General features: G+C 36.5%; 8 protein-coding genes across 23 annotated transcripts in view; 4 read left to right on the forward strand and 4 right to left on the reverse strand.

Moving 5' to 3' along the window:
- The window catches only part of LOC109020548, a 39,268-nt gene extending 32,354 nt beyond the window's left edge, over positions 1 to 6,914 (reverse strand). For 2 of the 5 annotated variants that reach the window (XR_002000956.2, XM_019003035.2), the window contains exons 1-10: positions 6,773 to 6,912; positions 5,900 to 6,560; positions 3,783 to 3,983; positions 3,240 to 3,323; positions 3,022 to 3,081; positions 2,357 to 2,401; positions 1,207 to 1,406; positions 616 to 1,119; positions 160 to 256; positions 1 to 67 (exon numbers count right to left, since the gene is read on the reverse strand). The exon at positions 1 to 67 is cut by the window's left edge and continues 113 nt beyond it. Coding sequence is in view for 4 of the 5 variants with exons in the window: in XM_019003035.2 (XP_018858580.1) it covers positions 1 to 67; positions 160 to 256; positions 616 to 1,119; positions 1,207 to 1,406; positions 2,357 to 2,401; positions 3,022 to 3,081; positions 3,240 to 3,323; positions 3,783 to 3,983; positions 5,900 to 6,256 (1,615 nt within the window). In the remaining variant the exon portion in view is untranslated. Of the gene's footprint in view, positions 68 to 159; positions 257 to 615; positions 1,120 to 1,206; positions 1,407 to 2,356; positions 2,402 to 3,021; positions 3,082 to 3,239; positions 3,324 to 3,782; positions 3,984 to 5,899; positions 6,736 to 6,772 lie in introns of those variants that run through there. The other 3 variants (XM_019003033.2, XM_019003032.2, XM_019003029.2) reach the window with 3 other exon arrangements.
- A 10,274-nt stretch (positions 6,915 to 17,188) lies between these two features.
- Positions 17,189 to 21,325, forward strand: LOC109020546. Of its 5 annotated transcripts, XR_002000954.2 has the most exons (5): positions 17,189 to 17,845; positions 18,782 to 18,868; positions 18,970 to 20,308; positions 20,682 to 21,009; positions 21,090 to 21,325. XR_002000954.2 is itself a non-coding variant. In XM_019003025.2 (4 exons), the coding sequence occupies exons 1-4, from the start codon at positions 17,501 to 17,503 to the stop codon at positions 20,894 to 20,896; spliced, it is 1,986 nt and encodes a 661-aa protein (XP_018858570.1). In that variant the 5' UTR covers positions 17,189 to 17,500; the 3' UTR covers positions 20,897 to 21,118. The 5 variants fall into 5 exon arrangements, 4 of the variants coding, with proteins under 4 accessions (XP_018858570.1, XP_018858572.1, XP_018858573.1 ...); XM_019003025.2 differs by having other exon boundaries at positions 20,682 to 21,118; XM_019003027.2 differs by lacking the exon at positions 21,090 to 21,325 and having other exon boundaries at positions 17,190 to 17,845; positions 20,686 to 20,842.
- An 841-nt stretch (positions 21,326 to 22,166) lies between these two features.
- Positions 22,167 to 25,908, forward strand: LOC109020550 (tetratricopeptide repeat protein 4 homolog). The gene is made up of 8 exons (XM_019003041.2): positions 22,167 to 22,449; positions 22,909 to 23,121; positions 23,242 to 23,433; positions 23,524 to 23,724; positions 23,906 to 23,986; positions 24,294 to 24,429; positions 25,485 to 25,574; positions 25,700 to 25,908. Exons 1-8 carry the CDS (start codon positions 22,345 to 22,347, stop codon positions 25,771 to 25,773), a joined length of 1,092 nt encoding a protein of 363 aa, XP_018858586.1. The 5' UTR covers positions 22,167 to 22,344; the 3' UTR covers positions 25,774 to 25,908.
- Positions 25,909 to 26,667: 759 nt separating this feature from the next.
- On the forward strand, positions 26,668 to 28,533 carry LOC109020544 (ammonium transporter 1 member 4-like). Its single transcript, XM_019003023.2, has one exon. The coding sequence runs from the start codon at positions 26,772 to 26,774 to the stop codon at positions 28,266 to 28,268; it is 1,497 nt and encodes a 498-aa protein (XP_018858568.1). The 5' UTR covers positions 26,668 to 26,771; the 3' UTR covers positions 28,269 to 28,533.
- A 107-nt stretch (positions 28,534 to 28,640) lies between these two features.
- Positions 28,641 to 42,479, reverse strand: LOC109020545 (alcohol dehydrogenase class-3-like). The gene is made up of 9 exons (XM_035683281.1): positions 42,349 to 42,479; positions 42,108 to 42,244; positions 41,701 to 41,747; positions 41,285 to 41,610; positions 35,226 to 35,308; positions 35,075 to 35,150; positions 29,348 to 29,505; positions 29,104 to 29,265; positions 28,641 to 29,014 (listed from the first exon to the last, which is right to left on the reverse strand). The coding sequence occupies exons 1-9, from the start codon at positions 42,380 to 42,382 to the stop codon at positions 28,898 to 28,900; spliced, it is 1,140 nt and encodes a 379-aa protein (XP_035539174.1). The 5' UTR covers positions 42,383 to 42,479; the 3' UTR covers positions 28,641 to 28,897.
- Positions 42,480 to 47,162: 4,683 nt separating this feature from the next.
- On the forward strand, positions 47,163 to 48,011 carry LOC109012745. Its single transcript, XM_018994534.2, has 2 exons — positions 47,163 to 47,457; positions 47,569 to 48,011. The coding sequence occupies exons 1-2, from the start codon at positions 47,351 to 47,353 to the stop codon at positions 47,795 to 47,797; spliced, it is 336 nt and encodes a 111-aa protein (XP_018850079.1). The 5' UTR covers positions 47,163 to 47,350; the 3' UTR covers positions 47,798 to 48,011.
- A 3,908-nt stretch (positions 48,012 to 51,919) lies between these two features.
- Positions 51,920 to 58,826, reverse strand: LOC109012671. Of its 4 annotated transcripts, none has more exons than XM_018994427.2 (14): positions 58,476 to 58,826; positions 57,652 to 57,795; positions 56,895 to 57,011; positions 56,727 to 56,811; positions 55,976 to 56,084; positions 55,781 to 55,848; positions 55,517 to 55,642; positions 55,388 to 55,439; positions 54,355 to 55,261; positions 53,894 to 54,094; positions 53,662 to 53,722; positions 52,406 to 52,519; positions 52,152 to 52,265; positions 51,920 to 52,063 (listed from the first exon to the last, which is right to left on the reverse strand). In XM_018994427.2, the coding sequence occupies exons 1-14, from the start codon at positions 58,544 to 58,546 to the stop codon at positions 51,965 to 51,967; spliced, it is 2,268 nt and encodes a 755-aa protein (XP_018849972.1). In that variant the 5' UTR covers positions 58,547 to 58,826; the 3' UTR covers positions 51,920 to 51,964. The 4 variants fall into 4 exon arrangements, with proteins under 4 accessions (XP_018849972.1, XP_035548916.1, XP_018849973.1 ...); XM_035693023.1 differs by adding an exon at positions 57,968 to 58,043 and having other exon boundaries at positions 54,355 to 55,439; positions 57,652 to 57,769; XM_018994428.2 differs by having other exon boundaries at positions 54,355 to 55,439; positions 57,652 to 57,769.
- Positions 58,827 to 60,637: 1,811 nt separating this feature from the next.
- On the reverse strand, positions 60,638 to 65,612 carry LOC109012672 (WD repeat-containing protein WDS homolog). 5 transcript variants are annotated; one of them, XM_018994431.2, is made up of 6 exons: positions 65,502 to 65,605; positions 64,100 to 64,892; positions 63,265 to 63,309; positions 62,837 to 62,938; positions 61,089 to 61,724; positions 60,638 to 60,961 (listed from the first exon to the last, which is right to left on the reverse strand). In XM_018994431.2, exons 2-6 carry the CDS (start codon positions 64,748 to 64,750, stop codon positions 60,770 to 60,772), a joined length of 1,626 nt encoding a protein of 541 aa, XP_018849976.1. In that variant the 5' UTR covers positions 64,751 to 64,892; positions 65,502 to 65,605; the 3' UTR covers positions 60,638 to 60,769. The 5 variants fall into 5 exon arrangements, with proteins under 5 accessions (XP_018849976.1, XP_035548932.1, XP_018849975.1 ...); XM_035693039.1 differs by having other exon boundaries at positions 64,100 to 64,898; XM_018994430.2 differs by having other exon boundaries at positions 64,100 to 65,023.
- Positions 65,613 to 69,426: the final 3,814 nt, after the last annotated feature.

Raw genomic sequence — 69,426 nt, forward strand, 5'->3', positions numbered from 1 at the left:
TTCCTCGTGCAGGAAGAGGAAGAGTGTGATATCCACAAACTATCTGTAGCAAATCGTTCTTATTCTCCTGTCACATGGAGAGGGAAAAAAGCAACAATAAGAATGAGATTCTAGAAGTTAAACTAGACGCATAAAAATGGGCAACTATGTTAAACTAACCTTGGCCCATTCCATTATTAAGTCATCCCCAAAATCTTTATCACCATTCGCAAAAGTTTCATCATCATTATTCTCTGATGTGATGCTTCTAACTGGACTGCCAAAATTAGCAATATATTACCGAAATTATACCAGAGATTCAAGGGGAAAAAATGTTCTTTACATGCTAGCAAAGATGATGACTTTCAAGTTAGCTGACACGAAAAAAAGAAAAACAGATTAAGGCTGAGAAAACAGAAGAACTAGGACAAAGATCATAAAACATTTACTTAGATAAAAATTGTACAGATTTATCAGGTACTAGCCATGTGAGAATCACATCTGAACACAACACAGTGTACAGTATTCCGCTGATTTTAGTCTTGTCTATAATGAAATAGAACGGCTAATAGCAAGAAAACAAATAAATTTTTTTTTCCCATTTGATAACTAGTAAGATAACAATAACTCTACCACCTGAACAAGGATTCAGAACTCCCAAGACGCTCCAGTGCAGGATTCCTACAGGAGAATGATGTCTCTACCTCCGGAGAAGTTTGACCATTTTCATAGTATCCAAACGTTCTTTCCAAAGGTTCTGAATGAGTTTCCGAGGCCTCCAAAGCACACTCATAAAGATACTGTGAATTCTTAATACCATCTTTGTCCATTTCCCTAACTTGGCTAGAATCTGAAGCCTCACTGATGGTAAAACTTTCAGGGGAATGAAGTTCCCACATTTTCAAAGAAGAGGGTGGGATCTCATCATCAGGTATAATTCCTGCAGCAGCAGCGGTGAGGGCCAGTGCACTGTCAACAGGAATGGCAGAAGCCATCCAATCACTAAAGGACTCCCTCTCAGGGGAATCATCATTCCCATTCATTTTATCATTTAATTTGGTTATCGAAGGAACATAATCAGCAAGAGTCAGTTCACTAACAAACTTTGTTATTCGATTCAGTCGCTCCTGTGCAATGATACTGCATCCAGAAAGAAGTAATCATAAGTTAACTCTGAAAATTCAGGAACAGCAAATGATTGTAAGTTTTGAACAAATTTCAGCTAACCTGTTCAACATCTCATAATGTAACTCAAAGAAAGGAACTCTTGTAAGCACGCAATAGCAACGAGGAGCAGAAACCAAAAAACGCCTGCATCCTCCAGATGGATGAGAAAGAGGTGATGAGAAGCCTAAGATACCAGGTGGCCTCTGAACAATTTCAGGAACATGTAAACAAACACCATAGAGCGTTGCATTGTTTGCCACCTGATAAAGGGCACATAGAATTTTTTTTATTTGGATCAGTAAGCAAGTTTTATTGATAGAAATAGGCATAGCCGAAGTACATAGGACATATACAAGTGCAAAGGGCACATAGAAACTTTTAACCACCACGCAACCTTGCTTCTAGCATAAACCATTAAGCTAAAAACAACAAATGGGTTCACACTAGGAAAAAACATACACATTATAATATGCACAAGAAGATCATTTTCTTTTTTCCCCTTTTTCGCAAAAGATAGACAGATCATAGATTCTTTTAAAAATTCCAACACATAAGCAGCATATATGGCACACATTATTTCAAGTTTATTTCAAATAATTGAAAGTTCAAAGCAATATATATGTTTTTTGCTGGACAATCCACGCACCTAATGGCTTGTATTATTCTTGATAAGTAACAAGTGGCCAAAACTGATATGAGTAGAAGTAATAGTGAAAGACTTGGTTATAAGGGAGGTAAATACATTGCCATAAACATGGCCAAGTGACTTGCAAGGATCCCAGTCGTCAACCCCAGTTAGTTGGGATGAAGACATAGTTGAGTTAAGTTTATAAGTAACAAGTACAAGAAGACTTGGGATTTCCTCAAACAAAGGGAGAAGCAATAAAAGACAAAACGTTTCCACAGACGAAGTATAACCAAACTCAAAGAAAGATGTGTTAAATGCCAAAACGAGGATACAACCCTCATTCAAGACATGAACTCACTCCCCTTGTTCAAGACAAGACAAGACCTAACTCAAAAATGATAAAATGCTGGCAGCACAATGTCATTAATCCAAGTCATGTAAATTGATCTAAAGAAATGAATTAACAAAGCCACATAAATAGCATACTGTGAAAGTAAGAGAACAGCTCACATATATAAATAACAGGGAGGGAAAAACCCCCCAAAAAAAGCACAAAACAAAACAAAAAAGAGCAATACATACCTTAAGTGAAAAAATAAACGCTAAATCATCTCTGTTTAAATGCTCCTGTTGAGAATTCACAGTAACAAAGGCATCATTTATTTGGTAAAAGGTGTTAATACCTTAAAAAGAAAAGGTTTAAATACTCATATATGTCGGTGATTATATATAAACGTCAAAGATTCTCTTTTGTTTCTTTAGTTTTTCAGCACCCTCTGTATAAACTGTCCTATTTATCTAAAAATTTTACCAGGCAAACAACATATAGAAAAAGGAAAAAAAAAAAGGACGAAGAAAACTTTCTTGAGCCTCCGATGAGATCGTATAACCTTCCAAACCAAAACACCTCAAGGATCTCTTGAAGCAAAAGCAGATGTAGCCACTGGCACATGAAACTCATTACACTAAGACCACGTAACAACACCAGCCAAAGAGGAACCTCATTTCATCCTAATGTCATATTTTAAACTACAAAAGATTTCAGCTTTAAGAGCAACTTGAGTTGCTGGTATATGAGTAGAAAAAAAGTTAATGAAGGAAGAGGAAGAAGAAGAAGAACAGCTGCAGGGTTTCTCCATGGTATACATCCCGACTGCTAACATTGTGCTCTTTGAAAAGAACATATATGCTAACTGACAGAAGATAATTAGAAACATGTCACAAAGGTGGAAACATATTTGGCATACCTGTCCATAAACAAGTTCATTTAGCTCACTTAGTGATGGAGTCCTCTCTATCAAACGTGCCTATATTATGACAATACTTGAATGAGAAATTTTTGAGTGATAAATAAATGCCAGCACAAAACCAAGAAATTGAAGAAAAAACAATAACATTAAGAGTTACAATCTCCCTAAATTAGGGTAAATGTGCGTAACATAATAGAAAATCAGCAAGCTCATACCTTAACCCCTCCAGGAAAACAGAAGGCAGCTAGATCCTTCAGATGCAATGCTGGATTCTTTCCAGGAGGATACTTGAAAAGTACCTATAGATACCAAGAAAATTTTAAAAATAAAAAGGAGCGGGGGGGCAACCGATTTCTCACCAGGAGAAAACATATCTCAGCCAATATACGAGGAGGACCACAAGATATTATCGTTCAAGATATAGAACCTAATATATCCCCCAAAATAGTTAGGGGAAGAAAAAACAACAAATGAAAATTTTCAATTTTGGCCAAGAATGTAGCCTGAAAATTGACCTATTGAAATCAATGCTATCCACACTAGTACATCAAATGGGTTCTATTCACAAGGAAAAAAGCACGAAGCTAGCTGGTAAAAAAAATTTCTTTCCTTCTCTTCTACAAGCTAATATAGATCTTAAAAAGAGGTCCTGAATACATAAATATGCAAGAATTAGCATGACCAATGTACATATCAGATCAAATATTTTTAAGGATATTAAAAAAATTTTGAGGAAAGAATTTAGACATGCAGTCAACCTGAGGTTCCAACGTTGGAATTGAAGGCCCCTGATGCTGCAGCATTTTAAAATCTAATATTTCAGATTTTGCCAGTTCTGACTCCCATTTCTTCTTTTTAGCAAATGCATCCTCCACAACCTCAAGATTAGCATCTGGATGAAGCCCCGCAATAATGAAGTTTTCAAATAATGACATAGGCTCCTTATATTTTTTATGGTCCTGAAATAATATCGTCGGTACATTAGCCAGATTAAAAAAAAATGAAAATTTTGGCATGAGAATAGTTTAAAAGACATAAATAAAGCCAGCAGCATGGCCACCTCTGAAACATAAATGTCCCAACATGATATTGGATAGCAAAGATCGATTTAGTAAGATCCTCAACTCAGTATGGACAAAGTGATATTATGAACACACAAGCATCAGGCTTTCATTAAAGGAACAACTAAGAAATGTGAGAATGTGATTGAAAAGAGAGAGAAACACAAATGGTCCACTGCCCAGAAATGCTCAACAAAAATTCATAAGGAGTCAGGACAACAGTTAAGATGCTCTTTACTGCAGTTAAATCCCATTGAATTCAAAAGAATAATTTTGCATTTTTGTGAAAACAGGGAAAGGCTAGATGAATAGGGAAATAGAATGTGGCATTAAGTTTTAACTTTAAATAGAAATTCTCGAACCAAGTAATTCATAATAAACAATAATATAGAGTGGTGTTTCCAACGTTAAAATTTTTGCTAAAACAGTAATAATTCTAAGACCCTACAAATTTTAGAGAATTAACTAAAATGTAAGCAACAAAAGTTAAAATCTATATGTACAACTAAAAAAGTGGAAGAAAAAATTTAATCAAAGATGAAAACATTTTTACATTAAGATATGCTTTAGCTTCCGCAAAAATTAGTTGTTGACCGCGAGAGATTATAGTAAAGCTCAAGTTATGTTCTGCATGTTGCTTTGGGTATGTCATCATATAAATCTGATGAACATGGCTTTTGCCAATTCGTTTGTTTTCCTTTAAAGGCATTATTCCTTGCGTAAGAAAATAAAATTGTTAGTGATTTTTTTCCCAATCAAAGAAACAGACATAGAGAAGACAGGAGTGGCATAAAGCCATTAAATGAGAGACCCTTTGAATCACCATCTTAAATATGTACAAAGGAAGATCCATGCCCTCAATATGCTTAATTTTTCTTCCTCTTCTGAAAACACCATAACGACTAAACACGAATAGCTTTCCTGGCATTACCACTTCGAGGCCTCCCTCTCTAGCCAGCCATCAGATTCATCATTGATCTAAGTGAATATTCCACCAATGTCTCAGCAAAAAACAAAAAAGGAAGAAAGAAAGAAGAGAGAAGAGATAAAGCATATCCCAGAACTAAAGATGAAGATGGGTAGGAAACTGCTCAATTTAAAGGGTCTTTGAGATTCTATGTTTGATTGAGGAGGTTGCCAGCCAAAGCTAAGCAAAAAAAAAAAAAGAGAGAGAAAAAACACACGCAATATTAAAAACTTCCAGTTATAAACGAGAAAGTATTTCTCATGTCTTTGAGTTGGCATAGAAAATTTGTTATATATTGACGTTGTAATTGTATGCAATGAGGGCTGTGTATGTTATTATCATTGTAAGGAAAACGAACGGAGACAAAATGTTCTATGCTTTGCAGTCATGTCCATTACTCAGGCTAGGATTTTTTCAATTTTACTAGCAAAGTATTACTGCGCATCAATAACTCAAGATAGGCATTCAACTTCCTACACCAAAGGTCTCCCACACAAATTTAGTATAATTACAAGGCAGTGTCTCAACCATAACTTAGAATTGCCTGCTTTATTACACGTCGCGCAGACAATAAGAACAGCAAAATTGTGGCAGTGATCAAAGTTCCCATTCCAGAATAAATAAATAAACAAAAGCAACTTTAGTTGCAAATGACTAAGAACACACGGCAAGCACATGTGAAAACTTTTACCAATCCCTAGTCCCGTGCATGTGTTAACAGTTGATGTTCCCCGATAATCGAACCCCATATTGGTTTAAAATTTGTCACAACCCCGGACAGCATATAAAGTAAGTAACCGACCAAGTAAATTGATGATACTTAATGCGGATTATTAAGATAAAATACCGGAGATTTTGTGTGAAACTGATACCACTGGCGTTTTTGGTCCGCCAAGATTTCAGGATTGAAACTGCGCTTGCAATCTTCTCCACGAGCATTGCTACCCCATTTCCAAGCCTTCTGCATATGGCTCTTCAATCTCTGAAAGCTATTATTACATCTGGGAGCTGTAGTCACATTTTCACTTTGACTGCGTCGGTATCCCTGCCCCAGAACAGGTGGTGGGAAGCTCGAATTACCTGAGTACACATTATGCAGCGGTTCACCTGCCACTCTAAAAGCCTCCTCGGAAATACTCTGCAATACCAACATCGGTGATGAAGGCAGCTCATCTTGCACTTCGGCATCTTCCTTTGTATCCATTTTTAAACACCTAGCTCATCTTGTTACGCTCATTCCACGAATATATCACACCTTCAATCCATTGCAATAGACAACCCAAAGACCAGCATAACACTAACATCAGTTCATCGAACTTGACTGATTCCACGAGATATCGACCTAATTAAGCACACCCAAATGAGAAAAAAACACCAAATCTCACATGGGTACGCTTTATTTCTTCGTGATCGTCAACTTAATGACTACCCAAATCCAGAAAATATTCGGAAACGCTCAAGATATCCAGAAAGTCGTCACTTTAACACGGGACATATGTGGACTCAAACTAGTTGATGCAGGTAGTCGAAAGCCGGTTAGCACAAAAACAAAAACAGGGGAAGTTTCAATACAAACACAATAATACAGACATTAACAGAGAAAATCCAAACATTAAAAGTTCACTATCTATCATAATGTTTGAAAGATATAAAATATATAACTGAAGGCACACTAATGACGTAGAATAAAGATTAAAATATGCATGAAGAGATTAAATACCAGAATCTGAATATAGACCAAAATAAGAACAACAAGATATTTGAAAAATTCTGAGTACCACTTGAGAGAGAGAAGGGTTCTCCCAAAGAGAAGAGGGAAGTTAAGAGATGTGAGGAGGAGAAAAAACGGTGAGCGAAGTATGGCTTTGAAAGAAGAAAGGAAAAGACGACAACACAGGTAGGTAATGAAATAGAGCAGTGAGAGAGAGATACGAGGGACGTGACCTCCCCGTGTTCCCGATAAAATTGACCTTTCTTTTCTAACTTTCCTCTTGTCCAACTAATTAAGACCATTAATTAATATTCTCCCAAATTAATACCAACTACAGAACTTTTATGCTGAGCTCAACAAATTTTGATTAAAATTTAATTAAAAAATTTATTTTTATAAATTTAGTTAGTTATTTTTTTATAACATCAAAAAATAAACTCAACAATTTTTTTATTATTTTATTAAAATATTACTTTTAAACTGTTAATTTATTTTAATTATAATTTATTCTTATAAATTCTTTATTTTAATTCTAGTAGATATTCTTTATTTATTTTACTAATAAATTTTTTTGATTAGAAAACTAATAAAAATTTTACATCTAGCGTATATTCTATTATATTCGTTGAGCTAGCAAGTGATGCAAATTGAAAATCGTAATTAAGATTTTAATATATATATATATAGAGAGAGAGATTATCTTCAAAGTTCATATTCAAAAAGTCATTACGGTAGCCTAGGAGAAGAAGCAAGCAACGGAAACATAATATTTTAATCTAAAAATAATGTTGTTCATTTGTTGAGCCTATTGTTACACTTTAATTTGCATTTTAGCTATTTTTTAGTTAAAATATAATTTTGTTGAACTCACTAGTAATGCTTTGAGCCCGTAACTCTGTGCAAGAAACCTGGTTAAAGGTATTCTCCTAAGAGCATTCTCATTGGCTTGGCCAAAATTGAAGAATGTCTAAAATTTAAATAACTTGTGACAAAAAGATCTCACATTGGATTGAGCATCTTCAAAATAATTTGGATTTCTGTTACAGTGATTGGCCAAATATGAAGAACCAAAATTGATTCACCAAACATTAAAATACTAATTTCTCACTCCAAGCAAACAAATTAAATTAATTAGAATATAATTAACATTTAACATTTAGAATATAATTATTATTAACATTTAATAATACTTTTTTAATATTAATTTAATTAGAATATAATTATTATTAATATTTAATAATATTTTTTGAATATTAAATTAATTAGAATATAATTATTATTAACATTTAATAATAATTTTTTAATAATAATTTAATTAAAATATAATTATTATTAACATTTAATAATAATTTTTTTAATATTAATTTAATTAGAATATAATTATTATTAACATTTAATAATACTTTTTTTAATATTAATTTAACTAGAATATAATTATTATTAACATTTAATAATAATTTTTTTTAATATTAATTTAACTAGAATATAATTATTATTAACATTTAATAATACTTTTTTTAATATTAATTTAACCAGAATATAATTATTATTAACATTTAATTGGTAGAACTATAAAATGTGATAAAAATAAATTTAATTAATTAATTATTAAAATAATAATATTTTAGTATTATTTAGAATGTAAATAGCTAATCTAATGTGGAGATTGAATTTAAATGGAATAGGTAAATGTAAAAAAGTGTGATATTGGCTAAATTTTAAAGATGTATTTGTCCAAGCCAATGAGAATGCTCTAAGATCTCCAGGTAAAAAAGCTCCCAAAACAGGAAAGAAAATGAAAGACATCCATAGAAAATTTTGAGAAAATAAAATGTAAAATCGTAAAAATATTTATTTGACTAATTCAAGAAATTGAACTTTAATTGAATTTTAATAAAAAAAATATGTATCCAAAGTGTTGGCAAAAATGCAATAAATTAGATAAAATATATCATAAAAATAAATTCACAGCTTAACGTGATTTTATGCCATATGTTATATTTATTTTAAATTAAAAACAATTTTATAATATAATGTATCACATTAAATTACATCAAATTTTAAATTTATTTTTATGAAATCTTTTTGTAATTTCTCTTAGTACTTGCCTTAAATCCCAAAACATGTTGAGCCACCCTGTTCTTATCATCTTCACTTAAAACAATCAAATTCCATACACAAATTAATTACAAAAAAAAAAAAAAAACTCATTGCTAAAAGAACATTTCATTACTTTGAAATCACATTTTAATTCTCACTCAACACATCAAGAATGTAAATAAAATCACCAACTTTCAATTCGAAGTTTTCGAACCAATATTAGATATGGATTTAAAAATAATTAAACACTAATATTTATAGCATAAATCCTAATATTACTAAATTTATGGAAAAATCATTGACCAGTACCTTGCAAAAAATAATAAATCACATCGAGATTTGAACAGCATAATATATAAGTAATTTGCTCAAGCTTTTGTATTAATTATACAATCGCTTTACGTGCTCTATGAGGCAATTACATTGGAAATGATTTTCTACGCATTCATATATATTATAAGCATCGATAAATATTATAATATTTACACTATATCTTTTCGAATTGAATCAATGCACGTATTCAAATATGAAAAAATCTATTTTTTATCTATTTTTTGTCATTCTCTCATAATCTCATGATGTGATATTAAATTAAATGATAAGTTTATAAATAAAATATAATAAATAATCTCTAATTATCTAATATTATATCATAAAATAATAAAAATTAAAATAATGAATAATATTACTATAGTGCACGCTTTTCTGCCTTAAGCATGCATAGGCTTGCTTTTGACAGCATCGGTTGTAGTTGTTGATAAATCTGAAGCCAGGCAGCAAAACTGATCTATTTAAAGAAATTTTAGTTACATTGTAGTTAGAAGCCAGCCAGGCAGATCTGCAATTGATGGGTTTAGTTACATTGTAGTTACAAGTCAATTTCAATCAATTTCTTGCTTGTGCAATTGGTTTTTGAGCAAGAACCTATAATTTGGATATATATTATATTTTTATATGTATTTTATTTTTATATATTTTTTTATATTTTGTGAAAAATCTTTTCCGGTGAGTAAAATTCACCAAAAATATTTTTTTCATCCAATAAAACATTTGCAGCGATTAGTAATTGCCGCAAAAGCTCTCTTTCAACGATCTTACCTCGCCGGTTAGGGGTGTGTAAAATTCCAACTCCGTTCGACTTTCGCTCCGACTCCAACTCCGACTTCGTCGGAGTCATTGGAATTTGGAGTCGGAATTCGGAGTAGCTCCGAATATCTATTCGGAGTTGGAGTCGAAGCTCCAAGAAGCTCTAATTCCGACTCCGAAATTTTTTTTACTGAACACTTGCGCTTGAGCGAGGTGTCGAGCGCAAGTCGAGCACACGTTATATTGAACATTGGCTCGAGCGACATGTCGAGCAGAAGTCGAGCGAACCTCTCTGGAAGAGTTCTGCTCGAGCGACATGTCGAGCGGAAGTCGAGCGAACCTTTCTGGAAGAGTTCCGCTCGAGCGCCACGTCGAGCGCACGTCGAGCTCCGATCTTATGTCGGAGCTCCGACCTCCGATCGGAGTCGGACTCCGACTCCAGTTCGGAGTCAGAGTCGGAGCTCCAATTTGACTCTGACTCTTGTCGGAGTCGGAGGTCGGAAACGAGCACTCCGACTCCGTCGGAGTCAGAGCTCAGCCCTATCACCAGTAATGACTTCAAGTAGAACAAAATTTGCAACAAATTTGATATTATTTGAGACAACACATGGCTGCTACAAAATAGTATTTGCAACAATTTTTTTATGGAATCCAATAAGACAATTGCAACGAGTTTAATCACTATTTACGACCAAAAAAATATAATTATTGCAATAATTCAAATGTTCATTGTGTTAGAACAATAATAACTAATGTTCAATGAAATAATAATCGTCGAGGAAGATTTTTTGCGACGATTTTAGCCAACTTTTATGACAAAAAGTGGCGCTGCAAAAAAAGGAATCTTCCTGCATCCCTTTTCATGCAATTAGTAGGTATGTAATAATGCATACTATGTATACTTTGAATTTAGAAGTTTAAGGATACGTTGGGAAATTAAATTAAACTTAATTCATCTCAATTTATTATTATAATTTTTTAAATTTTAATATAAAATATAATAAACAATTCAACTTTTTTTAAATTTTAAAATAATAATAATATGTAAAAATAATATTCTAATAATATTTTATCATCTCAACTCAACTCAACTCAGTTCAACATTCAAACACACTTTAAAAAGTACTTTTAATAGCCTAAAAGCTCTTTTTAAAGAAAAAATTGATATGTTTGATAAAATCTTATAAAAAGTGTTTTAAGCATATACAAAAAAGTTAAAAATCTATATTTTTTAAAAATGGCACTAAATTAAAACTTTTGTTGAGAAGCTCGCGTAAATAATACTGCATTTTTAAAAAATTACCATAGTTAACTTTAAAAGCACGTTAGTCACAAGTTTATTAAACAGTAAATAATTTTTTTAATAGTAGAATATTTTAATAAAACTCTACAATTAAAAGCGTAACTATGAAAAGTTACCCCAATCCCCACAAACACTTTAGCATTGCAAGTGATGTTGGAAATCATTTATTTTTTTAAGCTTAAATATGATTTGAAGAAAAATCTTCCGACAGAATGTCCTAACAAAGTACCCATGGTCCCCACAATGACCAACTGACGCAAGATCGTGTGGACATTAAAAAACACAACAAAAACAAAACAAAGATTGAAAGTTGTTAATGCCAACCAATAAAAAAAAAGTGTAAAACTTAACACAAATTAAGTCATGATCAATCTAGCTAGAATATATATATATATATATATATATATCAATTAATTAATTAATCTGCGCATGTCATTTACTAATGATAAAGATATTCGTGGTGCACATGATCACATCTTGTCTCTGGCCTTCTCGAGTACTGAATTTGTTTTTTTAAATAATAAAAAAAAAAACAGCAGAATACGAAAATATATTTTAAATTTTCTACGTGTGTTGTGTTGACATTTACTTGATGCAAGGGAGCTGAATCTTAAAGCATGGCTTGCGGGAATTTGCTTGTGCGTGCACATGCATGCTAGCCAGCCAGTCGCCGTCCACTCCTCCGCCGCTGTTCCTTCTAGCTCCTTTATTTTTTCCTTTTGTCTAAACGTTAACTATAAATCTTCTGAAAAGTGGCTCGCTCGCATGCATTCAGTAACTTCACGAGAAAGATTCTGTCGAACATGCACCAACTCCTGCATGTGCTAGCCAACATGTCATTATATATATTTATATATATAAATCATCCACCATATATATATGTTGTTTGCACGTCAATGAATTTGTTAGAATTAAGCTCTTTCAATCTGCGTTTCAACAGCTAATTGGAATTGGGCTTAAAGCTAGCTGATCAATACAAAATGGGCAAAGCCCCGGGGCCATAGGTATGCGTAAACACTATAAATGCCACGTGAAGATGAGTTTGGATAGTGATTAGGCTCGTTTGGATAGTGAGATAAGATAAGATGAGTTAAGATGGTTTGTGAGTAGTAATAAGATTATTAGTTGAAATTAAATGAGATGTAATATCATGGTTTCATCTTACTTCTATATCTAAATGGACCCAAAACTTAGAAGAAATGGTGTTATTGAAAGGCCAATGCAACCGTTGGAGGAGGTTGCCTTCTAGTTAGGTTTGGCAAACCCAATCCTCGTAGTTGTATACCTGAAGAAATCATTAAAAAAATGGGTGTAGGGCATGCAAAGGAGTTGGAGGGTGAGTCTTTTTGCCTAAAAAGAGGGATAAAAACTGCCGAAAAGGACAACTTATTATAATTAAACAAATGTTGAATCGTTATGGTCATAGGTCGTGATTAATAAAGAAGAAATGTAATCACTTGTTTTGATATTTTCTTTGGAGATTTCCAATTTGTCTCTATGTTTTCATTTGAGGAAAGTATAGAACATAAAAGATATCTACAATAAGAAAGCCTTGATCTTTGGTATTACCTAAGATATACTCGCGCTTATAGGATGGAGTGGATCCGGAATCAATCTCAAGGATCCGAGGTCAAAAAACTCGTCGATGCCTTGTGTGCAAGAATTGGATGTATTATTTAATGATGGTGCATAAATTGTATTTTTGAAACGGACTACATAGGTGTTGTGAGGGGAGAAAAGAATAAAGAAGTCAATACAAGTTCAACCACCAGGCCTAGCCCACTTGGATTAGAAGTTAGGGGACAAGAAGAGTCAGGAGGTAATGGGGGATGTGGGGCTGTCAGGAGGTAACGTGGGTGTCAGAGGGGTCAGGAGGTAAGGTGGGTGCAGGGGCCTATCAAGGGGATGCGTTCAGACGCGCAAAGGTTTGGCCTTACTTGCAGATAAATAGAGGGGGCTCTCTCTTCTCCTTGGGTTTCTTCTTCTCATTTCAGAGTTCTTCTTCTCTAGAGAGAGTTTTTCATTACATGGCTTCTCCTTCGAAACCAGATATGCAACGAGCTCTAATGAAGGCCTATTCTCTAGTAAATTTATATTCAGCATCACCATTGTACAGTGAGATATGAGAGACAATGAAAGACTGCAAACAAGAATATTATAGTGAATTTCTCCTCACCAAACGCCCATGGACTTAGGCACGATGCCGAACCACATAAATCTTGGTGTCATTTCTCTTTACTTTCTCTACACTTATTTTTCATTCACTGTCATAAACGTACACACTACCGCTGTACAGCCACCCCAGAACGCTGTCGGGGGCTCCAAACAATACCGAACAAGGCCCAAGTTATTCCAGTGGACTGAGAATGATTTTTTCTCCCCTTCTAACCTGTTGAGCGATTTTTACAACATCAACATGTGTCATGTGTGTTTAGACAAAATATTTTATTAATATATACTACACTCCACCAAATATTCATGAGCATACAAATGGCTGGACCAAACACTAACATTTGAAAATTTTACATACCACACAACCATCTGATTTTCATCCCACTACAATAAGGTGATATTGTCCATCAACCATTGAATTTTCTTTTAAAGAATAAATGATGACTCAATGGTGATAAAGTATAATACTACATACCACATTATCATCATATTTCTATAATATTATGTAAAATATGGCACTTTTATCATCATTTGATTTTATTTTTTAAATAACAATTCAAATGAATATGAATGCCACATTATCGTAATGGAACATGATATAGGAGTCCAATATACATAATTTTTCATATTCTATTTCTTGCTGTTAATTGTAATGTAGGCCTGTAACCCGATGACCCGAACCAGGATTTATATCCGACATGAACCAAAATTAGTGAAAACTTGGCAAGACAAATGGATACCACAACTTTCAACTTTCAAAACTCAAACACCTGCGAGCAGATTGGATGAAGACGCTAAAGTGAAAGAATTGATTTATAACGACGATAGTTGTAGCACCCCTATCACGTAAAGACTTTGTTACAAGACTTGTTCTCTGAATCTAAAGTTGAGATGATCAGCAAACTTCCTATAAGAAGTTGTGACAGCTCAGACAAATTAACATGGAGATGCACAACAGATGGTAAATATTCAATTAGAAGTGCATATCATCTTCAAGGGAAAATAGTAGAGATAGGAAAGGGTCAATCATCTGCTAATAGCTACAAAATAGAAATCTGGAACAAGATTTGGAAACTCAAAGTGCCAAATGCTATTAAGATGTTCTTATGGAGGGCAAGCCACAAAGCTCTACCCACGAAGATCAATTTTTTTAAAAGAAGGTAGTGGATAATTCTACTTATCCAATTTGCATGAAAGGACCTAAAAATGTTGTACATGCTGTGTAGAATTACATGTCAGCACAAGATATTTGGAGTTTAAGTTCTAGAAGATTATAGAAATGCAGCACAGAGGGAAACTCTTTCAGTGAAGTTTTGTATCATCTATGTTCACACATGACTAATGAGGAAATTGAAGGGTTTGCAGTGACAATCAAACATATATGGAAAAGAATGAATACACGAGCTTTTGAAGGCAAATTCATACCTCCATGCTCTTTGGTGAATCATTCAAATTTCAGAACATACTCTCCACAACCCCTTAAAAAGGCATGCAGTGCATCTATGACAAATATCCACTAGCAGGCACCTCCCTCTGATTACTACGAAATCAATTGGGATGTAGCTATCAACAAAGTTTAATGCAAAGTGGGAATTGAAGTTATTGTAATAGAATAGGATGGAAGGGTCATGACTACACTAAGATCTTCCCGGGAGTTATAACTTAATCCTCTCCTAGGTGAAGCCATTAATGCAATGATCAAAGCTTCTATTTTATGTACTAAGATGGGATTGCGGAAAGTCATATTGGAAGGGAATGCATTGACAGTGGTAAATGCTCTTAACGGATATGAGGAGAGATAGAGTTCAATGAGGTTGATTATAAGAGATGCCAAGACAATGTTAAGTAAGGTGAACCATTGGATAGTTAGGCGTTCCTAGGAATGTCAATATTGTGGTTCATACTTTAGCAAAGAGTGCATTAGGTCTCTTTGAGGAGAGCATTCGCTTAGAGGATTATCCTCATTATATTAATTCTTTGCTCGGAAGAGAATCAATAAAGAGTTTTTCTCAACAAAAAAAAAAAAAAAAACCTCATTGACATGAAACAAGTTTAAATTATTTATGTGGTGTTGACATATTTCTAATTAATTATTAAATGAGTGAAAACGGGTGATACGTCACGATTTGTTATCTAAATGGGTCGGGTTAGGATTTGAAAGTTTGACATATTTAACTTAATAGATTGGATTTGGATTGACCTATAGAGTTTGATATGTATGACTTGACACAACACAAACACGACTCGAAAATACGAATTGCCACCCCTAATGCTATCCTGCACGTGAGAACAAGTTGTCGTCATATATGTTTTAAGAAAATGATTGGTAAAAAAAAAATGAAAAGAGAAATGTTAGGTTTATAGAAAAAAAAAAAAAAATAAAATTATAAATTAATGTAATTCAATATAAAAAATTAAAAATTAAATCTATTTTATAATAGAAAATTATAAATTGACATATTTTATCAAAATCTGTCAATTTATAAATTTATTTATTTTTTATAGATAAAAAATTTCTCAAAAAAATTTCATAATTTTTTCGTAGTTGGACCATTCTTTTGTTTGAAAATGATTGTATACAGTTTATATATCTTTGACTTGTATTTCAATATATATATATATATATCCTATAGATTACTATAAATTATAACGTTCAAAATAAAAGATTAATTTTGATTATAATTATTCGTATAAATATTTAAAAACAGTAATAAAACCCAAAACTCGTGTCTATTTTTCTTTCAACAAAAATTTAAAAAGTTTAAATCATGGAAAATTAAGGCAATTTAAAGTGCTACAACCATGAATAAATTTCATAAAAATAATTCATTAATTAGCATAACTTTATATTATACGATTTACTTTATTTTAAAAGTAAGTTTACAATTTAATGTAGTACATCCAAGTACATCAATTTATAAATTTAATTTTATATAATATGTTTATGATTAAAATATTTTTTAATTTAAATATGATTTAAACCAAAATCCACGTAATAAGAGCTTAGAATCAAAGAAAATACTTTAGACACAATGAGATTATATAAAAATAAACATATAAACAGATATGACTTGATGTGATACATCAGATTATAAAATTATTTTTATTATAAAATAGAACATAAAATTATATTTAATTTATAAATTTATTTTATATAATCTGTTCGTGGACGGAGTTGTACGTTCTCCAGAAGCAAGGTCTGCGTTGAATTTATAGGAAAAATCTTATTGCTAAGTCTTTTCGCTCACCGAAGTGCACCGACCAGCTGACATGGAGTTTCTTTTAATAAAGAGAAAATATATTTATAACCGTGAATTGTGCAACTGTCGCGTAATCACTTTGAAAAAAATGAATAAAACATGAGACCCACATAAAAAAAATTAATTTTTTCATAATGAACTCAACTTTTTTTTAAAATGATTACGCGGTGTTTACGTACTTCACGATTATAGATAGAATTACTTCTTTTTTTTTTTTTTTAATTGAAAACACCAGGTCAGCTTGGTACGCGTACGCAGCCGAATTGGAATTTATACGCTTATCAATGGAAATAAATCAACGAGGAAAGTTTCCAAGGAAAAGATGAGGAAGTTGAGAAGAATTAGAAAACGCGGTTTTTACGGCTGGGAGATGGGCTGCATGCTGTACAAACTGGGGCTCAAATAGAACAGAGAAGGCCCATCTAGGAACCCAAGTTTAAACGCTCAAAATATATGGATAGGCCCACAGCTTCATAAGTGAGCATTGCCTTTTACTCGGAGACGTTTAGTTTTCGTTTTAGTTTTCGATTTTCGTTTTTGTTTTCGTCTCTCACAACACTCGCTCAGTCCATCCTTTGCCCTTTCGTCCAAATCGAAAACCCTAAAATCTGTCCACCAGAACGGCCCTAAGCCCCTCGAAACTCTAGATTTTTTCTTCCGACTTTTTCGTGCACAAATAGTATTTTCATGTTTATTCTTTTTGGTACTGTGAGATTTTCTCGGGAAATCTTTATCCACCCAAGAAAGCGCATGAGAAATTCGATTCTGTTTAGGAAAACCTAGGTGGAGATTTTGTTTTTGGGAAGAATATTTTCAATGGATCCCATGCCCGTGATATTGGACATAAGCTCAGACGAGGAGACGGGTTTGAGCGAGCCCCAGGGCGGTGGCGGCGGCGGCGGCGGCGGCGACGACTTCGATTGGATATCGAAGCTCTTGGACGGCGCTGATGATAAAGAGCCTGGCGATGATTCCGATGATGTTGTGGTGCTGGGGGAGTCCATCAACACCAACCGAAAGTCAAAGTCTTCCAAATCGACGATGGGGGATACGGACGATGATTGTGTGATTTTGGAGGGTGACCCGGACAATCCGGTAGTTGTGGTGGACGATGCGGTGGGAGGGTCCGATGAATTGAATATAGTTGGGGAGAAGGGGCAGGTAACTGGTTGCCTGGAAACGTCATGGGAGTGTAAAAGAAAATAACATGCTTTCTTTTTCTAAATTCTTTTACTAGACTAACAACACGACATTCCATTCATTATTGGTGGGGTTTATTTGATTTTGAGAAAGGGAAGTTACTCTTTTTCTTTGTTTACCTGCTTCTTTGTCGTAGTAATTGAGTCTTAGCATGAACTTTTCAAGTTACAGAGTTGCTGTTTCTGTTCTAATTAGGTCTTATTAAAATTGTTGTGATAGGTAACTTTTAGATTTGTAACAATGGACTCTATCAGAGGTCCACTAATCTTTTGTCGTTTCTTTTTTCCATTTCGTTTACTGATTTCCTACTTGGGCGAGGAGTTATTTTAATTACTTAACAAATCGAGGAATAGGATGAAAAACGAGAGCAAGTGGAATTCATTTTTTTTTTTTTGACAAGTCAAGTGGAATTCATTTTAAACTAGATACCTTACATGCGCGCATATCTAGGCTCAATTTAGACTGCTCAAGATAAATGCATTTGAAAATGATTTGATCGAGTTCTGAAAGTGGTATTTTGTACTGTATTTATATTAACCCCCCAACATGCTACGATAAGCTGGGAATATATATTCTTATTTTGAATATTTCACGGTCAGTAACTACTTGATTCTTATGCCATTGATTAATATTTATGCCTGTGACTGAATTAATAGTCAGATTAGGAATTTATGAAGGTTTTGGTTGTCTTTGGGGCGCATGTTTGTTGGGCCATATTATCTTTAATTGTGTAAAGTGTATTTTTTTAGTTCTTTATATTTGCATGCCCATGACCTTGTTACTTCACAGTATTGTTCCCTACTTTCAGTAAGGTTCAGCATTAAAAGAAAAAAGAGTTAGGAAAAGCCATGCACCATGTCTCTGATGCCAACTAAATTTTATTTCCTTCTGTTGCAGATTGCATGCAGAGACTACCCTCATCCACGTCATCATTGTGCCAAATATCCTTTTAGTTCTACACCCCATGAAAGGCACTGTGAACAGGTTAGCTCACTCTTTAAGCTTTGGCACCTATAAAAGATAGCGCTTGTTTAGTTCGATGTTTGTGTACTGCCATCTTGATTGCTGCCCATGCTGAAATGCAGTGCCATTGTTACATCTGTGAATCTCTTGCGCCATGTCTACATTGGGTCACAGGCATCTCTAATGTTGATCATTGTCATGCAACTGATAAAGAGGAGATCTGGAAGATAAAGAGAAAAAGCTTCAAGCTGGGGGAAAGTGCTCCATTACCTGGTATCAAGTCTTCTGATGCTTTGCTGCCTGCAGCGCTTACCCAACTACTCGACAATATTCCATTGGCACCCAACCCCAAGCCTCAAAATCAAGTCTCTCGGCCAAATATAATCCGTGCTTGCTCCACTGTCACCAGTTATGCTGTGCCAAATATCATAGGGCAAGGTAGAAGTCAACAACCAGCATCTGTTTTGGTGAAAACTCGAACTCACCCGCGCTTGGTATCACAAAATTTGCTTGGTGTACGTAATGGTGTCATCCAAAGGGACCGAGCTATGACTGTTGGTAATGCGGGCCCAGGATCTGTCCCTTCCCATACAATGTTTAAAAAGACAGGAGCTGTGAGGGGTGCCTTGCCAATGCATCATTCTGTTTATAGTTCATCAGACAACGTTAATCGTGTCCATGCAGCACTCCATACCATAAATGCTACACCAACGGCAGTGGCAAATGACAGAAACATTGTTAGGTGGCCAAATGTTCATCCTAGCTTAAACTTGGAGTCATATGGCCCTCAGGATTTCTCTCAGTCCAATGTGGGCGGCTTCGTAACACACATTGTATCTTCCCAACCACAAACAGATAGTCAGTCCATTGCTCAATCAAATGATGGCGAAAATTTTTGTCAGCATGGGTATCAAAGCCAAAATGCTAGCCAAGGCATTTATCCAAAAGAGAATCAGAATCTAAATGCCAGCCAAAATATCTGGCAGCATGGGAATCAAAGTCTAGTTGCCACAGATGCGGGTTTTTCAGATTTTAGTTTTAGTTGGCCTATCAATTCTTGTCAAAGCAATCAACATCTTATAAATGAAGATTCTCAAGTCCATGGCCGAGGATCTGTGTGTGAGCCATATCCTGCTGAGGAGTCTAATTCCCAGTTTATGGAAAGCACTTGCCGTAGTCGAAGCACTCAACGACCTGAGCATTTTGGAAGTGCAAATCTCAGTCAAAACAATCGAGAACCTCCAGTTGAAAGTTCTCAACTTGAAAGTACAGGGTCTCTATGTGAGCCATCTACTGTAAAGGAGGCTAATTGCCAATTTTCTGGAAACCTTAATTCCAATATGGTGGACTTTTCATTTGATGACTGGTTCATGGAAAACCAGCCAATTCCGGTGGTGTCAGGTGGTTCTGTGCCATCCGAACTGAATCTCTATTCTCCTGAGAATTCCTCTATCGACGCCGGTATGCTTTTGTTTGATTTTGAAACCTCCTGGAATGGTCTTGCACATGCCTAGCCTATTATAACTAGGGTTTAAAGAGTTTTGGCGGTGTACAGTCATTTTAAACTGAAGTGCACAAAAAGTGCCTGTTGGTTAAATAATGCTGCACAGGCTGGTAGATTTTGATCAATTATATTCTGAAATTGAAATCTCATATGTTAAGTTATATATCACGTCTGCATTGTTCTTTTCCCCTTGAGTCTGCTTGGTGACTGGTTCAGAATATGCTAAATGATCTTTATAGTAGTTGAAGTTGGTCCCCGCAGATTCTTGTGCCAATATGAATTTTGCTTTGGTTTTCTGATAGATGACAGTGAATGAACTTGGTCTTGAAGGTAGAAATCGGATTACTACAACAGTATCCAGCAATCTCTGTGTACTAAATGGCCAGAACATCTGGAGCATCAAATGTGGATGGCAATTTTCTGCTTTTATGTGTAAAGGCATGCCGTTCACCAGAAACGAGATTGAATGCTTGCAAATGTGTGTAACTGCGTGGTGCATATCTTCTTCTTCTTCTTTGTTTTTTTTTTTTTTTTTTTTTGGGTAGTCAGATTTTGATTGGTGCAAGTCGATGTTAACAAATTGCTGGCAATGTGGCTACTGGAGATGAAGGCTAGGGAGCACGTCTGGGAAATTTCCTTGCAGCCCAGCTTGAGAAAGGTGGGAGCAAATCCGTAATATTTGCAATAATTGAGCTAATTTGCCCATTCAAGACAATTGGTTTTTTTATTTTTTTGAAGGGAAGTCATTCAACGATGATTGAACTGAAGCATCTCCATTAAAATTGGCGCAACTTACTATACAAACTTACCTAACATCTATCCCTCAAGTTCCATTGATTTCTCTCTCCGAATTTCATCACCTCCTTAATTCTCTTCTGGCATGGCATCTTTTAAGTTCAGGAGTTTTGTAAGGCGTAGCTTTTTTATTTTATTTTATTTTTAAATTCGATCTTCTTCCCCTCCCTTGAAAACGACATTCTTTTCGCGTGTATCAATATTTTGTTGTTAACAACACGTAGCCAGATCTTATAACACTAGTATTCATCCTAGCCGAATGGTAGAGACATCAATATGTTTACTAATCCCGGGTACACCTCTCTCGGTAATTCAATGGAAATTCTCCTACTCCTTCCTAGCTTTTTGCATGGATCCTCTACTTCGGAAAATTTCTCCAGTTTGATAGATCTCAAGTGTGGAGTCATGAATTTAAAGACATCCGACACGTTTTAAAACTTCTACATCGTGGTGATCCTGAAGATTAAGGAACGTTTGAATCTCAAATTTATTTTAATTCATCTTATTTAATTATTATAATTTTTTTAAATTCTAACACAAAATATAATAAATAAATTATTTTTTTCAAATATCAAAATAATATTAATATTAAAAAATAATATTTTAATAATATTTTATTTTATTTTTAATTTTCATCTCAATTTAACATTTAAGCTTAACTTAAATATTTAATTAAATTAGTATTCAACGATGTTAGAGTTTTTGGATCAATAATAACATACACCAACACTACTTAAGAGATTGGCAGAGACATCATTTATTTAAAGGCTCGTTTGTTTTCAGAGATGAGATGAGATGAGTTGAGATTAAAGTTAAAAAGTTGAATAAAATATTGTTAGAATATATTTTTTAATATTATTATTATTTTGAGATTTGAAAAAGTTGAATTGTTTATTTTATTTTATGTGGAGATTAAAAAAAATTGTAATGATGAGGTGAGATGATATGAGATGAGATGTTTTTGAAAAACAAACAAGGCCTAAGAAAAAATGAGAGGAGAGAGAGAGGACCTCCTCCGCTGTTTCCCGATATTTGCAACGATATGTAGCACATCTGCTACTTTTCTTGGGGAATATTTGGTTTGGAGAAGACTGTAGAGAACTCAGCTCCGTTTCTAGTTTCTTCTTTGCCTATGAAACCGAGAGTCCTATAATCCCCCCCCCCCCCCCTCTCTCTCTGGTACTCATACAAAGCAGGAATGGCCCTGTGGATGGAAACGGGTTCAGAGCCTATCACCGAATCCGAGAAAGCGGACCTTGAAGCTATCGCCGCCCTCAAACACTCTGCTGCCCTTGAACTCAAGGTCTCTCTCTCTCTCTCTCTCTCTCGCTATATATATATATATAAGTTGTGATTTATGAAAGTTCAGTGTTTGGAGGATTCGTTGGTATCGTTTCGTTTTGTGGATCCTTTATCGCTACCGGTTTGCTTAAGCAACGGTCATTTGCTTGAATACGGGTATAATTCTGCACATCTAATTATTTCAACAAATGAGCTTGAGCTGAAAGTAGTATTAGTTCTAATGTCTTTCAAGGTAAGCGAGGCCTACACTACACTTTGAAGTGCTTAATTGCCTACGTGAGACTATTATAGGAGGAATCGTCTGCCTTTTAGTTTGGTAGGGATGCCCGACGACGGTTCTTAGAATGATGTGTTTCTCTTTGTAAGAAGAAATCATCATAGGCAGTATAATATGCTGAATGAAGATTATGCGAATAATCATTTTATTTTTTTTTCTTTTGGTGGTTTGATTGATTTATAGGAAAAGGGTAACCAGTATGTGAAGATGGGTAAAAAACACTACGCTGATGCTATTGATTGTTACACGAGGGCAATTGATCAGAAGGTCCTGAGCGACTCCGAACACTCGGTTCTCTTCTCGAATAGAGCCCATGTGAATTTGTTGCTAGGAAATTACAGACGTGCTCTCATGGATGCTGAGGAGGCAATTAAGCTTCTCCCGACAAATGTCAAGGTTCTAATTTCATGTTTGTGTTCTCAGCTAGACGTCATTTGCTCTGACTTCTCATGTATGGGAACTTTCTCATGGTTCTTTGGTTTGATAATGTTTTAAAGCGTTATGGATTTTGGTTAGGCACTTTATCGAGCTGCCAAAGCATCTCTGTCATTGAACTTGTTGGATAAAGCGAAATCATTTTGTGAGAATGGAATTGAACTTGACCCAAGCAATGAAGAACTAAAGAAGCTTGCTAAGCAGATTGACATACAGAGGTTGGAACATGAACAGCGGGAGGCTCTAGTTTCCAGGGATATTGCTGGGGCTAAGGTTTGATGCTATGCTATTCGCAGGGAAAAAATCTTTCTTTAATACCTCGAGGCTCATATTTCCCTTTTTTCCTCTCCTGAAACTTGGCAGGACCTTGTTTCTGCAATGGAAGATAGGGGCTTCAAGATTGGAAAGGCAATATTTCGAGAACTTACTGGATTAAGAAAGCCTGCATTAGATAAAAATAATATTGTCCACTGGCCAGTTCTTCTTCTGTATGCAGAGGTTATGTCCAGTGACTTTATCGAGGACTTCTGCGAGACTGACATGTTTTCTGCTCATCTTGACATGATATCCTTTTAGAAGATTGCCTTATATACCATACCTTCCTTTTCTTTTTCCTTTTTTTTTTCTTTGGGTGGGGGTTCTGACATCTTAATTTACTGTTGTTAGTGTCAGGGTTGTGAGTTTTGCATATGGCATACAATGTCCCTGCACTGCTGTGCTTTATGGATCTCCTTAGCTTTTAAACATGTTTTCAGAAAGTTGCCCACCTTTGCCATGGGACAAAGAGAACAATTACACCCGTGAATCTATTGAGTTATACTACGAGGTAGGCAGCTGAATGTGATTCTTATTTCAGTCACTATTGTTCCGTTTCGACAATTTAATAACTAACTTATTCCTTTTTTAATAGTTTCCTTTTGAAGACTTGCAAGTATTGTATGACATTGAACTTATAGTGAACAAGTAAATTTTTCATGATAACATTTTTTTCATGAGATCCCTCCAACAATATCAATTGTTTAGGATAATTTTGCATAGAAGCCCTTTAAGAAATAATTCTGTCTTAAATGGTGCCACCATCTTTATACTTATAAAAAAGCTTCATTTCCATTTGCTTACTACTGATTCACCAGGCTGGTTCTGGAGTTTGTCTATCAAAGTCAAAACTTCTCCATTATCTCCTGGAGGGAACTGCAGCTTCTCATGTAGAAAGCATTAATGGAGAAGAGAAGGATGCAATTGAGGATTCTAATCATGAGATCTCTGCAGGTAGGATGGTTTATTATCTCCCTTATCCGGATTCCATGCCAAATAATGTATTTCTCCTCCATTTTCCCTTACTATAAGTGGTTTGATTATCATGTGTTTAAACAAGATATTACATGTTGGAGGATGTTGAATTCTGAAATTGGAGAAACATTAGTCGAGCATGTACTTGCCTTCATGTTGTTAAGGAGCTATTTTGTTGGCGACCTTTGATTATGAAAGATGTAGCTTCATCTTTTTTTAAACAGGTATAGGTGCAGCTACGAAAGATTTTCTGTTTGGGGATCAAACCACTTGTGGCTTACTGATACTGAGGTCTTTGAGTCAATATGATAACTTCGAAATGTCACGTAAAGTTCATTGGAAGTTTGATGACAATTCATGAGTTTCTCTCCTATGATTATGAACTTTGGAAATATATGAATAACTCAATTTGGTAAACTCATTCAATTTTGTTTTTTGGTTCAATCGATTATTTTCTCTTTCTATTTTCTTTATCTTCACCGAAATTCCTACCAGAGATGGTTTTTATATGGCTGGTCTGGTAGAGTGCAGCATTAAATCTTTACACACCTTCAAGACACCCCAAAAATTAGTATGAACAAAAAGTTCGAGTACACACGTACAGAAAAACAAAGTACACATACAGATGTGCTTATGCTCATGCAAGCTCCAGCCTGTTTCAAGACGGCTTTTGTCTTCTGGACAAGTGCTTTAAGCTCACCAAGCTTGAGCCCCTGGCATAATTGCAATTGTATTGATCATTACTGTAAGCAAGCAAGACATACAAGATAATGCCCAAAACTAAGTTCATGTAGATCTGTGATTTAGATCCCTTACTCAAGATGCATACAGGAGTACAGGTATATATTATTGTTGCCAGTGTCAATACTTCCAATTACATATGTAGCACAGATAGAAAGCTGTTTCTTTGCACCATTCAAATTTCGTACGTCACCTTTGTTCATCTTTTAATGCAAAATATTCTTACCTGTTCCCCCCGCCCCCGGCGATAACACATGCTTATGTAAGTCAACTCTGTGTTTAATGTTCCTCAGGAAATGGCTCTAAATGGGTAAGAGTAAACGAGAAAAGAACACTTCATGATGTTCTGAAAGAGCCAAATTTCATCATTCCTGGGATCCCAGGTATGTATGTCTTCATTCTTATATTCCACAAATAAAATATCGAAACTAATGTTCACAATTGAAGGAATGTCCATTTCGTCTCTTTGATATTCTTGTTTTTACTGTTTGCGATGCAATATATGCAGTATTCTATGTTGTTTCAAAAAGCTCCAGATTCTATAAAGAGTTCAAAGCTGGGAAGTGGGCTCCTCCACCATGAATAAATAATTAAGGCGTTGAGTAGCATGCCTTGAAGGTTGGTAATGTTAAAACGAGTTAAACCAAGTATTCTTCGTGATACTTGGAGAAGAGTTGTGTTGCTTGTTCACGGCCCCCCTTTCCCTTTGAAGAAATAGCATCTACCTTTGGACGCCATGTGCTGTTGCCATCATCCTCATTGAAGACAAGACTTCTCTCGTTTTTTAAATAGTTTAGGTTGATTAAATTTAATGCATGTAACTTATAAAATATATATATATATATTATTGCATGTACTCGAGATTTGAAGATGACCACGACTATTACAATTGGTCCTCCCGTTGGTCCATTATTCCAACCTACTTTATCAAAATCATATATATCCTATCAATTTGATACTAAGGGCTTGTTTGAATACAGAAACTATATCATCTCATTTTATCTCATCTTATCATTATAAATTTTTGTAAATTTTTACACAAAATATAATAAACAATTAAATTTTTTTGAATTTTAAAATAATAATAATATTAAAAAATAATAATATAACAATATTTTATTTAACTCATCTAAAATCGTTTCGTCTCATCTCATTATCTAAATGAGTCTTAAATACATTTTTTCATAATATTTTATATACTATATTTTCATCTCACTTTCACTTAAAATGATGGTTAACCTTTGAGTTATTTTTTTAGAAAAACAGAAGATAATCTGAGGACGTTGTTAAATTTAGAATTATTCTAAAGTAAAATGAAAGAATGGAGGTATGTATATAGAACTACTCCTATTTTAGTCAACGAAGATTGAGATTCTGTTACGGTGATTTCCTAATAACGGGATTCTGTTATCGTTCTACGCGTGATTCCGTTGCACATTTGTGTGCTAGTCCCCCATGGAATCTCTTCGAATCTCATTTTATATACAGCCGCCCAGCACTCGGAATCCCCACGATTCTTTCACTATAAAAGGAGAACAAACAAATTCCCCTATCAAAGCAAAGCTTGTTCCTTTCTTCTCATGGCTGCTGCGATAACCTGCTCTGCTGCAGATCTCCACCCTCTACTGGGTGGTGCAGCCAATGCCAGCGCCGCTGCTGAGTACCTTTGTAGCCGCTTTGATGCCATTTCAAACAAGTTTGTCGACACAAATTATGCTGTTGATAACACCTACCTTCTCTTCTCTGCGTACCTTGTATTTTCCATGCAACTTGGTTTCGCCATGCTCTGCGCCGGCTCGGTTCGTGCCAAGAACACCATGAACATCATGCTCACCAATGTCCTTGATGCTGCAACCGGCGGCCTGTTTTACTATCTCTTCGGCTTTGCCTTCGCCTTTGGCGGATCATCAAACGGGTTCATTGGCGAACACTACTTCGGCCTTGGGATGTTTCCTTCCTCGTCTTTTGACTATGGTTTCTTCCTTTATCAATGGGCTTTTGCCATTGCAGCGGCTGGAATCACTAGCGGTTCGATCGCGGAACGGACCCAATTCATCGCGTATTTGATATATTCTTCTTTCTTGACGGGTTTGGTCTATCCTATAGTGTCTCATTGGTTCTGGTCTGCGGATGGTTGGGCAAGCCCTGCTCGGTCTGATAATCTTTTGTTTGGTTCTGGGGTCATTGATTTTGCTGGTTCCGGAGTTGTTCACTTGGTTGGAGGCATGGCTGGTTTATGGGGTGCTCTCATTGAAGGACCACGCGTTGGCCGCTTTGATCATGGCGGCCGAGCTGTGTCGTTGCGCGGACACAGCGGTACATTGGTTGTTTTGGGGACGTTCCTGCTATGGTTTGGCTGGTACGGATTCAACCCTGGTTCATTTCTCAACATATCGAAGGCTTATGGAGAGAGCGGTTCTTATTATGGACAATGGAGTGCTGTTGGGAGAACCGGAGTTACAACAACTCTTGCTGGATGTTCAGCTGCACTGACCACTCTCTTTGGGAAACGTTTGCTCTCTGGCCATTGGAATGTGACCGATGTTTGCAATGGTTTGCTTGGTGGGTTTGCAGCAATCACCTCAGGCTGTTCGGTTGTTGATCCTTGGGCTGCAATCGTATGTGGGTTTGTAGCCGCTTGGGTTCTCATTGGGTGCAACAAGCTTGCAGAAAAATTTATGTATGATGACCCATTGGAGGCAGCACAGCTTCATGGAGGGTGTGGCTCTTGGGGTATAATTTTCACTGCCTTGTTTGCAAAGAAGGAATATGTCAACGAGGTTTATCCGGGGATACCAGGGCGGCCATATGGGCTGCTCATGGGAGGTGGAGGAAAGCTCTTGGCAGCACACATAGTCCAGATTTTGGTGATTTCATTATGGGTTAGCATTACCATGGGGACATTGTTCTGGTTTTTGCACAAACTGAAGCTCTTGAGGATTTCGACAGAAGAGGAGATGGCAGGAATGGATTTGACTAGCCATGGTGGATTTGTTTACGAATATTGCGATGAAGTTGAACTTCCGAATCTGAAAAACAGACTCAACTTGACGAGCAAGGATTCCTCAGTTATTTGATTTGAATGCATTTTGATCTCCATTTTTATCATCGTAGCTTGTATAGCTCTTACAATTATGGCAGAAAACTGGTCTCCCATTAGTTAAATAACTTGTGCAAGTGGTCATGCTTTGTTTCTTTTAGGTTTCAACTGAAATGTTTCACTGCTGAACCTTTTTGGGTCTTATATTGACAATGAAAGTTTCAAAATCTATATGCTTCAATCTTTTTGTGATTTTGTATTTGATGCTTTAGATAACTTGAATAAAGATAGCACCCCTTTTACTCTTCTTTTTCTAAATTATATTCTACTTCTTTAAGTTCTATTTCAAAGACCAGTGGAGAGAGAAGCAGAAGTGCTTCTAGATTTTATGAAATGAAATAAGGCAGAGTTTTTTAGAACAACACTTGCCATCTCTTGCTTTCATATCATTTTTCATTGCAGATGTCATAATGCTAAGCACAATAAGGAAAGATCCCTATTCCCATCAAACACATATAATTGATAGACAAGGCAATCTTAAAGGGGAATATTGTTCACGTTAACCATTTATACTCATCAACAGCATCCACTCACTTATTTTTTCTTGGAATGCAAAACAGTAAGTTCACTCCACTAGTAACTTGGAATAAGACTGATAAGATCACTTTAAACGTGCACTGCAAGCACACACCGGAGACAACCGCCTTCATGCATCAGATCAAATGCCTCGTTGATCTCCCCAAGAGTCAAATTGTGAGTGATGTATTCATCCACCTTTATTTCCTGCAATACTCAAGAGGAAAGATAAGTTCATACCCTCTACTAGATAAGTAACAAAAAATCACATACTCAGTACATGTCAAATATATTACCTTCTTCAAGTACCTCTCCACGAGCCAGGGAACTTGGGAACGGCTCTTAAAACCACCAAAAGCTGTGCCTTTCCAGACACGACCAGTCACTAACTGGAAAGGACGGGTGCATATTTCCTGCCCTGATGCTGCAACACCGACAATAACTGAAGTTCCCCAGCCCTGAAATTTTTTGGCAATCAGGTGAATTCTATATATGCAGATACCCATTAACCTACATATTCCATACATGCAGAATACTCACCTTATGGCAGCACTCCAAAGCAGACCTCATCACCGAGACATTCCCAATGCACTCAAAACTGTAGTCAACACCACCATCAGTGAGATCAACAATAACCTGTTGAATTGGTTTCTCGTGGTCCTTTGGATTCAAAAATTCAGTAACTCCAAAATTCTTTGCTGCATGTCACAAAGAAATATAAGCAAATGACCAGCAAGTCATAAAAATATGACAGAATCCTCTTTGTGGGAGACATTCCACTCTAACTTACCTTGAGAGCAGAGGATCGGCTCTCTCAGATTAAATAGATGTTCACAGCCCTTTGTAATTAAAACTTAAAAGTTGTGCGCAACTGTTAATGTATACAATTTTAGGAATGTATACAATTTAGGACTATTAATATTAGCTGTACATATTATCTTACGATAGATACTTGCTGAATTTGAGGGATCAGTTAGACTCCGTATATAGGATTATTATCTACTTCCTTGTATAGGGGATTTTGACGTTGAATGAAAGGCAGGCGAAAACACACAAGCAGTTTTTCCAAAAACATTCTCTTGGTATTCTTGATTTTCTAAGTGTTTTGACATGGTATCAAGAGCAGGTTCATAGTTTCATGTCTTCTACGATTTTTTTTTTACCTTTCTTGCATTTTCGGCGCTGTCTGAGGTTGTGTTTGGTCTTTTGTGTGATTCTCGGTGCCTCTCGTCTGACTATCGGCACTGTCTGAGTCGAACTCTAGAGTTTCTTGTGGCTTTCGGCGGGCATCTGTGAATTTCTTGTGAATTATCGGCACGTTCTGGTTTTGGTTTGATTTTGACGCAAGGTCTGGTTCTGGTTTGATTTCGGTGCAAGTTCTGGTTCTGCTTTGATTTTGGCACGTTCTGGATTTCGGCGCAAGATCTAGTTTGATTTCCTCTTTTGGCACTCTGTTTTGGTTGGGAATCTCGGTTTTGTCTTCTTTGGTCAATCCGTGTGTAGTCTTCTTGGTGTGCTTGTTTTGTCTTCTCATTTTTTTTTTCCTGACACTTGTTTGTTTCGGTGACACTTCTGTTTTGCTTTTTCTCATGCTTGGTTCCATCATGTCCTCCGATAAATTAGACTCGTTCCATATTTGTTTTACTGGCAAAAATTATTCTGCTTGGGAGTTTCAGTTTCAATTATTTGTCAAAGGGAAAGAGTTGTGGGGTCATATTGATGGAAGTGATCCCGCACCTATAGATGTAGTGGCTTTGTCTAAGTGGGAAATCAAGGCTGCTCGGGTTATGACCTGGATCCTTAGCTCAGTTGAGCCTCACCTTGTTCTCAATTTGAGGTCTTATAAAACTGCCACTAACATGTGGAATTATCTAAACAAGGTTTACAATCAAGACAACACGGCTCGGCGTTTTCAATTGGTGTATGAGATGGCTAATTTCACACAGGGAAGTCTCTCCATTGAGGAATATTTTTCTGGTTTTCAAAATCTTTGGGTTGATTATTCAGATATTGTTTATGCTAATGTTCCCGCTGCAGCTCTCTCTGTTGTTCAAGCAGTGCATGAAACAAGCAAGAGAGATCAATTCTTGATGAAACTTCATTCCAATTTTGAAATTGCACGATCTAATCTGATGAATCGACATCCTATACCATCTCTGGATGCTTGTTTGAGTGAACTTCTTCGTGAGGAGCAGCGCATCGTAACTCAAGCTGCCATGGAACATCGGGCTAATGTTAGTGCACATGTTTCTGTGGCTTATGCAGCATAAGGGAAGAATAAGGGTAGAGACATGCGTGCTGTCCAGTGCTTTAGTTGTAAAGCTTTTGGTCATATTGTTCGGGATTGCCCAAGAAATTCTATAACTACCGTAAGAAACAGGGTCATATCATCTCTGTTTGTCCCATTCGACCTGAAAGGAAGCAGGGTACTACTTATCATGCCTCCACTGATGCCTCTAGTTCTGCTGCATTGTCTATTGCCTCACCGGTTGTTCCTATTCCTGCTCCTACAGTCTTAGCAAACCTGAACACTCCTGAAATGGTACAACAAATGATCATTTCTGCTTTTGGGTTCTTAGGTAATCATAAAGTTTCTTCTACGCCATGGTATTTTGACTCTAGAGCCTCTAACCATATAACCAATACTGTTGTTTCTCTTTCCAATGTCAGAAATTATAATAGAAATTTGAAAATTAACACCGCTGATGGCAGTTCTCTACCTATCAGTGATGTTGGTGATCTTTCCTCTTCCTTAATTAATGTTTTTGTGTCTCTTGACCTCTCCACAAATCTTATTTCTATTGCTCAATTGGTTGATAATAATTGTAATGTCCATTTCTCTCGTTATGGTTGTATTGTGCAGGATCAAGTGTCAGGAAAGATGATCGCGAAGGGTCCAAAGTGGGACGACTCTTTCCTCTTCATGTATTTCTTTCCACTATTATTCCTAGTTTTCCTTTACTTTCCTTTACATATAATGTTGTTGGTTCTGGAAATAAGATGTGGCATAGATGTCTAGGCCAGACAAACTCTGATGTACTTCGTACTTTGTTTAATTCTGGTTTATTGGAAAATAAAACATGTTCTTCTCTTGATTTTTCTTTTGATTGTACATCATGCAAACTTGGCAAAAGTAAAGTACTACCTTTTCCTCACCATGCATCTTGTGTCTCACAATGTTTTGATATTATTCATAGTGATGTTTGGGGGATTGCACCTGTTGTTTCTCATGCGCGTTATAAGTACTTTGTTACTTTCATTGATGACTTTAGTCGCTTTACTTGGGTTTACTTCCTATAGGCCAAGGCTGAAGTTTTTTCCGTATTTAAGCACTTTCTTGCACTTCTTGAGACTCAATTCTCTGCCAGCATCAAGGTCTTGTACTCTGATTTTGGCGGAGAATATATGTATAATGAGTTTCAGGACTTTCTTCAAAGCAAAGGGATCACCTCTCAGTGTTCTTGTCCTTCGACACCGCAACGAAATGGTGTTGTTGAGAGGAAAAATCGCCACATTCTTGATGTGGTAAGAACCCTTTTACTTGAATCATTTGTTCCTCTTCGTTTTTGGTGTAAAGGGCTTTCTACTTAGGTTTATTTGATCAATCGCTTACCATCTCCCACGTTACATCATGTTTCTCCTTTCTTTAAGTTGTTTGGCCATTCTCCTTCATATTCTGATCTTCGGGCATTTGGTTGTGTTTGTTTTGTGCATTTCCCTGCTCATGAACGACATAAACTTACTGCTCAATCTGTTAAGTGTGATTTTCTTGGTTACCTCGAAAGGGTTATGTTTGTTATGATCTTCATGCTCATCGTATACGGGTTTCTACGAATACGGTTTTCTTTGAAAATCAATATTTCTTTCCATTTCATGTTGAGTTGTCATCTACATCTTTATCTCTTCTACCTAGCTTTTCTGATTTCTCGACAATTGTGGAAAGGTTCAAACCTTGTCTGGTTCCACTTCGTCTGTGCCCCCTCAAGATCTTGACCCAACACCTAATCCTACCCCTGCTTCCGCCACTCTTTGCCGGTCTACTCGTCCTTCTTGACCCCCTGATCGGTATGATTTCTCCTCCCCTATCTCTCTTGTGGCTACTTTATCCTCTATTTTCATTCCATCTTGCTACAAATAGGCTATGGAACATGAGTGTTGGCAAAATGCAATGCAAGCAGAACTTCAAGCACTTGAGGAGAATTATACTTGGGATATTGTTTTTTGCCCTCCTATAGTCAAACCTATTGGGAGCAAATGAATTTTCTCTGTAAAGCTTCATTCTGATGGGTCTTTGGACCGATACAAAGCTCACCTTGTAGCTCTGGGTAACAAATAGGAATATGAGGTTGACTATGAGGAGACATTTGCTCCTGTTGCCAAAATGACCACGATTCGAACGATCTTAGCTATTGTCGCTTCACAGTTGTGGCAACTACATCGGATGAATGTGAAGAACGCTTTTCTTCATGGTGATCTCCAAGAAGAGATCTACATGAAGCTTCCATTTGGTATGACTATTTCTTCTACTCATGATGTTTGTAAGCTCAAGCGTTCTTTGGTTTGAGAAGTTTTGTAGTACACTTCTTACCTTCAGCTTTACAGAAAGTCAGTATGATTCCTCTCTTTTTTTCCACAAGTCAAATGCGGGTATAGTTATTCTCTTGGTTTATGTGGATGATATCATCATTACTGGCACTGACTGTGGTTTGATTACTAAGCTTCAGAAGATGTTACATGCCACTTTCCATATGAAAGATCTTGGTCAGCTCACATACTTCTTGGGACTGGAGGTTCATTATCGGGCCAATGGTATTTTCTTGAAACAGCATAAGTATATTCAAGATCTTATCACATTGGCTGGTTTAGAGGACACTTCTTTTGTTGATACGCCTATGGAGGTAAATGTGAAATACAGGAAAGATGAAGGAGATCTTCTGGATGATCCCACTCTCTATCGGCGCTTGGTTGGGAGTCTTATCTACTTGACCACAACTCGCCCGAACATCTCCTATGTCGTTCATCAGGTCAGCCAGTTTATATCTTCTCCTTGGCACCTTCATCTTGATGCAGTTTGCCGTATTATCCGCTATCGAAGGTCGCCGACTCGTGGATTATTCTTTCTTATAGGCTCATCTCTTCAACTTGTTGCCTACAATGATGCTGATTGGGCTAAGTGTCTGGATATGCATTGATCTACTACAGGTTGGTGTATATTTTTGGGTGATACCTTAATTTCTTGGAGATGTAAGAAACAAGATCGTGTTTCTAAATCATCTACTGAGGCTGAGTATCGTGCCATGTCTACTGCTTGTTCTGAAATTGTATGGCTCTGTGGTCTTCTAGAGGAGCTTGGGTTTCCTCAGACTAATTCTATCCCTCTTCATGCTGATAACACTAGTGCTATTCAGATTGCCACTAATCCCGTCTTCCATGAACGCACCAAGCACATTGAGGTTGATTGTCATTCTATCCGAGATATATTGGAGAATCGGGTGATATCTTTTACTTACATTTCTTCAAATCTCCAAGTGGCCAATGTCTTCACCAAAGCAATGACTCATCAGCGGCATCAATTTCTTGTTCGCAAATTGTTGCTGATTGACTTACCAGCATCAATTTGAGGGGGGATGTTAACTTATACAATTTTAGGAATGTATACAATTTAGGACTCTATTAATATTAGCTGTACAAATTATCTTACGATAGATAGATGCTAATTTTGAGGAATCAGTTAGACTCCGTATATAGGATTATTATCTACTTTTTTGTATAGGGGATTTTGACGTTGAATGAAAGGCAGGCGAAAACACACAAAAACAGTTTTTCCAAAAACATTCTCTTGGTATTCTTGATTTTCTGAGTGTTTTGACAGCAACAACTTAAATAATACTTCACTGGTTTTAAAACACTAGCAACAACTTGCCAAAACTTGCTTTAAAAATTCATTTCCTAGAAAAGAATGAAAATCTAGCTTGAGCCAAACACCACACCATGATCTATCATCACATACTTGCATATGTTGTAGACAGAAAGGGAAACTATCAAAATCCAAAAGATTGAATAAAAGAGTATGACAACTTTTTTCTTGGGTATAGTTCCCTCAAGTACACGACTACTTTTTCTTCTTTTCTCATTCACTACTCAGAGCTGACAGACAAGCAGCAACGCTAATGTTCAAGAGACTGTAAGTTAGGAAGCTTCATAATAGATCAGATCAGAATACCATGCTATACGAAAAAGTCAAGAAAGAGAGAACTCAAGATGTACCTCTTTCAAACTTTTTGCTGTCAATATCTATGCCAATTATTCGTGAAGCACCAGCTGCCTTTGCACCCTCTGCGACCTGTCAGTTACTTCTTTCATCAATCATTAAAATTGATTAAAGAACATGATGCAAAAAAATCTACACCAAGCTTACAGCAAGGCCAACGGTCCCAAGGCCAAAAACAGCAACTATTGACCCTGATTCTACTTTTGCTGTGTTCCAAACAGCTCCAAGACCTAAAAGGATACACAATATTAAAATAATTTTTTTGATCGATAACACAATATTTAATCTTATTTTAATATTAACATAATATTAAAATAATTAGGATCTGCACATGATAAGTGGCTTATATAAAGATAATTTATTTTTCTATTTTGTTTTCAAAGACAAACACACATGAGCATTTACCATTATAAGAGTGTTGTTTTAACCATGGCTCCAGATAACTGCAACACTACTCCCCCCCAACAACAACAACAAAAAAAAAAAAAACCCGAAAGAACTACATTTGCTGAAAATTAAAGGCAAGTCATATGGAAACTGGTTATGCACTTTTCACTTACATTCAAGTTTTCTTTTTCTTTATTTTATGAATAGAAAAACAGAATCTATAAATGTCACGCTTTGACAAAAGGTGTAATTACATAAGCCAGAATAACAAGTCAGCAAACAGTCCATACTTTATCTGAAATTAAAAACTTCTGCAACATAATTAAACAGGAGGCCAAAATGATGCCCATGTTTCCACATATAAAATGTTCACAATAGGGGTGATACCCGCATGGTGCGGGGAGGGGGGTACCCTCCCTTGCACCCCGCCCCGCACCATGCGGGGGGTTGGGATTTTTAACCCGCTCCCCGCCTAGACCAACACACTGTGTTTAAAAAAAAAAAAAAATTGGTCTAAAAATATTTTTTTAGACCAAAATTATAATATAATTTAAATAATAAATTAAAATTTATAAATATAAAAAGAACTTAAACTCATTAGAGTTAGATTTTGAATTGTCTTGGCCTCCTAGGCTAACCTTTATATAGGAGGCCAAGGCAATCCAATGACTTGAATACAATTTTAAGTATTTAATAAATTGTATATATCTATATACAATATATTTATTTATATATATATAAATAAATAAATAATTATATATTTGGAGCGCGGGGGGGGGGGCTACCCACCCCTAATTCACAGCCTATCTTTTAACCAAGTTGTAAGCAGAGTATTCTACCGATTTATCCTCTGTGCCATCCCTACAAATCTTGTCATTTTGGTTTTTTTTTTTTTTTGCAATTGAGAAAGGGATGGTTAAAAATAATGAATATCAGAAACCATGAGGAAGTGAATGAATCAAATTCATACATGGTGCAAATTGTGAATGTTGACTGAATAGTCGAGATCCCAACAAGAATATACGATAGTTTCTATTTTCTGGTAAAACTTTATTGAAGGCTAAAGAGAAACTAAGAATATATAATTTCCTCTCAGAGCATGCTTAAGATGGTCTGATCACAAAATGTTAAATCCTTATATCTATGAACACGCATTCATAGGGAGTATACTTGGATTAACTCCTTAGCACTTTCTAACGACATGTCTCCCGGCAGGGTCTGGCCTTCCTCCAGTGTCGTCAGAGGTGAAGTCAGGTCTGCCGGCGGTGGCCCAGAACTTCGAGATGAATTCCGAGTTGGTTGGACAGTCGGGGCTTGCTGTGGCTCAGTCACTGCATTCGGCTTCGTCTGAACTGGGTCCTCTCTCCATGGCAGTGCAGGTTGTTGGGTCTTCAGATCAAGTTGGTTGTCAGGCTTTGGAAATGGCAGATGAGTCTAGAATTTCTGAGCAAGCTGGTTCTTTGGTGCTGTTTGCAGCAAACAAGGAAGGGGAGGATGAACCTACTCCTCTCTACTCCTATCATCCCAATGTGTCAGATTGGGTTACCCAGATGGCGATGGATATTAAGCATATGGTAGGGATTTCTTACGGGGACTTCGAAGCTGAATTTTTGGCTTTACTCACAGCCGTTGAGGCTATAAATGTTCAACTCAAATCTGATCAGTCTTTGGCTTCGGCTAAAAAGAGAGAAAGAGAACTTAAAAGGCTATCATGGGCAATGATAGAAGATGAGGGAGTGAAGAGCTCTAATCGAGAGCGGTGTAAGGGGAGGGGTAAAATGGTTGTCCCATGAAACCAAAAATAGTATCATGGAATGTGAGGGGGCTGCATGACCCTAATAAGCGGCTCCAAGTCAGAAATTTACTTCGTCAATGGAAGGGGGATATCATATGCTTACAAGAGACTAAGTTGGAAGATATTTCAAGACAAATAGTTCGTAGCCTATGGAGAGGACAACATGTTGGGTGGTCTTTCCTACCATCCAAAGGAGCTTCAGGGGGAGTTCTTGTTATGTTTGACACAAGGGTGGTGGAAAGGGTGGAGGAGTGTGTGGGTGATTTTACGGTTGCATGTTCTTTTGTTAATATAGATGACGGTTTCAAATGGGCTTTTGTTGGTGTGTATGGCCCAAATCTTGACTCGAAGAGAAGACTTTTGTGGGAAGAACTTGCCGGAGTTCTAAGTTGGTGGGAGATACCATGTTGCATAGGGGGGGATTTCAACATTTCTCGCTTCCCAAGCGAAAGGTCGGGTGTTTCTCACCTTACAGCAGCCATGAGAGATTTTTCTGACTTTATCTCAGAACAGGAGCTCATGGACCTTCCACTATCAGGAGGCACGTTTACTTGGTCCAACAACCGTGATTGCCCATCTTGGTCGAGAATTGATAGGTTCTTGCTTACTCCAGATTGGGAGGCGCACTTCCCCGATGTAGTACAAAGAAGATTACCCCGCTTATGCTCTGATCACTTCCCCATCATTTTAGACTGTGGTGGCATCCAAGGGGGTAGAAGGTATTTTAAATTTGAGCATATGTGGCTTAAAACTGATGGTTTTGTGGACAGAGTTAGACAATGGTGGACTTCTTACTCGTTCCAAGGCTCTCCAAGCTTCATATTGGCAAAAAAATTGAAAGCACTGAAACAGGACCTGAAGCAATGGAATGAACAAGTTTTTGGTAATGTGTCCCAGCAGAGGCGCTCTCTGGTGGAGGAGTTACAGGGTCTGGAAGGTGAGGAGGAGGCCAGATCTCTTTCTGAACTTGAAAAAACTCGAAAGAATCATGTAGTAGCTGATCTTGAAAGATTAACTTTGATGGAGGAGATCTCATGGAGACAAAAATCAAGGGTGCTCTGGCTTAAGGAAGGGGATAAATGCACGAAATTCTTCCATAAGATGGCCAACTCTCATAGGAGGAACAATGCTATTGATATGTTGATGGTGAATGGGGAAGTTTCTTCGAATCAGTCGGTAATAAATAATCACGTTGAACAATACTATCAACAACTCCTATCTGAAGAGCACAACTGGAGACCGAAAGTGGATGGCCTATCTTTTTCCACACTAGACCAGCAGAGTGCAGGGTGGCTAGAGAGGCCTTTTACAGATGAGGAAGTGTGCAAGGTTATTAGAGGCATGGCAAGTGATAAGGCTCCTGGTCCGGACGGTTTTACTATGGGATTTTTCCAAACTTGTTGGGAGGTGGTCAAGAAAGATATAATGAAATTTTTTCATGAATTCCATACTTATGCTAGCTTTGAAAAGAGTCTCAATGCCACCTTCTTAGCCCTTATCCCTAAGAAGGTGGGGTCGAGGGAAGTGAGAGATTATCGCCCCATAAGTCTTGTGAATGGGGTATATAAGATTCTTTCCAAAGTATTAGCAAATAGATTGAGCTCGGTGGTGAAAAAACTTATCTCAAAGCCACAAAATGCGTTTGTCAAAGGGAGACAAATCCTTGATTCGGCACTTATCGCAAACGAAGTTTTGGATGGTCGATTGAAGTCTAGTGTACCCGGGCTACTTTGCAAGTTAGATATGGAGAAAGCGTATGATCATGTCAACTGGGATTTCTTACTTTACTTACTTGGTAGATGTGGCTTTGGAGGGAAATGGCAAAAATGGGTTGAATTTTGCATCTCTTCAGTCCGTTTCTCTATCTTGGTAAATGGCACACCGGTGGGTTTCTTCAACTCATCTCGTGGCCTGAGACAGGGAGATCCGCTTTCTCCCCTACTTTTCTTATTTGTCATGGAAGCACTCAGTAAAATGATTGAGGGTCTGGTGGACGGGGGGCTACTCCATGGCTTTGCGGTGGGGAATGGTGTCCTCAACATTTCCCATTTGCTATTTGCTGACGACACGCTCATCTTTTGTGGTGCACAACTTGGCCAGGTTCAAGCCTTGAGAGCGTTACTTCTTTGTTTTGCTGCTGTATCCGATTTGAGCATCAATCTTGCAAAGTCAGAATTAGTGCCAGTGGGGGTTGTTCCCGATGTGGAGATCTTAGCTACTACTTTGGGATGCAAGATATCTTCGCTTCCTATGAAGTATCTTGGCTTACCATTGGGTGCCTCCTTCAAATCGGTGAGGATTTGGAATGATGTGATTGAAAGAGTGGAGAGCAGATTGGCCGCTTGGAAGAGGCTATATTTGTCGAAAGGTGGTAGGTTAACTTTGATCAAAAGCACTCTTTCAAACTTACCCACCTACTTTTTGTCTCTATTTCCGCTTCCTACAAAGGTGGCTAACCGCATTGAGAAGCTACAAAGGGACTTCTTATGGAGGGGATTGGGGGAAGAGTTCAAATTCCACCTGGTTAATTGGCCTACAGTTTGTACCCCACTGTCTGGGGGAGGTTTGGGGATTCGTCACTTGATGAAATTCAATCAAGCTCTGTTGGGTAAGTGGTTGTGGAGGTACCAAACCGAACGAGAGGCCTTATGGAAGTCCGTTGTAGATTCACAGTTCGGGGAAGCTTGGGGAGGATGGTGCTCGAATGAGGTTCGAGGCACTCATGGAGTGGGGTTGTGGAAAAACATTCGGAGTCTTTGGGGGACCTTTCGAGGACATGAACATATTGTTGTGGGTGATGGGTCGCGGGTTCGCTTTTGGTCTGATAAATGGTGCGGTAACTATTGCCTACGAGATACCTTCCCTACTATCTTTGCACTAGCTAGAGAAAATGAGGTATCGATAGCCGAGCTTCTGGTCTTCTCAAATGGCACCCAGCAATGGAATATTGACTTCACTAGGGCAGCCCAAGATTGGGAGTTGGAGCCTTTTACAGAGTTCTTTGCGGTATTATATTCTGCAAGCATTTCAGGGGGCACCGGAGACAAGATGCTTTGGAATCATTCTAAGAAAGGTATTTTCTCTGTCAGATCCTTTTATAAAAAGCTTACGAACCCCGGTAAGTCTATGTATCCATGGAAGAGCATTTGGCAGACGAAAGCCCCGTCAAAAGCAGCCTTTTTTGTTTGGACTGCATCGTTGGACAAGATCCTTACTATAGATAATTTGAGGAAACGACGGATTATTGTCCTAGATTGGTGTTGTATGTGTAAGAAGCATGGGGAGTCAGTTGATCATCTGCTTTTACACTGTAAGGTGGCCAAGGGCATGTGGGATGATTTTTTCTCAAGGATTGGATTGTCTTGGGTTATGTCGTGTAGATTGGTGGATTTTCTTGCAAGCTGGAGAGGACTATACGGTAATGCTCAAATAGCGGCAATTTGGAGGTTGGTACCAATATGTTTGTGTTGGTGTATTTGGAGGGAAAGAAACGCAAGAAGCTTTGAAGACCAGGAGAGAACACTGGAAGAGCTAAAAGTTGTATTTTTTAAGTTATTGTTCTCATGGGCGGGGGCCATAGTTTGTAATGGTCTTAGTATCCATGATCTTCTTCTTTCTTTTGTAACTTCAAACTAGGCACTTCTTCATGTATACTTCCTGTGTACTTGGGCTTTGCATATTTTTATGAATATATTATCTTTGATTACTTATAAAAAAAAAAAAAAAAAACGACATGTCTCCCAGAAGAGACGAAAACATGGGGGGCATGTCCCCCCTAGCCGGTTTTAAATTCTTTTGTTATTATACTTTTTAATCCAAACTATATAGTTTATATATAAATTTGCCTAAACAACTAAGTTGGCCCCATCAAGATTAGGCTTTGTCCCGAATAAATTAACCAACTCTATTTACTTCTATACCGCACAACCTATTTAAGTAACTGAAAGAGGTATGGGCTGCTTAACCAGAACAATCACAAAAAAGTAGATTTAAGATATTGCAAGGTGGTACAACAAATTCTTACCAGTGGGAACACCGCATCCCAGAAGGCATACTTTTTCCAAAGGAGCTTTTGGATCAATTTTTGCAACGCTGACATCATGAACAACAGTGTACTGGCTAAATGTTGAGGTTCCCATAAAATGATAGATAGGCTTTCCATTTATGGAGAAACGGCTCTTGTGATCACTCATCATGACTCCAACTCCAGTCGCAGCACGAACTTTGCCACAGAGGTTTGTCTTCCCAGATTTGCAAAACTTGCATTCTCGACATTCTGCCTGGTAACAGGGAATAACATGGTCCCCAGGATGAACTTCAGTTACCCCTTCACCAACACTCTCCACAATCCTGTGTTGAAATAAATTAATCTGTTTTTCTATCATAAAAAAACTTCATAAATAGTTAACATCTGTTATGATATATGTCCACTTAACATACCCAGCAGCCTCATGGCCAAGGATGCATGGGAAGAGACCTTCAGGGTCCTATAAGACAGATAAAATGTTTCCACATCAGAATATAAGTAAAAATTAAATAGATCACTTGAAAATAAAAATGTCGACATTAATGATAGAAGCGCTGGAAGCATAGAAATTCACACAAAGGTTTGGTATTGTACTTAATTTCCACCCCCCTCCCTGCATCCCCACCTCCAAAATAACAAAAAATCCCACTCCTCCCTCCCTCCTACTCTAAGCGTGCGTGTGTCTATATCTGTGTGTCTATGTGTATACGAGAGATAGATAAATGGACAAGTAAAAACAGATAAAGTAAAACACCAAAAAATTTGTACTAAAACTAAACAATAATCGTAAGTCAGCAATCTAGCATGAAAACAGTAATACCTTGCCACTCCAAGTGTAGGCATCGGTATGGCAGAGAGCAGTGAAAAGGATCTTGATTCTGACTTCCCCGGCCTGCGGCGGAGCCACCTGAACGTCCTCGATCACCAGAGGCTTATTGGGTTCCCAGGCCACCGCAGCTTTTGCATTTCCATTGCATCCATACAGAGATCACAACCATAGTGATTTCAACGTTTCACATATCACACGCATATATGCATTTAAACATAGACATAGAGAGTACCTTTGCACGTGATTACTTGACCTTGAGTAGCCATGGATGAGAGCGAGAGCAAAAACTGGAAGAGAGAGAGAGAGAAGGGATTAGAATTGAGAGTGAGTGTGGTTGAAATCCAGCTAAATGCACGGTTATGGGGTCGGAGTGGCCGATGCGACTGACAAGGACCCGCGGGCCGCGGCTTTGCTGGAAGTGTAATGGCCGGTTAGGTTTGGGTTGGGTAATACATTGGGCTAAGCAGAAGTTTAAACATCTATGAGCCTAATAACATTTTTGGCCCATATTCAAATATGTATGGGCAGAGACACTTTCTTCACTCCGCCCATTACAGGATTTTCACTTTGCTCGTCGTATTGATTATCCAGTTGAGGCCCAGAATAGGCCTTTTTGGGCCCATCCGGATTGTGTTTTATATGAAAACATAGTCAATTAAGGATAAATGATGTTGTGAAGGGAATTTCTATTGCATGTTATTCTCCAAATTTAATCTATACTATGAAATAATATCTATTAATAATAAAAGAGCGAGTTTAAACCCTACTCCGTAGGAATTCATGTGATGGCTTGATCCAAATTACTCCTATCCCATCATGGAGTAAAATATCTTTACTACGTGTACTAATCCGACCATAGTGCCCCTATTATAATTTCGAGGTTAGGTTAAAATGTACCCGTTACATATCCAAACAGATTAAAATATCTAAATAAAACTAGACAAAAGCACACATTATCCAAATCAAACTATCCAACCAAAAATCAGCAGCCTATGATGATGATCATGGAAGAGACACGAAGCTGCGATAGTGTCATCGGTGTGAGAGAGAATTGTAAAAGATGTGACACTTTTTGTTTGGGGCATCGAGAGGCCGTGTGATTAGGTACAAAATCCAAATAAACGAGGACAATCCTACAGCTCTCGCTAGGTGCTCTCTAGCATGTATTTTTATGTGTTTTTTTTAAATTATTTTTTATATAAATTTTTTTAATATTTTTAAATATTTTTAAAAAATAAAATAAATTTAAAATATCATTAAAAATACTTTATTAATTAAAAAGTAAAAAAAAATTATTTAAAAATATTTCTTTAATCACGAAATAAAATAAAAAATTATATTTTAAAATATTTTTTTAATAATATTATATATATTTTTTTAATTTTTAAAAAAATACATAAAAACACATCTAAAACCCAACGGCAGCCCCAGCCCCCAGCGGCAACTCCAGCATTATTCAATAAGAAAAATGCTATGCATCAGCCCCACACCAGCACACACTTCACATCACTTTTTTTTTTTTTTTTAACACTCAATAGGTTGAGTGTGTGCTGGTGTGAAACTGATGCAAATATTTTTCCATTCAATAAACAAAGAGACAAAAAGAAAAGGTCCATTTTAGAAATCCGATCCAATCCATTGCACGTGGGAAATTTGGAGGTAAATAAAAAAGAAAAGGAGAGTATTGAGGGGACATCCACATCCATCAATAAAGCCGAAGAGGTAAAAGCTTTATGTCGGTATCTTGATGATTCCTTTGGTCAAACAGTTCTATGTATTTTCCCCAGTAACACAGTGCCAGGTGTCTCTTTCACATTGATTTATCTGGTCATCTCTTTGACCGGGCCAATTATCACCGGCCTTCATTTCTATATAATATGTATTATAATATATATATATATAGTAATCCTCCTGATCTTTATTTCAAGATATTTTCTCACAACATAAATTGAGATAATTTATAAATAATAATAAAATTATTAATTAAAATTAAATAAAATAAAATAAGATAAAATTATCTCATTTTTATATCTAAATGAATCTATTTATTAAAAATTATTTATTATATTTTATTTACAAATTTATCGTATAATACCACCTATAAGGATGTTAAAAAAAAATAATAAATAGATTTTTTTTCATATATATATGTATATGTATGACATTGCATGCATAATATATATATATATATATATATGTGTTGAAAATAATTAAATACAAGATGGATGGAGAATTGATTTGACCATTCAAATTATGCAATATGCATGTGGTTTATAATAATCAAATTTCATTTCAAACAGATAGAAAAGAAAGTAGTGGATGAAAGCAAACTAATTAATTATTGGGCCGGATCAGAGCATAACTAGCTAGCAGTAGTACTTGTACACGTGACAAATTAATATCTAATAATTATATATATAGATATGTCGGTTAGTCAAAAAAGAAAATTATTCTAAATAATTTGTGGATATATAAATAATTAAAATAATTTATCCTTTAAAAAATTGTTGTTTTTGCATGTGCGCGTTTGCCCTCTCAATTACTAGATGATTGACATGAATCCCTTTCTACATTAAATATTCCACAGAGGAAAAAAATTAAATCGGTCGAGTCGTACTAGTACTGCTCGATTCCAATTCTGCGTTTAGCCAATTTCTACATGTGATTTTGCATTTTGTTAAGGGAACCAGCTCAAAGTCTCAACTCCTAGAAGAAAGGGATTTTAATTAGTATTTTATGGGTTAGTAGAGCTAATATATATATATATATATGAAATATTATATATAGAAGCCACTGTTTATTGAAGTTAATTTTGCACACATTAGATGTCAAAATATACACCACATATTTGAGAGGAAAAACGAGAGAGAGAGAGCAGAGAGGAGAGAGAGCAGAGATGAGAGAGAGAGCGAGAGCAGAGATGAGAGAGAGAGCGGAGATGAGAGAGAGAGCGAGAGCAGAGATGAGAGAGAGAGCGGAGATGAGAGAGAGAGCGTACTACATGTACTTAATTACATTTTTACTTACAAAATTCATTTATTATTTTTCTTTTAAATTTTAAATTTCATAATTTTTAATATATCAATAACTGACATGTAAAAAAATAAATTTTTATAAATTTTTCTTTAAATATATTTAGCATTTTTCTATATTATATATATATATATATTATTCTTTTCTCATGGAGGTGTGCTTTGATCAGAAAATTATAATCTAATTCTCACCGACATGATTGTCTATTAATTAATCATCACACATGACACACACACACATATATATATATATATATATATATATATATATATATAGTACTCGATCGATCGATCGCGAATATATTACAAGACAAATTATAATATATTCATCTGCATGTTTGCATGCATCTATATATATATATATATAGCTAGCCATATATAATTGGTAGGACTTAATTAATTGGATAGTGCTACAGCCCCCGCTGGGGGCTCCCGCTGGGAGCTCCCGCTGGGGGCTGTAGTAGAAATTGTATGTGTTTTTTTTTAAGTTGTTTTTTATATAATTTTTTTTTTTTATTTTTTAATATTTTTTTAAAAATAAAATAAATTTAAAATATCATTAAAAACACTTTCTTAATCAAGAAGTAAAAAAAAAAATTATTTAAAAATACTTCCTTAATCACGAAGTAAAATAAAAAATCATAAAAAAATATTTTATATTTTACTTTGTGATTAAGCAAGTATTATTTAATAATATTATAAATTTTTTTATTTTTTAAAAATATTTAAAATCATTAAAAACATCTATATAAAAAAAAAAAGTAAAAAATACACATCATAAAATACACTGGAGCTCCAGCGGGAGCTCCCAGCGGGAGCCCCCAGCGGGCATTTTCCTAATTAATTAGTTTCAGTACTCCAATTAATACGTACAGGCCGGTGGGTGAAATCCTTGAAAACTGATTTAATTTGTGCGTATGTGTTATAAGATTAATAAAAAATAAATTGTGAAATAGCTAGCTAGCTAGCTAGCTACTATTTTGGATTTTAGAAATACTTTGAAAAATTTCCATCCTTCTTCTCAAATATTACTCGACAAGCCGTATATATAAATGTTTAACGATATCATAAGTATATGAATAGATCGATATATATATATATATCACTATAAAAAAAAATAAGTAATATTTGTGACGGATTATTTGCGACAATAGCAACTATTTACGATAAAAATAAATGCATTTTGATAAAAAATAATCATTTTCACTAGAAGTAACTGGTTATAAATAAATAATTTTTTTATAATGATAATAAATCGATATTGTAATTAATATTGCATGTTCAACACAAGTTGATATCGTAAATATTGGATAAAAATATATAGATATCATATCCGATATTGTAAATATCCGATATGTATAATTACGATATCGTAAGTATATGGATAAAAATATAATTTAAAAAAGAAGAGATATTTAGGAAATATTACTTGATTCTCCATCATCATCATCATGATCAGTGTACGTATTATAAAACTACATTTTCACTTACAATTGAATTGTATTTGAGTTTAAAGACTTGTGATCATGAGTTTATTATAGAGTAATGTTATGTACAAATCTTAGATAGACAATTCTCATACAAGCTCTTTATAAAAAAGTGAGTTTCCCTAATAAAAATTAATTTTTTTTATAATTTTTTTAAGTGAGATCTATTTTTTTATAAGGATTTATATAAAACTTATCTATTTAAAATTTGTACAAATCATTTTTATTTATTTTTTAAATGTATCTAAATATTTAGGAGATTAATATTAATATTATTATTATTATTATGGGGCTTTTCTTTTTTCTACTCTGAAAATTTCAACAAAAATATTTATTAAAAAATGTGAGATAGAATGGACGGCACAGATGAAAATTAAGTAACCCTAATTTTAAAAGTAGGGTATCATGTGAATGTGACATATATGGGGTGTTGTTGTCAATGCCTATGGGTAATGGCATATCCGCCCCGCCCATCGGAAGCCTTCCCTAGCTAATAAATCCCTATAAATATTTAAGAGCTCTAGTTGTTTCTCCTCTGTCATGTTTATAAGATTCCTGATTTCTCTCTCTCTCTCTCTCTCTCTCTCTTTCTAGAATATAGATTACCAACTCGAGAAGTAACGGAAAAAAGGAAGAATTCTCCTCACACTAGTGCTGCCATCTTCTTCTTCGACGCTAGTACTCCTAAAATTCAGACGCTCGCGTTTCTTCTTTAATGGCTGCAGAGTCCAACCCAAGTTCGTCCCACAACCTGAGAATTATCGTTGAAAGCAACCCATCTGAATCGCGGCTAACCGAGTTGAACATCAAGTGCTGGCCCAAGTAAGCCGCCCTCTCTCTCTCTCTCTCTCTCTCTCTCTCTAGTTCATTCTAAACTTTGCTTATTTCTTATGGCCGGCGGGTACTTATATATCTGGGTGTTTGTAAAAATAGATGGGGTTGCTCGCCAGGAAAGTACCAACTGAAGTTTGATGCAGAAGAAACTTGCTATTTGTTGAGAGGGAAGGTAAAAGCATACCCAAAAGGCTCATCATCGTCTGTTGTAGAGTTTGGCGCTGGAGACCTTGTTACCATTCCTAAAGGACTTAGTTGCACTTGGGACGTCTCAGTAGCAGTGGATAAATACTACAAATTCGAATCAAATTCCTCATCATCATCCTGATCTTGATCTTCTTCTTCTTCTTCTAATTAGTTAATGTTCTTAGTACCTTCTTCTTATCTGTTGTTCATGGTTCGCCATATTCATTTTTTGAAAAGAAAAGGAAAGAGAAGCATTTTCATGATTTGTCCCTATCTGTTTATTTTTAGAGCTTTTCTTTTCTGTTTAGTATAAATATATAATATCTTTGGTCAAAGTTGTGGGAGCACATTTAGTCAATACATGTCCTATTCAAACTAATGATCTTCTTTACGTATTTAAATAAAGCATTTAATTTCCTTTGACTGGTCAACGCTCGATACACAGATATGTATATTTTTTTATAAATCAAGAACAAATTAAAAGCTAGCATAGCATGCACCTTCCTCTTCCTTCGTATGGAATGATTTAGACACCTCCTTTGTTTTTTTTTTTTTTTTTTTTTTATCGGAGCACGAGGCCCCGGCCAGCATGCGTACGACAATTATACCCATGCACTTTAACTTTTCTACTCTAGGGCCTGTTTGCATGGTTAAAAAGAAAAAGGAAAAAGTTTAATTTTGACGAACTTATAACAGCTAGCTGCTTTTATTTTTGCGGCAGGGCAAAAGTAATTTGCTTCCGTATATAGTTCTTGGTCTTGTAATGACATGAGTAGAATACATATATAATAATCTGATCGATCCACCTTAGTTGATTGTCAAGAAATCAATTACACATATATGCATGCAGTTGCTTTTTGTGAGATATATATTATGACATAGTTTTTAACGATCGAAGACAGCTAAAACAGCTTCTGCATATATAAAGAATTCTTGACATGCAGTACGTACGTAGTGTCTCTTACAAATTTATAATTAAGCTAGCTGCAGCGTTACTGAAATTATACATGATGTTTTTTTAAGGCCAAGTGATTTGGACACATGAGCTGCTTGCCGTTTTATAAGCAGGAGTTAGCCGGCCCCTGTTAAGAGACACACGGTCGGAAAGTGTTGGTTGAGAAAGTGTTAAGAGATACAACTATTTGATTAAGTAATTGTTGTCTCCCTTATATATAATGACTGTGTCATTTGCCATATTACAAAATACATTTAATATTAGTCAAAGTATATTACATTTAATATTCTTTATATTAATCATTGTAAAGAGCTAGCAATAAGTTTACTAAATTTTTTTTTTTTTTACAAAGAACCGTACGTACCGTGGAAATGTTGATGGAAAAAGAATATATGTAGTAAATACCATGTCCGGGCTGGCTAGCTCCGTGTGCTTGGGTTTGGTAGATCATTTGGCAAAAGGTTTCGTATAATTACTCATGATCCTTTTGATCTTAATGAATTTTGAGGGGGTTCATGCATGGAGAGGGTCCCATTCATCTCTGTATGATTAGCTGGATGACTATATATAATATTAATGTACGTTGGTTGAAGTGGATAGCTCACTGGTGACGTTCCAATTTTTGTTTGTCTCCAAACGCAGCCTTATGATTTCTGACCTGGCTCCGTACGTACTACTTCTTCAATCATTAATGCCTTATTCAACTGAATTAGCTGAGAGATCAAAGAATTAAGAGCTTTACTACGTAACTTTCATCACATTTTATATTTAATATTTTAAAAAAAAAATTAAAATTTATTCTTTTTAAATTATTTCAAATTTTTTATTCATTGTTCATATAATAAATATTTGATAAAAAAAAATAGTACTAATTTTAAGGTGATCGGGAGTCATTGGCAAGGTGAAACTTTTGAGTTAATCTTTCTTCTGTCTTTTGTGTATATATAATATATGCAGGTTTTTACTTCTTATATTTTACACTAAGTAAGTAGAGAATTTAGAGAGAGAGAGATCAGAGAGAGAGAGAGAAGAATATGTAAAAAATAATACTATAATATATAACAGAGAGTACGTGCATAGAATGAAAACAACAGCACCAAAAAAAAAAAAAAAAAAGAACAGCACAATCAGCATCTATTACCCTACTTTTTTTTTTTTTTTTGGAGGTGTGTTTATGCATCTAACTGGTTGTATCTTATTGTAAAGAGAAGATGCTGTTTTCTTGGTCCAAAACCTGTTGGCGGCTTAGATTCGATTCCATACATGGATGGAGGTCAAATGATTCCATGTATATTGAATTAGAAGATGAACTATGTATCAAGCTGTCACCAACAAAATTAAGACATGCATTACGTACAGATCAGATCGATCGAGGACAATATATAATGGTCATCGCAAAGTGGGTGCATGAGGAAATAATAATAAACAGTACTAATAGTAGTAGTAGTAGCAGTACTGGATGCATGATATATATTCATCATCGATCCATCCATTCATTATCTCCTGCATGACTATGATCTCATTATAATTAATTAGTTGCTCGTGCTGCCACGCTCAAATGTCAAATCAAGTACTGCAAGTACTATATAGATAACTAGTTTACTAGCTAATTACCTAATTATTAAAGTCTCATGGTCATGAAAAGCATGCATGCATTTATCTAACAAATTGAAAAAGAAAGGTTCATGAATGTCTTAATGTTTCTGTAGTACTACAAGAAAAAAATGCAAGTTTCGGAAGCTAGTATATATATGTGCGCGTGTACATAGTTTTTGCTGTTAGTAATCTAGCAGTTCCCAAGGTATACCAAAACATTTCAATAGTTTATTAATGCATTATATATTAATGCATGGTATGATATATATATATATATATATATATAATATTCCATGGTATATACACGAATATGAATGGTTTATTCCATTGTCAATCGTCAATCTTGGCGACAATCTTGCACATGCATATATACGTGGCCATCAAGTCAAAGAAAAAAATTAATTTCGAGAAGAGTACTACTACTCCTTATTTCTCCGCAAGTACAGCTAGCTTGCATTAATTACTGCATGACCCAGCATGCATGCATGCATCCGACCACTACCTATTATATTAATCCTTGTGCAAATTAATTCTGTGGGTTTAGATCAGAGATTTTAATTACTATTTTAACTAATTAGCTGATGAACGTTATGAGCCACCCCACCTACAACTTACATTGAATCTAACTAAAACAAACATGCAAAGATCAAGCCCTTCAGCGAAAGGCATATATATTTGGCGTTTCTAATTATTCTTTAAGAGTTCACCTTCCAGATTAAGTTAATATGGTCTCATTCTCTGGTTCTAATAATTTCTACAACACATGATCAAAATTAAGTATTTCTGACGTATAAGAGTTCAATAAATATTCTACGTTATATACTATATATGATTTGATCTATCTGAATATAGCATTTAATTTCTATCAAATGTAAAATCAACTATTGTTTTTAAAGTAATTATATAAACACTTGAATAAAATAGAATAGAATTAGTAAGATATGTGTATGTATAGTACTATATAGTATTGTTCTTATTTTAAGGGCATGCTAAAATATTCCTTTTTTTTAATTATTTATCATGCCATTCATATAAAAATATGCCTTTTTTTATTTATCATGCGATTCCCAATTGCTTTTTCAACATGTGGACATAAAAGTCATGAGAATCGACCTATTCAGATTAGCTCTTTTATCGATAAATCTAGTTGATTTCCTGAGATTACGCCAATAAATAAAAAAAAATGCATATTTGAAGGAAATAGTACTACTTATAATTTTATTCTACTCACCACTTTGACTTGCGTGCTTGCTTCTGTTTAATAATCTTCTGTTTAATAATCGTTGGCTTGGTTGTTTATTTGTTTTTCTAAACAAAGCAGCACTTCTTTAACAAAAATAAAGATATGGGAATTTCCCTATCAACAACTGGTAAGATTAGCAATATACATACATATTTAAATAAAAATTCTTTATTTTATTTTATTTTTTATTTTTTTTGGTGAATTAACTTCGACAAATCTTTTTTCTCCAGCACGTCCTCAAATTCAACCATGCCATGAATAAAGACTAGTCACCAGCTCCGTTTTTCAAGCAAAAACTAAATTCAAGCTATAACTAGTATTTACAAAAAGTATAAAGCTGCTTTGGGATCTATGAAAAACGGATAAAAAAAAAAAGGAAATATGCATAAACATGTAAACAAAAGGCTAAGACCGATTTTAAAATATAAAAATTAATAAAATGATTTCTATCTTTCTTTTCTTTTCTTTTCTTTTTTTTTTAAAAGGCAAGAATACAACACAACCCCCCTGTCTCACTATCCAACAAGAGCCATGTTTTCCTCAGGAAAGTAAATTGATCTGGTGCAATTTACACCACGACCGCCATCACACTGTAGAACCCTCAGCTTCCCTTCCTGCACTCAACCGCAAAAAATGGCAGCTTAATAATATATCCATACCCATGACAACCAAGATTTTTCTCACAACATACACAAAGCACACCTTTGTTCCATAAACAAGACCCCCTCCGGCAAATGGATGGAAGCAAGCAACATTGACCTCATCCTCAGCACTTGGAAGCACTCCCACAAGTTCCATATCTGAAACTCTGTAAACCTGAATTGCAAACAATATGTTGAGCTTCAATTCGAACAGGACAGATTTCCAACATTGTAAAGTAGCATTTAAGGAAAAAAAAAATCATGATGGGAAATCGACTAAACAAATGAAAAAAAATGCAACGAAAATGCTTTTACCTCCAGAACAGTGTAAATAGGTAAGGTTGTTTCCTCATCAATGACAATGCTTTTAAGAAGAGAACCATGACGTCGACCATAGGCAAGTAATATGTGTTCAGATGTGGGTGAGAACTGCAAACACAACAACCGCACAGGTTTAGTTCACACCAATTTCAAGCATTATAGTTTAATACATAACAAAATGATCTCCATGATTTTTGGCATCCATGCAAACACAGTTACACAACACTGACATTCTGGCACTTTAATTAATCAAATGAGCCAAGTGAACAAACAAATTTGATGTTAAACACAAAGCACATCAAGTTTTAAGGTATTGATCAACAAATATCTAAAATTCCCAAAAAACAGCACTAAGCCATTTATTGCAAACCGTTAAGCCAGAGCACTAAATGCATCTAGCAAGCAGCTTGTGCGTTTCTATAAAAAATTTGCTATACAAGGCAATTATATCACTCTTTAAAAACTATTTTTAGCAGAATTGAAAGTTAAGATAAAGAAGCAGGCAAAAGAAAAGCTGTGTCCACGACAAACATACAGAATATAGTTCAGTCATGCTAACAAAAATGTATTCTAACCCAGCACTGGACAGCTAGACTACTTAGACCATTGACTAGAGTTGTAGTTTGGTCTTGTTAAACTATATTAAGAGGTTTGACCTACAAGGCAAACAGCAACTTGCTGCAGCTTTTTTTAAGGGAGTTTAACAGAAAAATGAATGCCAATGTGTGGTGCAAAAATGATGAACCCAAATCCTATATGTGATCTCCACCTGCAAAATTCCTGACTCATTACTAAGATATCTAAACTGCTCTCTTTTCTATTATGTTATGCACACACTTAAGAATATAAATTAACTTTTTGTTATTAACTAATATATCAATTAAATTATGGACCAAACACGGTTGGCCAGATAAAAATTTTTCTCAATAAAAAGTACAGTTGGCCAGAAGATAGGAGTTAGCTCAACCCAGTCGTTATACAGATTGATGAAGAATTGCAAATATTAAAACATTGCAAATGAAAATTTGACACAAATCACTTTTTTTTTTTTTTTATAAGTAACAAGAGATTTTATTGACTGTCAAGTAAATAGGCATAGTCCAAGTACACAGGAAGTATACAAGAGAAACACCTAGTTACAAGCTAAGAACTAGAATAGGCCAACAGCAAATCATGAATTTGACACAAATCACAAGCCAAGGGTAAAATGAATTCAGACAGGTCTCATCCATCAATGGAAGTTAACTGACCTGGATAGAAGTCAAACAATGAGCAGCTCTAATTGCTCGTGATACGAGCACTGAACCAAAGCTGTAAAAGCAGAATTACAAGGTATGAAGTATGCAACATCACCATAAAAAATTTCTTTCCATACATTGAGCAAAGACCATTTGTTTCATCATCGGCAAAAAAATTAACAGGAAAAAAAGGGGCGAAACATTAAAAGCAGCACAAGAGTGGACTATAGGAATGAAGCTTTACGTTGCCTTCTCAAGGGAATAAATCCGAAGCTCGTATATGACTTGGTGAGCTGAGACTGGATGTCGAGTTGGGGATGTCGCAGCCCCAGGATCTTGATGAATTAAAGTGTGATATCCTGGATCAGCTTCCATATGAGGAAGCGTGCATGCAACACAGGCAGCTAAAAACTTTCCGCAAGGCGAAAAATGGGCACCCATTTCACTGCGAGTACAATTGCGCCAAAATTCCAAAATGTAAGAGTAATGACAAGTTGAGCTTCATGACTTTGCAAAAAATAAATAAAGTGAAATGTCACTTCTACCAACAGATATTGCAGATTTTAAAAACAGCAGTGTCTGTAAACAATAGAAAAAAGATGGTGGTGCTACTGGAAAATGCAATAAAGCCATGCTGCTGCATAATATCAGGTACCATAGCAAAGCAAAAAATGTCAAATCTCAATAAAAAAACTTCATGCTTACCTACAAAGGACAGCGTGGGGTATGATTAAGCAGCATCTTTCAGGATTGAGTTGAGCAAAAGGATTATTTATATCATGTGACCACACCCTTAGCTTCACAGTGCAAGGTAGCTCTGCAGCAGTCGCAGCAGCAAGTGAGGTGGTGATTTCTGACTGGATTCTGCTCATAATTGGTTGCGTATCAGCCCGATCATTCGGGGCATTAACAGAACCAGCACCCTCCACAGATTCAGACGCAGAGAAGTGGGAGTGTGGGAAATGATGCCGCAGGCCAGATCTTCCAGAAATTCCAGATAGGCTGATGCTGCCTGGCATTGCCACATTATGAATAGACATGCGAGATGTCAAGATGGAAGAATATTGAGCTGAGTGCTCTAGATTACCACCATCACCATTAAGAGGCAACATTGAGGTAAGACCAGCTTGGCTTTGACCCATTAACCATCCTTGCAAAAAAGGTAGCTCCCAACCACTTGGGTCTCGGCGAGGTAAAAGTTGATGAAATTCCCCATACCCAGGAAGATCCAAGCGGTTTGGAATATATCCAGGATAGCCAGGTACTCCACCAAAGCCAGTATTGGCACCACCCACAGTATCCAAGTTAGTAGAGGTTCCATGCTGGCTTCTCCCAACAGGCTGCATTTCATCAGTTTCCATGGCGTCCACGGTGAGGTCATAAACGCCACTTCCCGTTCCACTAGGGAAATGGTTATTTGCAGCTTCCTCAATACCACTATGCGAGCCATTAGGAATAGCAGGAAATGTCTCCATAAGAGACAGCATACCATCATAGCGCGGTGCTTCATTTGCATCCATTTGAAATGGTGTTGAAACAAAGGACCCAACTTGCAAGCTACTTGAACCAACATGCTGATTGGAACGCTGCAAATCTGTTGTTCTTGAATCATCTATAGCAAATGAAGGCACAAACAAGAAAGGTAAGGACGTGAGAGGTAGTTCAGCAGTCAGACTAACATGCTCATTGGAATGAGCGTTTGCAACAAAAACAGCGGGAGGAGGATATCGCAAGTAACCCAAAGATGTTGCGCGTGTCATCGAGGAATCTGAAGAGTTAAGATCATTGACCTGCATATCAGTCCAATAATGTAATGTATATTATAGTAGAAGTAAATAATTAATTAAATTTCCTTTGGATAACTGACCTCAGCAGTTAAGAGAAATGGAGCAGCATGAGGGTGAAAATGCACTGCTCGAAGTGAACGCCTTGTCCTTAAGGCAATGATTGGTGATGAAGATTCTCCTCTCTTGTTATAGTGCCATAAATATAACTGCACAGGATTGTCAGAGATAAGATCCACAAAATCATGACTAGACTAACAAACTAAATACATAAAAAGAAAGGAGCAAATGCAAAACCTTTAGGCATGATAGGTTTACACAAGCTATGCAAAGGCAAGAATCAATACCTTGTGGCCTGACGCAACAGCGAGAATATCCCCTTTAGCATGGAAAGCTATGGATGCAATAGGGCGATCTGTTAGGAAAACAACAGGAATAAGGTTCACCATATGTGTAGTAATATAAGAGGGAAAAAATAACACTTAAGAGTAAACTGCAGTCACTGTTGCAGAATGTAACCGACTAGGGTTTGTCAAAATTACAGAAATCCCGTGATCCTATACACTCTGACGTGCTTGCATCCCATAACCGAACTTCATAATCCAAGCTCCCACTTGCAAGTATTTCTGGATGCAATGGATGGAACCTAACCTGTAAAAGCTTCATTAATACTTTGATAGGAAGAGTGAACATCAGAGATAGGCCAAACACATGAAAAGGCAATAAATTCAAAAACTTGCATGCTGAAAAGTTAGATTAAGGTTATTGAAAGGGATAATTGAAAAGAAAGAGGGAGAGGCAGAGGAAGGGGGGCAGTGATAGAAAATATAAGTTAAACGAACAGCTGAAATCAAGAAATATTTTATCTTACAATGACATAAATCAAAGAAAAGCATTTGAAAAAGGAAGTAGCTTGGATACGGCCTCATCCAGTTGTACTATGTTTTCAATAAGATCCTTCGACGATAATTTCACTTCTTCGGAAAGGGTTTCACACAAACTATTTGACGTGGAACCTCACCAAGATAAGGCCTTCCAGACCTACCCCTGGGAGTAATGGATGCACGAACCATGTATTGGATAATCCATGGGAGCCCTAGTGGGGAAGGGGACCCAGGATGCCCCGAGTCTATAGCTCATTCTAAGCCCATCTTTTAACCACTAGTCTGAATACCGACAGATTTAGCACAAATTATATTTAACAATTAACAAAACCATTTTCATATTGACAAAAGATCCAGCAAATTATATATAAATAGAGCGTACTCGCACAAATCAAGCTTACTGCCTTACCACCCAAGGAGTCCTCCTATGACCACTTAACACCTTTAAGCAACTTCCGCTTTGACAATCAATTATCTTTACAGTATGGTCACCACTACAGAAATCAAAACAGAGGGAAGTTCAGTTACAAGAGAGGCTTGAACTGGAATTGGAAAACAAATACAACTTACAACTTACTGTGTAGAAGCAAGTGTTCTTCCATCAGGACTGAATGCTGCTGCAATTGTTGATCTTGGAGGAGGCACCAACGGGCAGTACATGGCAGATAAATGGCGCAATGTCTCTGCCTCAACCCTTAAAAAAACAAAAATGAGCATCATAAACTATATGGCTATCTTCATTTGCAAGTAGCATGCTTCTATCTCAGAAGAAGTAATTAAAACAGAGTGAGAGTGTAACGCCCCAATGGAAGGCCCAAACCACATGGTCTATACTCCAAAAGGACTAGTCAATGATACTATTTGTGATACCTCATATGATAAGGATAAGAGTAGGTGGTGTATGAGATCCCACATTACTTGGGAATGAGAAGTTCTTGCTCTTTATAAGGTTCTAATGGGGCTACAATTGTATCATTGACTAGTCCTTTTAGAGTATAGGTCATGTGGTTTGGGCCTTCTATTGGGGCGTTACAAATGGTATCAGAGCCTATCCCAACCAGAAATGTAGGACTTGAGCCATGCCATCTATAATGGACAGACCCGACGAGGACGTCGGGAATTTAAGGGGGGTAGATTGTGATACCCCATATGATGTAGATAAGGGTAGATGGTGTATGGGATCCCGCATTGCTTGGGAATGATAATTTCTTACTCTTTATAAGGTTCTAATGGGGCTCTAATTGTATCATTGACTAGTTTTTTTAGATTATAGACCATGTGGTTTAGACCTTCCATTCGGGCGTTACAGAGAGAGAGAGAGAGTTTGTACGTACCATGAAAGGAGACCACGTCTTGCATCTTTGGCTGCTTCACTTTCGGGCCCAGGTTTTGAAGCTTTTCCCCATTGCCTTTTTGGCACATGCTTTCTCCTAGGAGATACCTCTCTCAGCGCTATCAAACAGAAAACATTTCTACCACTGAAAATATTGGAAAGGCCACTGAATCAGCGGTTCATAAGATGAACATAAAGTCATAAACGGGGTAGGAAAAACTTATTGGCTAAAAGCTTATGGTCTATCGAATCAAGAAAAACTCTATTTAGAAGCCAGTGTGCAAAGCACACATTCCATTTAATTGACATGGCAATACTTGATTTGCTAGGAGAATTTTTTCTGTGCACACCGGCTTCCATCTAGAACTGATCCAATCAAACCTCCCAAAAGCACTGTCAGATGTCATTGAAATAATTACGTTAAGCATATACTTTCGTACAGACTAATGATCCAAAATACCATAACTGAAATGCAACACCAGTTACACCACCACCTACCAAAAAAGAAAAGAAATGCAACACCGCCAAAACCCTCCAACCAACACCACCATAAAAAAACGTAAAAACTAAAAACCCACATATACGCAAGACCTAAAAATCTCAAACCAAATATACAGAAAACTTCAATCAGAACAATCAGCATCGAAATTCTAAGTTCTAACCAATCATCTATCGGAAATTAAGAAAATATAAATATACACAAATTCCGGAAAACACAGTTTCCTGGGTTTTCTCGACAACCAAACAGAGCTAAAAGAAAATTCAAGCGAGGAAACATAGCGAAATACATGAATAGATGAAAAGGAAAAGTTTTGAACTCCTGACCTACGGTGGAATTGTTCGGAAGGCAAGGATGCAAGCGGTGTCTGATCGTGTGGCCGAGATTGTCCCGTCATTTTCTCTACGATCGAGACGAATTTGAGAGAGTTGCAGGGAGAAACATATCTGACGATCCGTGAAAGCCCTAAACCCGGGCTCTCTCTCACTCACTCACACACTCCAACAAGAAGAAGAGAAGGACGTGTCTTTGTGCCTTCCGTCCTCTGTTGATTGCCCAAGTAAGAATCGAAATTGGGCGACAAAACCTAGATTTACAGGGGAAATTGGAGCGTTAGGAGAGAGAGATGGGAGGAAAGGTGCGGAGGTTGACTTCGTTTGACCAAAATGCCCGTGTTCGTTTAAACTAATTATATCACCAATCATGTCCAAAAAAACAAAAAAAAAAACACCAACGAAATAACATTGAGAATAAAATAAGCAGAAAATATCAATATTTCATCGTAAATCACTCCCCCATTCTCTTCTTTTTTTAATATATATTACTCTATTTATAAATTAATTTACACGCCAAACACATAGATGATATAGAAGCCCGCTAATATTTAAAAAAATATTTTTTTCTAACAAATATACTAATAATATAACAAACCGTATAACTGCACATCAACTTATAAATCAAAATCGTGTTGTCCCTTTGTTATTTGTTATATAGGAAGAGAATAAATTACCACCCGAGTTTACTCCCTTTTTTTTTTGTTATACATTTTAAGTGAAAAAAAAGGTTTATTTATATTAGTTAATGTTAACAAATTAAAAATAAATAAATGACGACCCACATCTATAATTTTTGTTTATTCTTTCAGTAAGGGTTTTTCTTCCCTTTTAATAGGCCTAAGAGGAGCAACTAAGAGAATAAAAAAGAAAACCCAGCCCAAAACAAATAGGCCCCTCGGTCCGACTTGCAGGTAGACTCCTTGGACGCAACCCCCATGTGGGATGAGACTCGTCGTTTTGGAGATCCATCGAACAATGTCCAACCCTTAAGTGTCTGTCCACAAGAACAAGCGTGAAATAAGGGGAACCCTTGATCTTCTGACAAAGTGACATCAACTGACCACCAAGGATACCAGTGGAGTAAGACAAATCGAGAAACCACGCCGTATTAATGGCACCACTACCCAAACTGCACGCCATATTAATAACGTCATCGTAGAGACACACCGCATTAAAGAATTATGACAAAATGAATTGTAAAAATGACATGGACTCCATGGGAGCAGACATGATATATCCCTCCAGACTCCCGGTATAAATAGCAATTCTCAAATACAAGAATTATCTCTGGTCTCTAGATTCTCTCTTTATTTACAAACTTCTAAAATACTCTATTAACTTTGGCATCGGAAACTTTCCGGCCTCAAGGCCGCCCTCTCCCAACTGCTTTCTACATCGTTTTCATATGTCCAGTTTTGAAGACTTGAGTTGTTGGAATTTAGCCCAAAGGCATACAAAATACAACGTTAACGCTCTCTGCAGTGAACAAACTTAGGACATGTTTGGATGCTTAAAGTATTTTAAAATTTGGTGAATAGTAGTGAAATTAATTTAGATAAAAATATTTTATTAAATTTTGAAAAATAAAAGAGAAAAAACTGAATAAAAATATATTCTAATTTAACTATTGGATTAGAGTTTGTGAAAGTTAATAGATAAAGTTTAAAAATTGTTTGAATATAATTTTTTAATATTATTTTTATTTTTAAATTTGTAAAAATTATATTGATTTTTATTATTTGTTTTGAAGTTTGTAAAAATTGTATTGATTTTTGTATTTAAATAATGATTAGGTAATAATTAAATAAAATATTCAAATTTTAAAATTAAAAAGTATTTTATGTTTAATTGATGCTTGGGAATGTAAGTTACTAAAAATTTTGAAAATTTTCATGTTAGCCAAGCATAACCTGGAGATCACCTTTACATGTAGACACCGTCTGAAACTGCATAAATTACACCTACGAGAGTCTGGATAACTGCCTGTCTGGACTCTTGACAACAAAATATATTCAACTGAGTAGAGTTTATCCATTATTAACACCACTGAGAAAACCTGTAAGAAATGTGACCTCAAAGTTTCTGCCATGTTCATATGTACAAATTTGGTGTCTTAGTCTAAGATAAATCCAATAGCAAATGGAGAAAGGACGACTAAAATAAACCGGATTTACAAGTGGACATGTATAGACCACAAATTATTACAAACTCATGAATAAATAAACAATTGAAAAGAAAAGAAAGCTCTAAACACTGGGTCAAAAAACTTGAATAACTCAGTCTGCTCAATTGAGCTTTTCAGTCTGCATCTGCATCTTCTTGGAGGGGCCAGGTCCCCATATACGGATTGTATTATCATCACTTGCAGATGCCAACATTTGGGGTCGCTTAGGATTCCAGCTCACACAGTTCACAGTCATTGAATGGCCAGACAAAATCTCAATCGGTTTAGGGTTGCGCCGATTCCAGATGTAGACCTACTAATTTCAAAAACAAAAACAAAAAAAAACCCAAAACTTTAGGTCATTCTTCATCGGATAACAGTAATTTCTGTGCGTTAGCAGTTATTGATATGACTTTTAGGTTCCAAAACAAGAAGCATACCTGTGAATTCTCACTGCCACTGGCTATAAATGCGCTATTCAACCCCCCAAAGCACGACCGTATCACATACTGGTCTTGTTTGTGGCCCATATACTTCAATGGCATATCCCATTTTCCAGCAACATCCCACATGTGAATCTCTTGGCTATTAAGGTTCACTATAAAAAACTTGCCATCCCCTGAAATTGATAGGGACGTGATCGGGTGCTTCTCTGATATGACCCGCTCAGAATTTGTCACCATGTTTAATATCCGAAGCTCTTTATCTAAGAATATGCTGATCAGATTTTCTCCATCTGGCGTCACTGCCAGGTCTAGAATCTTGGGCATCCTCATCCCCCTCCATGCTTTTATCTCATTCCCATGACAATCCCACATGCGGATGCCTTTCTCGGGGTCAGAACTGCCACATACGAGTCGATTTGAATCTGGAAACCAAGCGCATGAGCTGACAATGAAGCCATGATCCCTAAATGTGTGCCTGCATGTACCTGTTTCTACGTCCCATAGTTTAAGGACTTCCCCATTACCACATGTGAGCAACTTTGTGTCATCAGGGCTCCATGCTACAAAAGATACAGGATTTTGGTGGCTTCGTAGTGTATGCTGCAACATCAACTTACCTTCTTCCAGAACCTAACACAAGATTTTTTTTATTTTTTATAAGTAAAACCTAACACAAGATTTTTTAAAGTACAATTAAGGGGATTTTTTTCTGAACATACTATTAAGAGGATGAATTACTTAGTTTTGTTCATTTTCTTCGCTTGAATTAGAATTAAACAAATTGATACTTACAATCAAAGTTCATCCTTTCAGCCTGAATGAAAAAATTAATTCCTTGTGACATAAACAACATCAAGAAGCTTGCACAAACCAAAAAAATTGTCATGATCTAAGTACACAACATACACTACAGACTTCATCATTTAGCATTTATATTTATTTTCTTTTCTCTTTCTTTCCGTTCCTTCATTTCTCCTTTTCTTTTTAAATTATCCTGAACCCCAGAAGATTTATGTGCCCAAAAAAGAAGGGGATGACTGATGCTGTGTCTGTTGTGGGGGAAAATACCTACCACACAAAAACCACTTCCACTAAAAATTGTGGGTTCTCAAGTAGTTTCCAGCTGTGGCATGCTGAGAAAAATTCCAAGTCAGTGTAATTTACTGTAATGGAACCAGCCAAAAGTTATGAACCCCAACAATGACAACCGGGTGTGGTGTTTGGTAGTATTTTGATTATGGACATGAGTGAGTGGAATTCCACTTTGCCAGGATTACCCTGTTACCAATTAAACTAGGCACCTCACCCACACCCAATGTTTACAGGAGAAGAGGTACTGTGTGGTCCACAGAGCATTCACAATGCTCCATATTTTAACAGCAGCACATCTAGAATATTGGTTCCATAATTCTTACTTGTCGTACTGGAATTTTCTTTTGCTGCTGTAGACTGCAAATCCCAATCAGAGCTCTATCAACATATTCTATCCCTTACCAACATTTAAGTTGTAGGATGAGAGAAACATTCAGAAACTTGAATTAGTACTAATAATACCCAATGCTATGACATGTGTCTGGGAGTCGGCTCATAATACCTCTATTTTTACTTCTTATTTAGATTTTATGTATTTTTGTTTCTCTTCACCTCTAGGCAGGTGCTCCTTTTGTATACATGTCGTGTACTTGGATTGCACGATTAATAAAAATGACTTTCCTTATTAGAAAAAATTATCTGAACGGTACCTTCCATATAATGGCTGTGCAATCGCTTGATGCAGAGGCTAAGTACTCCCCATTATTAGAAAATTGTACGAACCAAACTTCATTCTTATGGTCAGTCAAAATCTGCATCAGTGGCAAACAAATGCCACATATACATCACAGATTAGCAAACTGTGAACAATCAAAGGAAGATGTGTTTATTCTCAATGTTTCTACAATTGAATGGCATTATCTTAAACAATATAAAAGTATTTTGCATAATGAATACCTAGGTAAATTTCCCCTCATTGAATTGCATGAAGAAATATTTATTGACAGGGAATTATCAACCTTAACCTTTTACCAAGAATTTAAATTATCAGACACAAGCTAGGCTTTCGACAAAAGGATGCCAATATGCCTATAGAATACAGCAAACCAAGATGACCTAAAGATAAAGAGAACCCTACCATTCGAATAATTCTGTCACCCAGTATCCTCTGCATCTCATTGTGCTGCAGAAGAGATTGTTAGAATGACTGAATCTGTTCTCAAATTCTAGGTTGTGACCTCACTCCACGATTAACAGAATATCGTAGTATTCAGAAGCTTCGTTGTTATTGTTTATGTCAATATCATTTGCATTTTCTAATAACAATAAATGGAATCATCTTATTTTCCATTCCTTTTTATAACTTCTTCCATAAACTAGAAATTCTATCTAAAAGTCCAACTTTCCTTAGAGAAGCTATGAAATATAAATTTTAACATTCAACACATAGAGCCAATACAAAAGCTGTGACAAACAGAACTTATCACCCTGATTTTGAACAATATTCATCATGTATCTGGTACCATCTTCACAAGCATCTACCACACTATTTACCCAATCATTGAAAGAAAAATAAAAGATTGATCTTAGGCCATTTTTAAACAACTGGTTGAAATACATTTATGGCCCTTGCTAGTCACGCCAAGCATAAGTACTATCTGATAAGCCTCAAAACATTTTATCTTATATCGAAACTGTTTACGCACTCGAAAGGTTCTAGGTATGCAAACTTTGACCAATGCATGAGATACATAAGACATCAGTCAATTGCTTAAAAGGGTGTATGCAATAATCATATCCTAAGATTCTATTTCTGTAGAGCTACGGGCAAGAAGATCGAGTGAATTACAAATTTCCCATGAACTTTAAATATGCAATAAAATACATTTCCCATGAACTTAAGCATGCCTCAAAATATACCAAGGATGAAAAACATAGAACATCATGAAATTAAGATCAGAAGCAAAGGACACCTGAATAGTCTCAGTGGGGATTTGATCCCTGCCACAGCAATGATCCTCATAAATTGAAACTGCTCCCAACATATTGTGGTACATACATGAATCAATTTGGGCCGAAACAGCAGTTTCAACCAGATGTTCCAGCCTTCTTTCAGGCAGCATAATTGGTGGAGGAAGCAATTTTTCCAACTCCACCAACGACTTCTTTCTTAATTCCTGAACAATATTATCATCCATTTTACCAAACTCTGTATCCCTCAAAGAGAGGATACTCTGAGCAAGGCTGTGAGCCTTGTCTTTGCCCAACCTTAATGCAGAAACCACTTTTCTTAAAATGGCCAAAGCCATGGCATCATCCCCATGATTCAAGCACTCCAATAAGCACTGTTTGAATACAATAAACAAAGCAGAAGCTCTTGTCTCATCCATCACCTTAATTTCATTAAGGGTATCAGTGCAACCATCCCAATTCCCACAGAGTATCTGTGATTTGAGCATTTCAAAATCCAAGGATTTGTATGAAATACCGGACTCTGATTCCAAAAATGATGCAGATTTTCTGTAGCCTAATGAATCTAAGCATTGAATTATAACTCTTACAAACTCATGCTTCCTTATTAGGCCATTCGAGCCAAGCATTGTCGATGAATTCTCCATTAACATGTGGTTGTGGCAGCCTCAACGATGCATTAAGGTGAACTTTCTAGCCACTTATGATAAAATTTTCCCATTTCTTCCACCAGCCATGAATATGTTGGTTCAAAGAAACCCGAAAGAAGTACATTTTTCCAGTGAAGATTGATACCTAATTCTGCAGGAAAAGATTAATACAGAGGCCCCCAATTCCCCACCAAGAGTCCCAAATGACCAAAATATCAAAATGAATTTTGAAAGAGGTAGAACGACTGAACGAGTACGAAACCAAACGCCAAAAACCTGAAAATTTTTCATTAAAAGCTTAGTATCGAAGACATGCCCAGAATTTGATATCACCCAAAAAATCTGAAAAGTATGATTGAATGAAGCAACAAAACTCATAAAAAAGAAACCCAATTTTCCCACTGACAATACACTCAAACAACCCAAAAGTTCATTGCACCAAATAAACCAATATAACAACCATCCATATACCGAAACCTAATGGAAAGACTCGGCAACAAAGACCCAGAATCCAAAATCTCTTATTATACTAAAACCTTTACAACGAAACGGAAAGTATGCAACACCAACCCATTACGTAAAAGCTAATATGAGGTAATTACCAAAATGAAAAACTATAATATGAGCAAAACGGAAAGTAACCCAGAAGAGATTCGAGCATAGAAATGAAGCAAAATATTTCTACAAAGGAGAAAGAAGAGCTAGTAGTTTTTAAATTAAGAACAATAAATGTTAGAAAGAGAGGGGTACTGACCAAATGAGAAGAGAAGCTTTGTTGATTTGCAGTGTCGGAGAAGAAATGGTGATTCGTGTGATAACGGGAAAGGGAAGCAGCTTGCGATGCATTCGAAATTCCAAATGTTGCAACTTGCAAGTCGCATTTAAGTGGATTTTATAAGATATTTTCATGTTAAAGAAAAATCACAGGAGAGAGGCTAAACGGCCCTCCTGATTGTCGTTGCGAAAGTCCGTTAAAACCACGTGCAATGGTCGCACGTGAAGCTGACGGCCATCATAATCAAGAGAAAATCTATTCAACCCCCGGTTCAATAGTACACACCACACACACACGTGGCAAAACCGGTTTTCCCCATCCACCGGTTCTTCCACTCGATTCTCTCCCCCGACCTCTTTCATTTCTCAACCCTTCTTCTCCTCCCCTCAACCCAGGCCTCTCTCTTCTCAGACTCGACGCCCTCAACCCAGGCCTCGCTCTTCTCCCTCAACCCTCTTTCTTCTCAGACTCGGGACTCTCGCGGCTTCGCTCAGGCCTCTCTGCAAAATCGTCTCCCTCGCCCCTTCTCTGCAAAATCGCCCAACCAGAATGCCACTAAGCTCGACGCCCATAGAGATTGGGGTGGTTGGAGCTCTTCTTTCCAGCTTGTGGGACGAGATCAATGACTCCACTAGGTGGCAGGACTGGATCTTCTACACTCTCTGCGCTGCTTACGCCCTCAGCTCCTCAATTGTTCCGACTTGATTGAACTTATTGTTGGAAATCATGGGTATTTTTCGGATTTTAATAGATCTTGTTGAATAAATTCATTTTCCAAATAGGTATCAGGTCATATTATTTTATTCTTTTTATAATTTATTTTCTGTTGTTTTTTCAAGTTATGCCCTTTTTCCGGAATATTTTGACTCCAATTGATTTGTTAGAGGAAAAAGATATGCTTCATTTCTATACTAGAAAGATAAGGAAACTTGTTTGAAGTGTTGAAGGGGAATCTCTGAAGTTGGGTATCTGTTTCGTGATGTGCAGATTCAATTAATAAGGATTGAGTTGAGAGTGCCTGAATATGGTTGGACAACGCAGAAAGTTTTCCATCTCATGAACTTCATTGTTAATGGAGGTGATATTCTTAAGGCTGGTGGCGTTGGGACTCTTTGATATACTTTTTCATTTGGATATAATTTACATTCTTTGATTATGCCTTTCTTATCTCGCAGTACGTGCAATTGTGTTTGGATTTCACACGCAAGTGTTTGTATTGCACCCAAAGGTTGGTTTGTCAAGTTTCGAGAAATGTAATTCCAGAACTCCAAAAGTATTTAAGCTAACCATGCTATGTAATGTGACACTTGCATTGGCTTTTGAGTTTTGTACAGTGATAGTTCCAGGACTTGAATGTGATCAGCAGATCTTTCTTATTTCTTTTCCACCATTCATCTTTCTGAATTGTAGAGCTCCACATAGTTTGAAAAGTATGAAGCAAACCAAAAGGAAATGACTAAAACTTATCTCCACTCTAGAGCATTATTAAACAAACAGATGCATGTTCTTTTCCCTTTTGTTTTCAGAAATACAAAGTTTGGGAAATTGTTTTACAAAGCTCAACCTCCTTCATAGTTTAAAGATGCTAAATATCAAATTAAAAGACCTCTCATTTATATGAGAAAGTGTCACAAAGATGGAGCATTAGATCCATTAGGTGATCACAAGTTTGAGACAACCTAATTGGACCACTTTTTATGATGGGATCAGTTTTGTATGGCCCTTTTATATATTGCATGCTTTGGTTTGTTATAGCTATGCATATCTGTTGCATTTCTGCTATTAGAAGGATATAGAACCATAGTCAGAAATCATGGCTATTAGATCTACACTCAGATGCATAAGAATAACTATGCCCATAACATTGAAGATAAAAATTTCCTAAGTGCAAGATGCTGTTGCTTTATCAAAGTTTTTATGATAAAGATTAAATTATCAAAAAGCAATTCTTCTATACCATATGTGTAAGAAACTTTACGGGGGAACTTAAAAGACATCACTTTCATTTTTCTTTTTATAGAAAACCAGGCAGGTAAAAAAAAAAGGTTTCTCTCTCCTAGAAAATTTTTCTCTCCTAGACATGCATTTTTTTCTTGGTCTGGTTCTTGATTCATTCTGCTTCACCAACGTGGGTTGATTGGTGATAGTTAGATGGGTCGTGTTATAGAACTAGTTATTGAGTCTAAGTGCTTCACTATAGCATTATGTGGAGGTGGTGGTCTGAGAATTAATGAGAGAAGCTGGAAGACAGAAAACTCGGTGTTGCTGGGCTTCTCCTCTATTCATTGGCTTGGGAAGGTGTTAGAGGAGAGTTTGAGCAGAAAAAAGGAGGTATACTCGGCAACACCTGAGGGGTATTGTAGTTTTACTGCTCAACGTTGTGAAAATAGGAATTGAAGATATGTTGAAATATCAGAGTATAGTCAGGGGGGAAGAAGAAATATGCTTTGTATTCCAGAAGGAGAGAATGGTTGGGGATGGAGGAAGATGAGGGAGGCTTTGGTAGAGCAAGGGAAAGAAAAAACCAAGGAAGGTGGTCTGCATGGAGGAGCCAAACCGAGTGATGGAAGAGGGAAACTGAAACACTATGAGCGATCGTATAAGGAGGTCCTTGCGACGTCGATACCGAGAGCTGCGAAGGAGAAGGTGGCTGGTGCGAAAGTTTTGGACAGAGGTAAGGGGCGTTGGCAACGTGATGGTACGGTGAACCATGCCCATGGCAGGGCCTCTGTCGAGTGTCAGTCATGGGAAATGCAAAGGAAGTTGTTGGAAATGCAGGGGCAGCTTTGCGCATTGCAGAAGGATATGGCTACTATAGTAGCTTTTGTCGGTTCAATAAAGGAAAGTGAGGGAGCTGATAAGCTGAAGGAAGATGGGCTGAGTTTCACTCGGAAGAAGGCTCAACAGAGAGGAAAATACAAAAAGGGATGGAACGTTTGGCTCCTGGCTAGATCACAAGAACATTTTGGGGCTGGGCCGTCTCATGTTAAGGCCCATGGTTTCGGACCACAATCTAAGGCCCATTCAGGCGGGTCGGTATCCAAGACCCAATTAAACGAGTCTGGATCCGGGCCAACAGAACCCGCGAAACCGAGTTCTAGCCCGATACGTTCCATCGAGCATCACGGGCTTGGGTTCGTGCCGGAAAGCATACAGACGGCGCTGATAGAGGTTGAGGGGCTACAGACGGCGCCGACGGAAGTAGTGGGGGTCGCCGGTTTGGTCTCGCCGGAGTCTTGTGCTCAAAATCCCCTGTTAGGCGTAGAAGCTAGGGTTTCTTCGGCGCTGGAGATTCAGACCTCGCGGACGAGGGAGGCTAGGGTGTCTCTGAGTCCAGTGGCAGGGTCGGGGAGATCAGTAGAGGACCTTGAGTTGGCTGAGGTTGAAGAAGACTCAGATGACTTCATGCACTCAGTGGAAGATGAACTTTTCATCCCGTGTGGTTTGGAGGATTTTTCTATGGGAAGTGAATTTCAGAACCATAATAATAAGATGGGGAATCCTACCCCATTAAATTATTATTTTCCAGAACAAGCATCAGATTGGGTTATACATAAAGCTAAAGAAATTCAACATGTTGTGGGAATTGAGTGTGTTGGGTATGAGGAGCAGTTTATAGCCTTGTTAACTGCTATGAAAGCTGACCATCATCAAGAAAAGAGGGGGAGCACAAAGAAGAGTCGGGAATTAAAAAGATTAATGTGGTCGATGAACTCGGAAGCAAGTTCTAGTAGGAATAAGGCAAATGGGAAGGGGCTGAATGTTCTCCAATGAAGCCTAAGATTTTATCTTGGAATGTCCGGGGTCTAAACGAGGTAGAGAAGCGTCTTCAGATTCGTCGTCTACTTCGTAAATGGAAAGCGGACATAGTATGTTTACAAGAGACAAAGCTGAAGTTGATTAG

The sequence above is a fragment of the Juglans regia genome, chromosome 1, assembly GCF_001411555.2.
Source record: "Juglans regia cultivar Chandler chromosome 1, Walnut 2.0, whole genome shotgun sequence".
In the NCBI taxonomy this organism is placed as follows: domain Eukaryota; kingdom Viridiplantae; phylum Streptophyta; class Magnoliopsida; order Fagales; family Juglandaceae; genus Juglans; species Juglans regia.

What these genes read in the sequence shown, in the direction of transcription:
- LOC109020546 (XM_019003025.2), top strand. Translation starts at nt 17,501, where the DNA reads ATGGATCCCATGCCCGTGATATTGGACATAAGCTCAGACGAGGAGACG. An exon ending in TAGTTGGGGAGAAGGGGCAG is followed by an intron (nt 17,846 to 18,781) that starts GTAACTGGTTGC and finishes CTTCTGTTGCAG; the next exon opens with ATTGCATGCAGAGACTACCC. An exon ending in GAATTCCTCTATCGACGCCG is followed by an intron (nt 20,309 to 20,681) that starts GTATGCTTTTGT and finishes TTGGTCTTGAAG; the next exon opens with GTAGAAATCGGATTACTACA.
- LOC109020550 (XM_019003041.2), top strand. Translation starts at nt 22,345, where the DNA reads ATGGCCCTGTGGATGGAAACGGGTTCAGAGCCTATCACCGAATCCGAG. An exon ending in TTTCTGCTCATCTTGACATG is followed by an intron (nt 23,725 to 23,905) that starts ATATCCTTTTAG and finishes TAGCTTTTAAAC; the next exon opens with ATGTTTTCAGAAAGTTGCCC. An exon ending in TAATCATGAGATCTCTGCAG is followed by an intron (nt 24,430 to 25,484) that starts GTAGGATGGTTT and finishes AATGTTCCTCAG; the next exon opens with GAAATGGCTCTAAATGGGTA.
- LOC109020544 (XM_019003023.2), top strand. Translation starts at nt 26,772, where the DNA reads ATGGCTGCTGCGATAACCTGCTCTGCTGCAGATCTCCACCCTCTACTG.
- LOC109020545 (XM_035683281.1), bottom strand. Translation starts at nt 42,382, where the DNA reads ATGGCTACTCAAGGTCAAGTAATCACGTGCAAAG. An exon ending in CTTGGCCATGAGGCTGCTGG is followed by an intron (nt 41,611 to 41,700) that starts GTATGTTAAGTG and finishes ATTTCAACACAG; the next exon opens with GATTGTGGAGAGTGTTGGTG. An exon ending in GGGATGCGGTGTTCCCACTG is followed by an intron (nt 35,309 to 41,284) that starts GTAAGAATTTGT and finishes GTATCCTTTTAG; the next exon opens with GTCTTGGAGCTGTTTGGAAC.
- LOC109012745 (XM_018994534.2), top strand. Translation starts at nt 47,351, where the DNA reads ATGGCTGCAGAGTCCAACCCAAGTTCGTCCCACAACCTGAGAATTATC. An exon ending in AACATCAAGTGCTGGCCCAA is followed by an intron (nt 47,458 to 47,568) that starts GTAAGCCGCCCT and finishes TTGTAAAAATAG; the next exon opens with ATGGGGTTGCTCGCCAGGAA.
- LOC109012671 (XM_018994426.2), bottom strand. Translation starts at nt 58,546, where the DNA reads ATGACGGGACAATCTCGGCCACACGATCAGACACCGCTTGCATCCTTG. An exon ending in ATAGGAGGACTCCTTGGGTG is followed by an intron (nt 56,085 to 56,726) that starts GTAAGGCAGTAA and finishes AAGCTTTTACAG; the next exon opens with GTTAGGTTCCATCCATTGCA. An exon ending in CATTTCTCTTAACTGCTGAG is followed by an intron (nt 55,440 to 55,516) that starts GTCAGTTATCCA and finishes ACTGATATGCAG; the next exon opens with GTCAATGATCTTAACTCTTC.
- LOC109012672 (XM_018994431.2), bottom strand. Translation starts at nt 64,750, where the DNA reads ATGTTAATGGAGAATTCATCGACAATGCTTGGCTCGAATGGCCTAATA. An exon ending in GTGACAGAATTATTCGAATG is followed by an intron (nt 62,939 to 63,264) that starts GTAGGGTTCTCT and finishes CCACTGATGCAG; the next exon opens with ATTTTGACTGACCATAAGAA. An exon ending in GCACAGCCATTATATGGAAG is followed by an intron (nt 61,725 to 62,836) that starts GTACCGTTCAGA and finishes ATCTTGTGTTAG; the next exon opens with GTTCTGGAAGAAGGTAAGTT.